The following is a 72,089-nucleotide window of genomic DNA, read 5'->3' as shown; positions in this document are numbered from 1 at the left end:
GTGACACATGCATGCGGGAACCGCCCCACGCATGCCGCCCACGTCATGCGCGCCCCTCCACGTCGCGCATTCAACACAGATCGTGGGAAGCGCGACGCATGAAAAGTTTTACGGTAAAAACTGCCCCGCTTGCCCGCGCACCGTTTTGGGCCTGGCCCAACAACGTGTCGCGCTTATGTGTGGCCCAGGCCCGGGGGCTCCTGTCGATGTACAAAAGAAGGGGCGCACCTTTGTACCCCTTTACATGTGCATGGACAGTCGGAGCCGCACCCACAGCCATACTAAGCAGAGCAGGGGAGGTGAACCAAGGTAAAACCAAAGCCCGAGGCAGCAAGAGCAACGCCAAGACCAAGGACGCAAAGAGGCAGAGGGGCGGAGCAGTTTCCCCCGGCAAGACCCTTGTCGGGGATGGCCCCAGGAGCCCTAGCAAGACCCTTGCTGGGGCAGCTCGCCCCACACCAACAGAGCGAGCCACCCTTGAGCCCACGGTCTCCAACATCATCAACCAGGTTGGGCCAGGGCTCGGAAGGCACCTCTATGGTGGCATGCAGATCTTTGTGAAGACATATTCAAGATCAGATGAGGATTAGAAGACGATGATCCTCGGCAAGATCCTTGCCGAGGAAGGCCACCAGACCCCCGGCAAGACCCTTGCCGGGGACGACAGCACACCACGGCAAGACCCTTGCCGGGCCACCCGGCAAGGCCCTCACCAAGGACGCCAGCAGGGCCACTGCCAGGCCCGCACCAACCAAGTCTCCGCCACCGTTCGCATGCAGCTGCCAGCTCAACCAGCTGAGCGGGCTCCTGCATGGCAACATGCAGCCCCCAGGCCAACTCATCAAGCGCCTACGTGGCGGCATGCAGATCTTCATGAAGGCTCCACCACCACGCCACCTCAGCTGCCTGCCTGCCTACGTGGCGCCGCACGCATCACTGGACAGGGCGCGTGTCGAAGCAAGGAGGAGCGGTGATGGACGGGACGGGCCTCGCCCCCGTCCCCGATAAAGCTAGAGGACACCTCGTCGACGCATTAAATGCGTCTTGTCCTGTAATAGGAGTGATAAGCTCGCAATACTTTACGCCTTTCCACCTCCTGTATGCCAATGTGGCAGCCCCTTTCGACTATAAAAGGAGGCCCATGGCATACTGGAGAGGGATTCGGCTCTTTCGAACCACACACTCACCATAGCTAGTTCGAGAGCTCAAGAACTCTCTGAAATACATCCACCAAAGCAGGACTAGGGTTTTACGCATTCTCGCGGCCCGAACCTGGGTAAACGATCCTTGTGCTGATTACTAATCCCGCTCTTCTCACAACCCTGCGCCCCAGCAACCGTAGTAGGGATTCTTGTGATCCCATAGGTGTCGTTCCACACCGACAATATATAAAGGGAGAGAGATTGAGCGAGTGTGGGTCGTCGTGCGATCGAAAGAGTGAGATTGGTTGGAGAGAGTGATCTAGATAGACAATGTGCATGAGAGAGTATACAATATGAATATGTCGAATTGGGCTCAAACATGGAGATATATCGTTTGTGTCCGAGAAAGAGCAAGGTCAATAGAGACATACAAAGAGAGAGAGGTCGAGAGAGATTGAGTGAGCATGGACCGCCATGTGATCGAAAGAGTGGGGCGGCTTGGATGGACTGACCTAGATAGACAATCTGCGTGAGAGAGTATAGAGTGTGTCGATCGAGGCCCAAACAGGGAGATATATCATTTGTGTGTGAAAGAAAACGGGTTTAATCAAGACTCAAATAAAGAGAGCGAGATTGAGCGAGTGTGGCCCGCCGTGCGGAAGAAAGAGTGAGTCAGTCTCGAGGGAGTGACCTAGATAGACAACGTGTGTGCATGCGGACGAGAGGTTGGGGGGCTAGATAGGCAATGCATGTATCTAGCGAGAGAGGGTGGGAGAGAGAGAGAGAGAGCTCGGCATGGGGTGCAATGGATGGTGTGTGAGGTAAATACATTTGGTAACAGAGTGGAAAAAGGGGGTTGTGCAGTTGAGAGAGTTAGAGATTGAAACATGGAGGGAAAGAATGAACGTGTGTCGGAAACCGATAGCTTCCTAAGGTGGTCAGGAGAGGAAGATTGACCGATACAGGAAGTATGTAGCGTGTGTGCCTAGGGGTGGGGCTAAAAAAACATTTGAATGTAGACAGTACGAGACTTAATATCGATGTTTCAATTCGGTGTACATTGTAAGATTTAAACCAAGGACCATGCATGTGGGTAATTATTTCGAATTCGTGCCATACTAGGTTTGGAAAAGTTGACATTGACTCGGTTGTTGTGCTATTTTGTAGGTCATATGTTTGAATCCATCCAAAGTTTTCTCACTACCACGGTGTTCACCATATACATATGAATTTGTATTACAAAAGTAGCATGGATACCATGAAATGTGAGATCCACGTTAGAATTGGAGATCGCTATGTGACACACACTCTAATTCAAATAACTAATTATGTGACACACACTCTAATCCACGTTAGCGTGGATATCGTGGATACCGTTTTGATTTTATTTTTTCAAATGACTCCTCATTAATTAATTCATAGTATCTCGTTCCGAATGACTAATTATTTGCAAGGAAAACACGGGCATGGTAATACATACAAATTTGTTTGCAAATGAAAGAAGATTCGTTTGCATTCTCAAATGTAGGCGCACCAGGCAGACCAGGGTCGTGTCGTGGTGGTCGCGCGTGTCGTACGGACGCTTAGCACCCAGCCACCACCTCCCCCCCAAAAATAAGAATAATGACAAAATAAGTTCATGCTTCCACGTTTTGGATTGAAACATCTGGCGGCCCCTGCAAAATCTCCCTTCTTCACCGTCCCCTTCCGCGCCCAGATTGCTCAAATCCCTAATTCGCCGCCAACCCAAGCAAAGTTCAAATCTTCCCTCGTCTCTTCTCTTTCCCCATCTTTGTGCCAGACGACGATGATGAAGATGACTGTCGCGCTTCACCACCGCACCGGAGCTACCTCATCTACGCCCTCGTCCACCGCACCGGGTGGTCCACCGACAACGTCGGCCGCCGCAACCGACATGCCTCACAGACACCGACTTCCACCATATCAGGTGCGCTTCACCGACGCCATCTCCAACCTCACCGGGGCTACTTCACCGAGCACATCGTCACACCTCCGCCCCCGAGGCCGTTGGGGCTTCACCAACGGTCTCGTCCACCGCATCATAGCGCTCCCCTGCCACTCAAGATCTGCATCCGTGCGCGGCCAGCCAACGCCAGTGCATCACCCTCAACGGCTCTGAAGTGATCCGCACTCTAGCTAGGCAAGCATGCCCAAACGCCGGCCTGAACTAGGTATCCACACATCACTCCCTTGTGCACTGTTCCGACGATGTTTGGATATCCTTTCGCTGCTCTCTTAGCTTACACGCCTATGTAACTCTGACTTTAACTCTTATTTCTTCTGGAGATATCATCTTAAACAAGCAAAACCATTTTTTAGTGAAGCATGACGGTGCTACGGGATCTGGTACACATCCTGCACACCCGTATAAGCTTGTAAGTATCTGTCCTCCGGTACAACAGCAAGGTCGATTCCTCTTATTTGATCAAAAATTCGTTGTGTCAAAAATGCAAAGGGGGTGCAAGGAGCACAAGGCCTGCACATCCAAGCAAGTGGTAACATGGACTTGTACATGGAACATCCCAAGCGCAAGCAGAGCCGCAGTGAGCATGTACAACGAGCTAGCGTAAGTCCCTCATTTCATTTAATTCGTACTAGCCTACGTGTATTATTTGTGTGCAGTGGCGGATCCACGAATTCAAGTTACCAGGGGTGAACATTTAACTTAAAAAATATGAAGGCACTTGCACTCCAGAAATCAACATAACTTGAGAAATGTGAAGCTACATGCACTTTGAAAACAAGCTAATGATCCAAAGTAGTTCAGATTATAAAACACTAAATGATGTAAGCACCAAAAAACACAAAATGCAACATGGTGTACAAGGACTACTAACATGGTCTGTACCTGCTTGAATTATTTGTTCTCTGGTTGAAAATATCGAAGTGTAATAGCACCTATAACCAGTACGCAAACTGCATATCAATATATGTATCCTACACAAGACATGAGCAAGGTTTTGAAAGGTTGAAAATGACAAGGATTCTCAGAGTCATCCAGCAAACTCAGGAGAAAATTTGAAAAATGATTTCCAGGAAGGAATAACAGCACAAAAATTGATAACCCGATTTTGGGGTTGTTACAACTCTTCCCCCTTAAAAGAATCTCGTCCTCGAGATTCCTAGGTTACGGCAACAATGAAAAGACAGCCACTCCGGGGAAAACCCTCGGGGTTAATTTTAAACCTTTGGTCAGATACAGACGAGTTGGGATACCAATAATTGGTACACCCAGGGGAAGATATGAGCAAAACAGGGTTACCTCCATGGCTAGGGGCACATGAGATCAGACTCCCAAAAAAATGTTGGATGCACCCCAATGAACAGTGGTTTGATAACCCACAAGTATAGGGAACGGCAACAGTTTTCAAGGGTAGAGTATTCAACCCAAATTTATAGATTCGACACAAGGGGTGGCAAAGAATATTTGAAGGTATTATCAGTTGAGTTGTCGATTCAACCACACCTGGAGATTAATTATCTATAGCAAAGTGATAAGTAGCAAAGTAGTTTGATAGTTTTGATAATAGTGACGACAACAACGGTAACAGTAACAGTGATAGCCGTAATTTTGTAGCAAGTCTAACAGTGATGATAGGAGTAGTAACTTAGCAGAAATAATATAAGATAAATTTGTAGGCATTAGATCACTGACTTGTTGGATGATATTCATCATGTGACAGTTATAACCTAGGGCGATACGGCACTAGCTCCAGTTCATCGATATAATGTAGGCATGTATTCTGTAAATAGTCATACATGCTTTATTTAAAGAACTTGCATGGCATCTTTTGTCCTACCCTCCCATGGCAGCGGATTCCATACTGGAAACTAAGGGATATTAAGGCCTCCTTTTAATAGAGAACCGGAACAAAGCATTAACACATAGTGAATACATGAACTCCTCAAACTACGGTCATCACCAAGAGTGGGCCCGGTTGTTGTCACTCTGGGGTTGTTGGATCATAACCGTAGTAGGTGACTATAACTTGCAAGATCGGATCTAAAACATGGATAGAATGATGAATTCATAAATGGTTCAGATCTGAGTTCATGGCACCCAGGCCCAAAGTGAAAAGCATTAAGCATAGCAAAGTCATAGCAACACCAATCTAAGAACATATATAGTGGATACTAGGGATCGGGCCCTAACAAAACTAACTCGATTACATGATGAAACTCATCCAACTTCTCACCGACCAGCGAGCCTACGAAGGAATTACTCACTCCTGGTGAGGAGCATCATGGAATTGGCGATGGAGATTGGTTGGTGGTGACGAAGAACGAAGATCCCCCTCTCCAGAGCCCCAAACGGACTCCAGATCTGCCCTCCCGAGGAAGAACCGGGCTTGACGGCGGCTCCATCTCGTGGATCGCGATAATTCTTTCTCCCTAATTTTTTTTCAAGAATAATGTGAATTTATAGTATCAGGGGGGTTGTCAGCGGGGCCACCATGTGGGTACAACCCACCTGGGCGCGCCAAGAGCGGGGGGCGCGCCCTGGTGGGTTGTGCCCAGCCAGGGGCCCCTCTCTGGTGGGTCTTGACTCCAGAAATTCTTATTATTGATATAAAAAATCCTCGCAAAGTTTTGTTCCATTCCAAGAACTTTTATTTCTGCACAAAAACAACACCATGGTAGTTCTGCTGAAAACTGCGTCAGTCTGGGGTTAGTTTCATTCAAATCATGCAAATTAGAGTCCAAAACAAGAGTAAAAGCATGAGAAAAAGTAGATACGTTGGAGATGTATCAACTACCACAAGCTTAAACCTTTTCTTGTCCTCAAGCAATTCAGTTGATAAACTGAAAGTGAGAAAGAAAAACTTTAACAAACTCTTTTGCTCTTGTTTGCATAAATAAGCTTAAACAGCACCCAGGTTTTCAGCCAGCATTATAACTAACCATGTCAACAATAACTCTTAAAGATTATAATGATTCATTTCAATGACATAATCAGCTAGCGAGCAATAATAAAATATCTCAATTAGCAACACATTGTCAAAACAACCATGATATAATATGACAATAGTGGTATCTCGCTAGCCCTTTCCGAGACCGCAAAACATAAATGCAGAGCACCTCTGAGGGAGTCCTGGATTAGGGGGTGTTCGGGTAGCCGGACTCCTGGACTATGAAGGTACAAGATTGAAGACTTCGTCCCGTGTCCGGATGGGACTTTCCTTGGTGTGGAAGGCAAGCTTGGCGATGCGGATATTCAAGATCTCCTACCATTGTAACCGACTCTGTGTAACCCTAACCCTATCCGGTGCCTATATAAACCAGAGGGTTGTAGTCCGTAGGACAGAATTAACTCCATACACAACAATCATACCATAGGCTAGCTTCTAGGGTTTAGCCTCCTCGATCTCGTGGTAGATCTACTCTTGTACTACCCATATCATCAATATTAATCAAGCAGGAGTAGGGTATTACCTCCATCAAGAGGGCCCGAACCTGGGTAAAACAAAGTGTTCCCTGCCTCCTATTACCATCCGGCCTAGACGCACAGTTCGGGACCCCCTACCCGAGATCTGCCGGTTTTGACACCGACATTGGTGCTTTCATTGAGAGTTCCTTTGTGTCGTCGCCTTTAGGCCCGATGGCTCCTTTGATCATCAACAACGATGCAGTCCAGGTTGAGACTTTTCTGCCCGGACAGATCTTCGTCTTCGGCGGCTTCGCACTGCGGGCCAATTCGCTTGGCCACCTTGAGCAGATCGAAAGCTACGCCCCTGGCCATCAGGTCAGGTTTGGAAGCCTAAACTACACGACTGACATCCGCGAGGACTTGATCTTCGACGGATTTGAGCCACAGCCAAGCGCGCCGCACTGTCTCGATGGGCATGATATAGCTCTGCTGCCGAACAGCGCTTTTGAGGCCGCACACGCATCAGTTTCGACCATTGATTCGGAGCCTACTACGCCGATCGAGGATCAGTGGTTGGACGCTGCCTCAGGGGCTGCGATCTCAGAGGCGATCGGGCCGAACTCCAGCCCCGCACTCCGCATGGCTCGTGGCTCCAAGGATCCGGACTCCACCCGGACTCCGAACCCCCCGTGCCCCTGCCAATCGAATCCGATTGGGCGCCGATAATGGAGTTCACCGCCGCAGACATCTTTCACCATTCGCCTTTTGGTGACATCCTGAATTCTCTTAAGTCTCTCTCTTTATCAGGAGAGCCCTGGTCGGACTACGGTCAGCGAGGGTGGGATACGGACGGTGAGGAAATTCAAAGCCCACCCACCACCCACTTTGTAGCCACTATCAACGATTTAACCGACATGCTTGACTTCGGCTCCGAAGACATCGACGGCATAGACGACGATATAGGAGACGAACAGGAACCAACACCTGTAGGGCGCTGGAAGGCCACCTTGTCATATGACATATATATGGTGGACACCCCAAAAGATGGAGATGGCGATGGAACAGTGGGGGATGACGCCCCCAAGAAACAGCCAAAGCGTCGGCGTCAGCAGCGCCGCCCTAAATCCCGCCAAAGCAAAAACGGTGATTCCGGCATGGGAGATAATACTACCCCGGATAGCACCGAAGAACACCCACCTCAGCAAGATTCGGCACAAGAAGATGGAGAAGACAGCCCTCATGAGAGAGCGGCAGACCGAGAGGTCGAGGATGATAACTATACGCCTCCCTCCGAAGACGAGGCAAGCCTCGATGATGACGAATTCGTCATACCATCAGACCCCGCCGAACAAGAGCGTTTTAAACGCAGGCTTTTAGCCACGGCAAGCAGCCTCAAGAAAAAGTAGCAACAGCTTAGAGCTACCCAAGATTTGCTAGCTGACAGATGAACTGAAGTCCTTGCGGCCGAAGAGTATGAACTCGAACGCCCCTCCAAGAGTTACCCGAAGCGCAGGCCGCTACCCCGATCAGAGGAGGAAGCACCTACATCACCAGCGCATGACATGGCAGACCGGCCACCTCGCAGCCGCGACAGAGAGGCCTCTCGGCCCTCCACCCAAGCCATGCCCCAACGCCGCTCAACTAAGGCATGGGAAAATGCGCCCGACCTACGAGACATACTGGAGGATAAGGCAAGACAAACAAGATCGATCTACGGATCGCGCAGGCGCCCTACGGCATGTGACAATGATCTTCACTCTGGATACAACAAATCCGGCCGGGCCGAACACAACAGACACAGGTCTTCCGAGCTGCGTCGCGATATAGCCCAGTACAGAGGCGCCGCACACCCGCTATGCTTCACGAATGAAGTAATGGATCATAAAATGCCAGAGGGTTTCAAACCCGTAAACATCGAATCATATGATGGCACAACAGATCCGGCGGTATGGATCGAGGATTATCTCCTTCACATCCACATGGCACGCGGCGACGATCTACACGCCATCAAATACCTCCCGCTCAAACTTAAAGGACCGGCCCGGCATTGGCTTAACAGCTTGCCAGCAGACTCAATCGGTTCTTGGGAGGACCTGGAAGCCGCATTCCTTGACAACTTCCAGGGCACTTACGTGCGACCGCTGGATGCCGACGACTTAAGCCACATAATTCAGCAGCCAGAAGAATCGGCCAGACAATTCTGGACACGGTTCCTAACAAAGAAAAACCAGATAGTCGACTGTCCGGACGCAGAGGCCCTAGCAGCCTTCAAGCATAACATCCGCGACGAGTGGCTTGCCCGGCACCTAGGACAGGAAAAGCCGAAATGCATGGCAGCCCTCACGACACTCATGACCCGCTTTTGCCCGGGAGAAGACAGCTGGCTAGCTCGCAGTAACAACTTATCAAAGAACCCTGGTAATTCGGATACCAAGGACAAAAGTGGTAGGACACGTCGGAATAAGCAAAAACACCGCGTTAATAGCGACAGCAATGAAGACACGGCAGTCAATGCCGGATTCAAAGGCTATAAATCCGGTCAGCGGAAAAAACCATTCAAAAAGAATACCCAGGGCCCATCCAGTTTGGACCGAATACTCGATCGCTTGTGCCAGATACATGGCACCCCCGAAAGGCCAGCCAATCACACTAACATGGATTGTTGGGTGTTCAAGCAGGCAGGCAAGTTAAGAGCCGAAAACAGAGACAAGGGGGTGCACAGCGACAACGAGGAGCCCAAGCCGCCGAACAACAATGGACAGAAGGGCTTTCCCCCACAAGTGCGGACTGTGAACATGATATACGCAACCCACATTCCCAAGCAGGAGCGGAAGCGTGCGCTACGGGACGTATACACGATAGAGCCAGTCGCCCCAAAGTTCAACCCATTGTTCTCCTGCCCGATCACTTTTGATCGAAGGGACCATCCCACTAGCATCCGCCATGGCGGCTTCGCCGCATTGGTTCTCGACCCAATCGTCGACGGATTTTATCTCATAAGAGTCCTCATGGACGGCGGCAGTAGCCTGAACCTGCTTTATCAGGACAAAGTGCGGAAAATGGGCATAGATCCCTCAAGGATTAAGCCCACAAGAACGACCTTTAAAGGCGTTATACCAGGTGTAGAAGCCAACTGTACAGGCTCAGTAACACTTGACGTGGTCTTCAGATCCCCGGACAATTTCCGAAGCGAAGAATTAATCTTCGATATAGTCCCATTTCGCAGTGGCTATCACGCCCTGCTCGGACGAACCGCATTCGCAAAGTTCAATGCGGTGCTGCACTACGCATATCTCAAGCTCAAGATGCCAGGCCCTCGAGGAGTAATTACGGTCAACGGAAACACCGAACACTCCCTCCGTACGGAGGAGCATACGGCGGCTCTCGCAGCGGAGGTACAGAGTAGCCTTCTCAGGCAATTCTCCAGTCCGGCCATTAAAAAGCCAGACACTGCCAAGCGCGCCCGGAGTAACCTACAGCAAGACCGCCTGGCACACTCTGAGCAAGCGTAGAAATGCGGCCCCAACCCCAGCTTTCGCGACATAGCGAAACCAGTACCTCGCGTACATAACTACGCCCTTGAAATACCATGGGCACAGGGGAAGGGGCACAATAACGGCATGCCCAAAACATGGCTTAAAACATACCAGGGTCTGTCGGATTCTTTTCTTAATTTTCTCTTACTTTCAGGACTCCATACTTCGGACGACCTGTTCGGCAACTCGACCGCCCCACAAACGATGCAAGATCCAGGGAGGCAGACAAGCCATGCCGCATTATGGAACTCCCAGGTGGTCTGTGTTACGAGCGGTATACCTGTTTTAAATACAATTCCGCGGCCTGCCCCTGGTCAAGACATACTGAATAGTCCAATATCTTTTGCTTACCGCACTATTTGTATCATTCGGCTTTGATAAATAGCCTCTCTATAAACATGCTTAGCTTTTTGTCTATTTTTTGCATTACTCTCTTTTATATATGTTCATTAATGACATGTTGCACCCGTACACTATGGTACGACAAGTACGCCAGGGGCTTCAGTACCCTTTAATATGGTGTGAGAAGTCCGTACACTTTCACAAGTGCGGCACCCCAAACTTATAGCACTATATGCATCGGCTCCGAATCATGATTTGGGTCAATAGTTGGGTTTGCCCGGCTCCTATGTTTTGGTGCCTTACGTTCCGCTATATCGGCTAAGGTAGCACTAGGAGAACCACTGCGATTGTGCCCCAGTTGAGCTGGGTTAAGCACCTCAGTGGAGAAAGCTAAAACTGACTGTCATGATGAGGCGAGAGACCGGTCACTGTTCGAGAGGTTTTTCGAGTCCCTAAAGGCTTATGCCGCTTCGAGCGAGGAGCTGGATAACCCCGGCCAAGGCGTGGATAGCGCCCCGAACTCGGTCTTCCGAACTAGGGGCTTCGCCGAAATTTAAAATTATAAAGTTCTATGGCTAAGTGAGAGTGTTCAAGCATTATAGTCTGATTGCCTGGTTCGTCGTGCTGAGCGCCTCCCTCGAAGGACCCAGCCATGGGAAAAAGAGCGCCCAGGTTTATCACCGAACACCCCAGCACTAGTGGCATGGGGACAGAAGCCGACGACTGGCCATCTCTCAATTTTTGATAAACGGCCGCACAGAAAATAATATTTTAAATTCAATAAGCATTGCTTAGCGCATATGAACAAGTTTTCAGCGCATAGGATAAACACGAGCGAGTTCATTCAAAAATTACATCCTTGGTGCATTCATCCGCCACAAGGCGGGCACCCGCAAGAACATCCTTATAGTAGTTCTCAGGCTTCCGATACTCCTTCCCCGGCGGCGGCCCGTCCCTCACAAGCTTTTCACCATCTAGCTTACCCCAGTGCACCTTTGCACGGGCAAGGGCCCTACGGGCACCTTCAATGCAGACGGAGCGCTTGATGACCTCGAGCCTTGGACAGGCCTCCACCAGCCGCCGCACCAGCCTGAAGTAGCTCCCAGGCAGGGCCTCTCCGGGCCACAGCTGAACTATGAAGCCCTTCATGGCCTGTTCGGCCGCCTTGTGGAGTTCGACCAGCTGTTTCAGCTGGTCGCTCAAGGGCACAGGGTGTCCGGCCTCAGCATACTGAGACCAGAACACATTATTCGTCGAGTTGCCCTCTTCAGCTCGGTAGAATGCGGCGGCATCGGATACGCTGCGGGGAAGATATGCGAATGCCCCTGGAGAACTCCGGATTCGGGTAAGTAACAAGTAGTTTACTTTTATATTTCTGCTTTGCATAAAGAGTGCCTTACCCGCTGCTATCTTCTTCATATCCTCCAACTCTCGGAGGGCCTTTTGGGCTTCGGCCTTGGCAGACTTGGCAGTCTCAAGGGCCGCCGCGAGCTCGGACGCTTGGGTCTTTGACTCAAGCTCCAAACTCTCATGTTTTTTCATGAGAGCCTGAAGCTCTTGCTGCACCTCGCCGACCTGAGCCCCAAGTTTATCTCGCTCGGTGCACTCCGCGGCCGTTTTCCTTTCGGCCTCGGACAGCGCCTGCTTGAGGGTCGCCACCTCAGTCGTGGCCCCTACAATAAGCAGTACAATCCTGTTATTTTTTGCAATCCCGCCTCTCAATAGGCACTTTTTTCTGTAAGGTATTTCTTACCTTCTTTCTCCTCGAGCTGCCGCTTGGCAAGGACGAGCTCTTGCTCAGACCGCTCGAGTCCCTGTTTCAGGGCACCCACCTCCGCAGTCAGTGCGGCGGTGGCTAGCAGCGAAGCCTGCATACGCATATTGACTCTTTGTTGTTAGACTCCTGCGAAAGTTAATAGATCCTCTATTCGGCTTTTCTTTCTAAACGCCAAACAGAGCATCAGGGGCTACTGTCTATGCGGTAATATTTTTACATATTTTACTTACCTCGAAGCCTGTTAGGAGGCTAGCGCAAGCTTCACTCAGCCCGCTCTTGGCGGACCGAACCTTCTAGATCACCGTACTCATAATAGTACGGTGCTCCTCGTCGATGGAGGCGCCTTCAAGCACCTCCAGCAGATTGTCCGGCGCCTCCGGTTGGACGGAGGCTGCCGGCTCAAAAGGCTTGCTCCTCTTGGAAGGAGTTCGCCTGCCGCGGTCCGGAATTGTTGAAGATTTTGGCACGGTGTCCGGCTTAAAGCCGGACTTGGAGCCCTGGGGGGTCTTGTCCCCTTTACTCCTGGAGTCCGGGAGGTCGCCTTGCGGCTCCTCTAGGACCACCTCCTCCTGCCCCGGAGCTAGTTGCGACGCCACTTCGGCGTCATCCGCAGTGCGGGGGGAGACAGCGGGCAGAACTGAGTTCACGTCCGATGAATCCAGGGAGCTGCTCGACGACTCGTTGAGTTCGGCCCGGGGTGGGCTGCATGATTATATTCGACATTAGGGAAAGCTGTTCAACAAAAGGAATATCATGAGTTACTCTGGTATCTGAACACTTACTATTTCGCCGGACGCCTAGCCCTGTCCGGCCACTCCTCTTCGTCCTCGTCGGCGTCGGGGGCATAGTCCGGCGGAGGGGTTTTCCTCTTCTTGGACCCTTCGGCCCCCCACTGGGGCGGCCTTCCTTTTCTTTCCTCCCCCCGCTGGAGGGGGAGAGGTTTCTTCTTCCTCCTCCTCGCTTTCACGAGAGGAGGGCGTCTCAGACTCGTCGGATGACGAGTCCGACAACACCACATTACGGGTACTCTTTCGAGTCCCCGTGGTCTTCTTCTTCTTGGCCTTCTTTTCCAGCACCACATAAGGCGCCGGAGCCAGCAACTTCACTAGTAGAGCTGGGGCTGGGTCTTCGGGCAGCGGAGCTGGACAGTTAATTGGTTCGGCTATCGCCCGCCAAGCCAGTCAAAGGTAAGGGAGTTTAGATCCTGCATAGAGTCAAACTATGAAAAAAAGCTAAACATCCTATAAAAGGTGAAGATAGCTTACCTTGCTAGCGTGACGCTGCGAGCTGTATCCGTGGTCCTCGGAAGCGGATGCGGGAGCCTTGGCACATTTGATTAGCACCTTCCAGACGTCTTCATACGTCGTGTCGAAGAGCCTGTTAAGGGTTCAGTGCTGTGCCGGGTCGAACTCCCACGGAGTAAAGTCCCGTTGTTGACACGGGAGGATTCGGCGAACGAGCATGACCTGGACTACATTTACAAGCCTGATTGGCTTGTTTACCAGGGACTGGATGCATGTCTTCAGTCCGGTCACCTCTTCCTCGTTACCCCACGATAGGCCCGTCTCTTTCCAGGACATGAGCCGCGTGGGGGGTCCGGATCGGAACTCGGGGGCTGCAATCCATTTCGGATCGCGTGGCTCGGGGATGTAAAACCACCCGGCTTGCCACCCCTTTAGGTTCTCTACGAAGGAGCCCTCGAACCACAGGACGTTGGCAATCTTGCCCGCCATGGCGCCTCCGCACTCCGCCTGGCTGCCGCTCACCACCTTGGGCTTGACGTTGAAGGCCTTGAGCCAGAGGCCGAAATGGGGGCGGACGCGGAGGAAGGCCTCACACACGACGATAAACGCCGAGATGTTGAGGATGAAGTTCGGGGCCAGATCATGGAAATCCAGGCCGTAGTAGAACATGATCCCCCGGACGAATGGGTGAAGTGGAAAACCCAGTCCGCGGAGGAAGTGGGGAAGGAATACTACCCTCTCATGGGGCCCTGGGGTGGGGAGGAGTTGCCCCTTCTCAGGAAGCCGGTGCGCGATGTCTTTGGACAAGTATCCGGCCTTCCTAAGCTTTTTGACGTCGCCCTCCGTGACGGAGGAGACCTTCCACTTGCCTCCCGCTCCGGACATCGCTGGATAAGGTTGAGGTGGGAAGTGCGGGCTTGGGCGCTGGAGCTCGAGTGCACAAGATATGGGTAGGCAAAGGAGGAAGGAGGCTTAGGTAAAAAGGGTGGATCCTTGTCCCCTTATATGGGCGGATGCGGTTGTGCGTCCCCGCCTGCCTAGTAAAACTTGCTTGCCTCCCAAGCGCCGTGATAAGTGGCGCGGTTGGGTTACCCACGTCCGTATTGATGAGAATCCCGTAAAAGGGGGGTACACGATCTCTGCTTTGACAAGACGCGCCAAGGAAACCGCCTCGCAAAACATGCTGAGGTGGAAAAGTGAAAGTGATTCGAGCGAAGGACTTGGCTATAGTGTGATGACGCACTGTGGAATACGTCGGCATATTTGATTTGTGTTAATATTATTCTCTCTATGGAAATATGTGGAAACTTATTTTGCTGAGCCGGACACTACTCTTGGTGATTACAATCTTCTATGAAGGACTTGGAGGAGGAACCCGCCTTGCAATGCCGAAGACAATTTGCGTGTCGGACTCGTCATCATTGAAGCCTGGTTCAGGGGCTACTAAGGGAGTCCTGGATTAGGGCGTGTTCGGGTAGCCGGACTATACCTTCAGCCGGACTCCTGGACTATGAAGATACAAGATTGAAGACTTCGTCCCATGTCCGGATGGGACTTTCCTTGGCGTGGAAGGCAAGCTTGGCGATGCGGATATTCAAGATCTCCTACCATTGTAACCGACTCTGTGTAACCCTAACCCTATCCGGTGCCTATATAAACCGGAGGGTTGTAGTCCGTAGGACAGAATCAACTCCATACACAACAATCATACGATAGGCTAGCTTCTAGGGTTTAGCCTCCTCGATCTCGTGGTAGATCTACTCTTGTACTACCCATATCATCAATATTAATCAAGCAGGAGTAGGGTATTACCTCCATCGAGAGGGCCCAAACCTGGGTAAAACAAAGTGTTCCCTGCCTCCTGTTACCATCCGGCCTAGACGCACAGTTCGGGACCCCCTACCCGAGATCCGCCGGTTTTGACACCGACAACCTCCAAAGTTTAAGCAGCGACTAAACATTGTAATTCATGGTAGGAAAGATCCAGTCATGATGCACCCAACATTAGCTATACACAATACATAAATCATGACAGATGTGCTCTACTCAGTTTCTGGCGCTTGTTTCAGAAGGTGATGACACAACATAAAAGTAAATAGAAAGTCCCTTCGCAGAGGGACGCAGTGATTTGCAGAGGTGCCAGAGCTTAATTTTCAAAACAAAGATAAATGATATTTTGAGACATGCACCCTTCTTATTCACTTCACGACCATCAATTATCAACATCTTCCATGCTAAGCACGCTAGTGGCGGTTCCCAAGCAAAAAGTAAAGGTTTTGACTCCATTGGGAGTTTTTTTTGATTATTTAAGAGATGAACTCTTTTTCATGTTTGCAATTTGGGACTGGGCATCCCTATTACCGCCCATTTCCTCGTGCGATGGCGAGTGAATAAACACTCGACCTGAGGATAACATGCTTAGCATAGAAAATATCGACCACCTCCTGTCGTTCTATGAACGATCCAGACACACAAAAAGGATGATTTTTTAGAAGTTTTTAGAGGTGGCACGTGCAAATTTACTTAGGACGACAGGGTAATGCCGTATATAGGTAGGTATGGTGGACTCATCTAGAATAACTTTGGGTTCAAGGTTTTTGATGTACAAGCAGAGTTCCCACTTAGTACAGGCGAAGGCTAGCAATTAAGATTGAGAAGCGTCCGGCTAGAGAGCAACAACGATCATAACCAGGCATTATGCATAAGTAACATTGGACACTAGCATGAGTAGGATATGAACACCATGAACATAAATATTATAGAGGCTATGTTGGATTTGATTCAACTACATGCATGAACATGTACTAAGTCAAGCCACTCGAACATTCAGAGGAGGATACCATATCGTCATACTACATCACAATCATTTTAACGCTATGTTGATATCCAAGATAAATCATTATCCACTCCCAGCTACTTATGCATGGCATGAGAAACTATAATCTTTAATTGTCATTGCAAACATGTTTAATCATAATGGGCTGAAGCCTGGATACTAGGTAAAACATATTTATACAAACAGAACAAGTCGAGTTCATACCAGTTTCTCTTTGCCACGGCCAGCTCATCGAATATCATCATTATTGCCTTTCACTTGCACGACCAAATGATATGAAAATAATAATAGTGCAAGAGTGACATGGACTAAGCTGGAATCTGCAAACATTTTATTCAACGGGAGAAGACAAGGTAAAATGTGCTCTTTATTAGTTCAACAGTTATTCAAATGAGAGCCACTCAATATTTTCGTCGTGGTATTCTCCTCGGTAAGACTCGGATAAAAGAAAAAGAAATTCAGAGAAACACACTGAAATATTTTTTGGAGTTTTTGGTTTTCTTCAATAAGCAGATAAAAGGGAAAAGCAAAAATGAGAAAAACTATTTACACGGGAAAGCTCCAAACAAGCAAAAGAAGAACAAGGAAATCTTTTTGGATTTTGTTTTTAGTACTACTACTAAGCATGCATAGAAAATAAATTACTACAACTATTTTTTTTGTTTTCTAAAGTTTTTCAACACACACAAGAAGAAAGTAAGAAAATAAATCTAAGCATGGATGATACAATGAAAAAGTGTGAGCACCGACAAATATAATAATATGTGAACATGAATATAATGTCGGTGAGAAACATGTACTCCCCCAAGCTTAGGCTTTTGGCCTAAGTTGGTAATTGATCAGTAGCCTGGAGGGTAGTAAGGATCCTGAGGAGCGGGCATCCACTCATTCCACTGCTGAGGTGCCTGTGTAGCCTTTGTAGTAGCGTGAGCGTTCCAGTAGGCGAGGATGTCTGCAGGCATAATCCGATATCCGCCCCTAGCAACAGAATCAAACAAAGCAGGTGCAGGCAAGGGGATAACATCACGAGTGTCAACGCTATAGACCAGATTATAAGGAATAGCAATATCAGGCCGATCATGTGCAAGAATGTGATAGTGATCCATGGCTGATCGGTCTAGGTAAACCTTAGCTAGAGGGTAATCATGAGGGCGTATCTCAACCTCAAAGTGATCCGCCAAACGAGTAGCAAAAATCCCACCATGTATTTTACCCTGAGATTTATTGAGATGGAGGCGACAAGCCACAATAGCTCCCAAGCTATAAGTGTTGTTGCCCTCTAATGCACGACGTAAGACACCAAGGTCTGGTGAACTAAGCGCACCCACCTTCTCCCTAGCAAGCAGGCATTTGGTAATGAAATATGCAAAGTAATGAACAGCGGGAAAATGTAAACCACCGGCAGTGATGGCTGACACTCTCCTCTCATCACCCACTATCAAATGCGACAAAAATCCTCAAACTTAACCGGCCTAGGCTCAGCCAAGCTCCCATCAGACGGGATCATGCATATGTTGCAAAACTCAGTAAGTGGTATCTGATGGTTTTCAGCATATAAATCGAAACTCACTTCAGCGGTATTATTCCTAGGCAGGAAAGTAAAACTTTGAACACACATGTTTGTGAGGATTTGGTGTTGGTCACACTCATCTGCGATGAAGTCGTTGAGACCGGCATTGGTAATAAATTGCATGAACTTCTCATGAATTCTAGCCTCTTGCAGGAATGGGGTGTGCGGCCATTCGCATGGCCGTACCTCCGCCAACCTCTGGGGGTGGAGATCACTGTCAGAAGACTCCCCAATAACACCCTTGGAGTTCTTCTTAGAGCCAAATTTCCTGAAGATATTCATGTCCGCGTACAATTTTCCCTATGAACAAAAATCTGAATTTTTAGTTCACAAAATTTTCTCAACAAAACTAATAGCAACTACTCATAGGGATACATAGAGGCCATAGCAAGCATTCAAACTACTTAGAACACTAAGAATTGAACATGCAAGCACATCTACAGCAGCACCAACAATAACTAATTATTCAAAGTATAAACCACTAAAACAAAAACTAATTGGACAAATGGTGGAGTCACATACCAAGCAACAATCCCCCGAAACAGTTTCGAAAACGGAGCTTCGAGCAAAGAGATCGAAATCCGCGGGTTTGAGTTCAAGAACACGGGAGAGAGAGCAAGAGTGATTTTTTCTGGAAGTAGGTGACAATGCGGGATGGAGAGATAAGTGAGGGGGCCATGTGGGGACCACAACCCACTAGGGCGCGCCTGGGGTGCTGGCGCGCCTAGGTGGGTTGTGCCCACCTGGTGCACCCCCTTTGGTATTATTTGCACCAAAAATTCTTAAATATTCAAGAAAATATATAAAATTTTCAGGGCATTCTGAGAACTTTTATTTTTGGGTCATTTTTTTATTGCACGGGAAATTCAAAAAACAGCAAAACATGACATTTTATTTTATTTAACTAATAAAAACAGAGGATAGAAAGTAGGGATAGAAAGTAGTGCTTACTAAATTCATAAACTTCATACCGCTCAAAAATGATTCATTAATAAGGTTGATCAGGTCTTATTAACAACCACTTTCGATTAGCATGAAACCGAAGAACTTTCGTAAATCACTAAGTTACCTCAACGGGGATATGCATTTCATATTTCTTTTTGACAGTAGGTAGAGGTATTTGAAAACTTCCAATGGTGATTGTCGGAGATTTTTCAATAGCATTAATACCATTCACTTGGAACTGTTTCTTCGGAAAGTGCACCGTATGCTCATTACCATTGATATGAAAAGTGAACTTGCTTTTATTACAATCAATAACAACTCCTGCAGTATTCAAGAAGGGTCTACCAAGGATAATCGACATGTTGTCGTCCTCGGGCATCTCAAGTATAACACAGTCATTTAAAATAGTAACATTAGCCACAACAACGGGCACATCCTCACAGATACCAATAGGTATGGCAGTTGACTTGTTAGCCATTTGCAAAGATATTTCAGTAGGTGTGAGTTTATTCAAGTCAAGTCTTTTATATAAAGAGAAAGGCATAACACTAACATCAGCTCCTAAATCACACAAAGCAGTTTTCACATAATTCTTTTTGATGGAGCAAGGTATAGTTGGTATTCCCGGATCTCCGAGTTTTTTAGGTACTCCATCTTTGAAAGTGTAATTAGCAAGCATAGTGGAGATTTTAGCTTCCGGTATTTTTCTTTTATTTGTGATGATGTCTTTCATATACTTTGCATAAGGAGGCATTTTAAGGATATCAGTCAACGCAAAAAGACTAGCCTCGACATTTTAGCAAAGTGTTCAAATTCTTCATCATCTTTCTTTTTAGTTGACTTGGGTGGAAAAGGCATAGGTTTTTTGAACCCAAGGTTCTCTTTCTTTACCGTGTTTCCTAGCCACAAAGTCTCTTTTGTCATATCTTTTATTTTTAGGTTGTGGGTTATCAAGATCAACAGGTGGTTCTATCTTAACCTCATTATCTGGTTCTTTTTTATTATTTGGTTGAGTGTCTTAATGAACCTCATCATTATGTTTTTCATTATCACTAGGTGAGTTTTCATTACCAGATTGAGTTTCAGCATCAGAGATAGAAGTTTCATTCTCATTATCAGGAGGTTTCTCTATTTCAGGTTCACTAGAAGTGTGCAAAGTCCTATCATTTTCATTTTTTCTTTTTCTTTTTATAAGGACTAGGTGCACTAGTGTTATTTCTTTGTGAATCTTGTTCTATTCTTTTCGGGTGTCCCTCAGGATAAAGTGGTTCCTGAGTCATTTTACCTCCTCTAGTTGCAACTCTAACGGCAAAGTCATGCAGATTATGATTCATTTCATCAAGTAATTCTCTTTGTGATTTAGCAACTTGTTCTAGTTGAGTTTGAACCATAGAAGCATGTTTTCCAACACCTCTAACATCATTTGAAATTCGAAATAACAAGTCACTCAAGCGAGCAATCATATCAGAATTATATTTCAATTGTTTCATAACATTTGCATTGAAGTGATCTTGTTTTCTAATATAGTTTTGAAACTCATAAAGGCATTAACTAGGATGCATATTGTGAGGATTATCATTTTCATTGAACTTCATAAGAGAATTTACATCTACCACCTTAGGAAGTGGTGGTGTATTAAGCCCATGTATTTCTTCAATAGGGGGTAAATTTTTAACATCCTCAGCTTTAATACCTTTTCCTTCATAGATTTCTTTGCCTCTTGCATATCTTTGGAACTGAGGTATAATATACCCCTCTTCTTCGGAGTGGGTTTAGCCAGTGGTTCAGGAATAGTCCAATCATCATAATTTTTTAATATATTATTCAATAATTCTACAACTTGTGCAATAGTTCGTTCCCTGAAAACACAACCAGCACAACTATCTAGGAAGTCCCTAGATGCATCGGTTAGTCCATTATAGAAGATATCAAGTATTTCATTTTTCTTAAGAGGATGATCAGGCAAAGCATTAAGTAACTGGCAAAGCCTCCCCCAAGCTTGTGGGAGACTCTCTTCTTTAGTTTGCACAAAGTTGAATATTTCCTGTAAGACAGCTTGTTTCTTATGAGCAGGAAAATATTTCTCAGAGAAATAGTAAATCATATCCTGGGGACTACGCACACAACGAGGAGCAAGAGTATTGTACCATGCTTTAGCATCACCCTTTAATGAGAAAGGAAATAATTTGAGAATAAAGTAGTAGAGAGTTTTCTCATCATGAGTAAAAAGGGTGGCTATATCATTCAACTCAGTAAGATGTGCCACAACAGTTTTAGTTTCATAACCATGGAAAGGATCAGATTCAACCAAAAATAATTAACTCTGGGTCGACAGAGAATTCATAATCCTTACATAATAATAGCAAACTTAGGATCACATTTCATTCTAACATTCAGAGATTTTTCTTTATACTTGCATAATAGTTTCTCTAGATCATCTCTATGATTGCAAGCAAGAATCTATCTAGTTGTTTCTTCACTCATAACATAACCTTCCGGTACCATAGGCAATTCATATCTAGCAAGGCTAGTTCTGTTGGGGAACGTTGCAGAAAACAAAAAAAATTCCTATGTTTCACCAAGATCAATCTATGGAGTCAACTAGCAACGAGAGGAGAGTGCATCTACATACCCTTGTAGATCGCGAGCGTAAGCGTTCAAGAGAACGGGGATGATGGAGTCGTACTCGCCGTGATCCAAATCATCGATGACCAAGTGTCGAACGGACGGCACCTCCGCATTCAACACACATATGGAGCGGATGACGTCTCCTCCTTCTTGATCCAGCAAGGGGGAAGGAGAGGTTGATGAAGATCCAGTAGCACGACGACGTGGTGGTGGATGCAGCAATGATCGCAGCAGGGCTTCGCCGAGCTTCTACGAGAGGGAGAGGTGTAGCAGGGGAAAGGGAGGCACCAAGGCTTCAGGTGCGGCTGCCCTCCCTCCCCACCTTTATATAGGCCCCCTAGGGGGGCGCCGGCCCTGGAGATGGGATCTCCCAAGGGGGGCGACGACCAAGGGGGTGGAGTGCCCCCCAAGGCAAGTGGAGGCGCCCCCACCCTAGGGTTTCCAACCCTAGGCGCAGGGGGGCCCAAGGAGGGGGCGCACCAGCCCACTATGGGCTGGTTCCCCTCCCCACTTCAGCCCATGGGGCCCTCCGGGATGGGTGGCCCCACCCGGTGGAACCCCGGGACCCATCCAGTGGTCCCGGTACAATACCGGTGACCCTGAATCTTTCGCGATGGCCGAAAATACACTTCCTATATATAATTCTTCACCTCCGGACCATTCCGGAACTCCTCGTGACGTCCAGGATCTCATCCGGGACTCTGAACAACTTTCGGGTTACTGCATACTCATATCTCTACAACCCTAGCGCCACCAAACCTTAAGTGTGTAGACCCTATGGGTTCGGGAGACACGTAGACATGACCGAGACGGCTCTCCGGCCAATAACCAACAGTGGGATCTGGATACCCATGTTGGATCCCACATGCTCCTCGATGATCTCATCTGATGAACCACGATGTAGAGGATTCAAGCAACCCCGTATACAATTCCCTTTGTCAATCGGTACGTTACTTGCCCGAGACTCGATCGTCGGTATCCCAATACCTTGTTCAGTCTCGTTACCAGCAAGTCACTTTACTCGTACCATAATGCATGATCTCGTGATTAATCACTTGATCAAATTGAGCTCATTGTGATGATGCATTACCGAGTGGGCCCAGAGATACCTCTCCGTCATACGGAGTGACAAATCCCAGTCTCGATTCGTGCCAACCCAACAGACACTTTCGGAGACACCTGTAATGTACCTTTATAGTCACCCAGTTACGTTGTGACGTTTGGTACACCCAAAGCACTCCTACGGTATCCGGGAGTTGCACAATCTCATGGTCTAAGGAAATGATACTTGACATTCAGAAAAGCTACAGCAAACGAACTACACGATCTTTGAGCTAAGCTTAAGATTGGGTCTTGTCCATCACATCATTATCCTAATGATGTGATCCCGTTATCAATGACATCCCCATGTCCATAGCCAGGAAACCTTGACTATCTGTTGATCAACGAGCTAGTCAACTAGAGGCTCACTAGGGACACATTGTGGTCTATGTATTCACACATGTATTACGATTTCCAGATAATACAATTATAGCATGAATAATAGACAATTATCATGAACAAGGAAATATAATAATCATTTTATTATTGCTTCTAGGGCATATTTCCAACAGTCTCCCACTTGCACTAGAGTCAATCATCTAGTTACATTGTGATGAATCGAACACCCATGGAATTCTGGTGTTGATCATGTTTTTCTCTAGGGAGAGGTTTAGTCAACGGATCTGCGACATTCAGATCCGTATGTACTTTACAAATATCTATGTCTGCATCTTGAACATTTTCACGAATGGAGTTGAAGCGACGCTTGATGTGCCTGGTCTTCTTGTGAAACCTGGGCTCCTTGGCAAGTGCAATAGCTCCAGTGTTGTCACAGAAGAGTTTGATCGGCCCCTACGCATTGGGTATGACTCCTAGGTCGGTGATGAACTCCTTCACCCAAATTGCTTCATGCGCTGCCTCCAAGGCTGCCATGTACTCTGCTTCACATGTAGATCCCGCCACGACGCTCTGCTTGCAGCTGCACCAGCTTACTGCTCCACCATTCAACATATACACGTATCCGGTTTGTGACTTAGAGTCATCCAGATCTGTGTCGAAGCTAGCGTCGACGTAACCCTTTACGACGAGCTCTTCGTCACCTCCATAAACGAGAAACATGTCCTTAGTCCTTTTCAGGTACTTCAGGATATTCTTGACCACTGTCCAGTGTTCCTTGCCAGGATTGCTTTGGTACCTTCCTACCAAACTTACGGCAAGGTTTACATCAGGTCTGGTACACAGCATGGCATACATAATAGACCCTATGGCTGATGCATAGGGGATGACACTCATCTCTTCTATATCTTCTGCCGTGGTCGGTCATTGAGCCGAGCTCAATTTCACACGTTGTAATACAGGCAAGAACCCCTTCTTAGACTGATCCATATTGAACTTCTTCAATATCTTATCAAGGTATGTGCTTTGTGAAAGACCTATGAGGCGTCTTGATCTATCTCTATAGATCTTGATGCCTAATATATAAGCAGCTTCTCCAAGGTCCTTCATTGAAAAACTCTTATTCAAGTAGGCCTTAATGATGTCCAAAAGTTCTATATCATTTCCCATCAAAAGTATGTCATCTACATATAATATGAGAAAAGCTACAGAGCTCCCACTCACTTTCTTGTAAACACAGGCTTCTCCATAAGTCTGCATAAACCCAAACGCTTTGATCATCTCATCAAAGCGAATGTTCCAACTCCGAGATGCTTGCACCAGCCCATAAATCGAGCGTTGGAGCTTGCACACCTTGTCAGCATTCTTAGGATCGACAAAACCTTCCGGCTGCATCATATACAATTCTTCCTTAAGGAATGCCGTTTTGACGTCCATTTGCCATATTTCATAATCATAGAATGCGGCAATTGCTAACATGATTCGTACGGACTTCAGCTTCGCTACGGGTGAGAAAGTCTCATCGTAGTCAACCCCTTGAACTTGTCGATAACCCTTAGCGACAAGCCGAGCTTTATAGATGGTCACATTACCATCCGCGTCTGTCTTCTTCTTAAAGATCCATTTATTTTCTATGGCTCGCCGATCAACGGGCAAGTCAGTCAAAGTCCATACTTCGTTTTCATACATGGATCCTATCTCGGATTTCATGGCTTCCAGCCATTTGTCGGAATCTGGGCCCGCCATCGCTTCTTCATAGTTCGAAGGTTCACCGTTGTCTAACAACATGATTTCCAAGACAGGGTTGCCGTACCACTCTGGTGCGGAACGTGTCCTTGTGGACCTACGAAGTTCAGTAGGAGCTTGATCCGAAGTATCTTGATCATCATCATTAACTTCCTCTCTAATCGGTGCAGGCACCACAGGAACATTTTCCTGAGCTGCGCTACTCTCTGCTTCAAGAGGCAGTACTTCATCAAGCTCTACTTTCCTCCCACTTACTTCTTTCGAGAGAAACTCCTTCTCTAGAAAGGATCCATTCTTGGCAACGAAGATCTTGCCTTCGGATCTGAGGTAGAAGGTATACCCAATGTTTCCTTAGGGTATCCTATGAAGACGCATTTTTCCGACTTGGGTTCGAGCTTTTCAGGTTGAAGTTTCTTGACATAAGCATCGCATCCCCAAACTTTTAGAAACGACAGCTTAGGTTTCTTCCCAAACCATAATTCATACGGTGTCGTCTCAACGGATTTCGATGGAGCCCTATTTAAAGTGAATGCGGCAGTCTCTAAAGCATAGCCTCAAAATGACAGCGGTAAATCGGTAAGAGACATCATAGATCGCACCATATCTAATAGAGTGCGATTACGACGTTCAGACACACGATTACGCTGAGGTGTTCCAGGCGGCGTGAGTTGTGAAACTATTCCACATTTTCTTAAGTGTGTGCCAAATTCGTGACTCAAGTATTCTCCCCCACGATCTGATCGCAAGAACTTGATTTTCCTGTCACGTTGATTCTCAACCTCACTCTGAAATTCCTTGAACTTTTCAAAGGTCTCAGACTTGTGTTTCATTAAGTAGACATACCCATATCTACTCAAGTCATCAGTGAGGGTGAGAACATAACGATAGCCACCGCGAGCCTCAACACTCATTGGACCGCACACATCAGTATGTATGATTTCCAATAAGTTGGTTGCTCGCTCCATTGTTCCTGAGAATGGAGTCTTGGTCATTTTACCCATGAGGCATGGTTCGCACGTGTCAAATGATTCGTAATCAAGAGACTCTAAAAGTCCATCTGCATGGAGCTTCTTCATGCGTTTGACACCTATGTGACCAAGGCGGCAGTGCCACAAGTATGTGGGACTATCATTATCAACCTTACATCTTTTGGTATTCACACTATGAATATGTGTAGCATTACGCTCGAGATTCATTAAGAATAAACCATTCACCATCGGAGCATGACCATAAAACATATCTCTCATATAAATAGAACAACCATTATTCTCGGATTTAAATGAGTAGCCATCTCGAATTAAATGAGATCCTGATACAATGTTCATGCTCAAAGCTGGCACTAAATAACAATTATTGAGGTTTAAAACTAATCCCGTAGGTAAATGTAGAGGTAGCGTGCCGACGGCGATCACATCGACCTTGGGACCATTCCCGACGCGCATCGTCACCTCGTCCTTCGCCAGTCTCCGCTTATTCCGCAGCTCCTGCTTTGAGTTACAAATGTGAGCAACCGCACCGGTATCAAATACCCAGGAGCTACTACGAGTACTGGTAAGGTACACATCAATTACATGTATATCACATATACCTTTCGTGATGCCGGCCTTCTTGTCCGCTAAGTATTTGGGGCAGTTCCGCTTCCAGTGACCACTTCCCTTGCAATAAAAACATTTAGTCTCGGGCTTGGGTCCATTCTTTGGCTTCTTCCCGGCAGCTTGCTTACCGGGCGCGGCAACTCCCTTGCCGTCCTTCTTGAAGTTCTTCTTACCCTTGCCCTTCTTGAACTTAGTGGTTTTATTCACCATCAACACTTGATGTTCCTTTTTGACTTCTACCTCTGCTGATTTCAGCATTGCAAATACTTCAGGAATGGTCTTTTCCATCCCCCGCATATTGAAGTTCATCACAAAGCTCTTGTAGCTTGGTGGAAGCGACTCAAGGATTCTGTCAATGACTGCGTCATCCGGGAGATTAACTCCCAGCTGAGTCAAGCGGTTGTGCAACCCAGACATTGTGAGTATGTGCTCACTGACAAAACTATTTTCCTCCATCTTACAGTTGAAGAACTTGTCAGAGACTTCATATCTCTCGACCCGGGCATGAGCTTGGAAAACCATTTTCAGCTCTTCGAACATCTCATATGCTTCGTGTCGCTCAAAACACTTATGGAGCCCCGGTTCTAAGCTGTAAAGCATGCCGCACTGAACGAGGGAGTAATCATCAGCACGTGTGTGCCAAGCATTCATAACGTCTTGGTTCTGTGGGACGGGTGGGTCACCTAGCGGTGCTTGTAGGACATAATCTTTCTTGGCATCTATGAGGATGATCCTCATGTTCCGGACCCAGTCCGTATAGTTGCTGCCATCGTCTTTCAGCTTGGTTTTCTCTAGGAACGCGTTGAAGTTGAGGACAACATTGGCCATTTGATCTACAAGACATATTGTAAAGATTTTAGACTAAGTTCATGATAATTAAGTTCATCTAATCAAATTATTCAATGAACTCCCACTTAGATAGACATCCCTCCAGTCATCTAAGTATAACATGATCCGAGTTGACTAGGCCGTGTCCGATCATCACGTGAGACGGACTAGTCAACATCGGTGAACATCTTCATGTTGATCGTATCTTCTATACGACTCATGCTCGACCTTTCGGTCTTCCGTGTTCCGAGGCCATGTCTTTACATGCTAGGCTCGTCAAGTCAACCTAAGTGTATTGCGTGTGTAAATCTGTCTTACACCCGTTGTATGTGAATGTTGGAATCTATCACACCCGATCATCACGTGGTGCTTCGAAACAACGAACTGTCGCAACGGTGCACAATTAGGGGGAACACTTTCTTGAAATTATTATGAGGGATCATCTTATTTACTACTGTCGTTCTAAGTAAACAAGATGCAAAAACATGATAAACATCACGTGCAATCAAATAATAGTGACATGATATGGCCAATATCATATAGCTCCTTTGATCTCCATCTTGGGGCTCCATGATCATCTTGTCACCGGCATGACACCATGATCTCCATCATCATGATCTCCATCATCGTGTCTCCATGAAGTTGCTCGCCAACTATTACTTCTACTACTATGGCTAACACATTTAGCAATAAAGTAAAGTAATTTACATGGCGTTTCTCAATGACACGCAGGTCATACAAAAAATAAAGACAACTCCTATGGCTCCTGCCGGTTGTCATACTCATCGACATGCAAGTCGTGATTCCTATTACAAGAACATGATCAATCTCATACATCACATATATCATTCATCATTCATCACAACCTTTGGCCATATCACATCACAAGACACTTGCTGCAAAAACAAGTTAGACGTCCTCTAATTGTTGTTGCAAGTTTTTTACGTGGCTGCTATAGGTTTCTAGCAAGAACGTTTCTTACCTACGCCAAAACCACAACGTGAATTGCCAATTTCTATTTACCCTTCATAAGGACCCTGTTCATCGAATCCGATCCGACTAAAGTGGGAGAGACAGACACCCGCCAGCCACCTTATGCAACTAGTGCATGTCAGTCGGTGGAACCGGACTCACGTAAGCGTACGTGTAAGGTTGGTCCGGGCCGCTTCATCCCATGATGCCGACGAATCAAGATAAGACTAGTAACGACAAGCAAATTGACAATATCGACGCCCACAACTACTTTGTATTCTACTCATGCATAGTAACTACGCATAAACCTGGCTCTGATACCACTATTGGGGAACGTTGCAGAAAACAAAAAAAATTCCTATGTTTCACCAAGATCAATCTATGGATTCAACTAGCAACAAGAGGAGAGTGCATATACATACCCTTGTAGATCACGAGCGGAAGCGTTCAAGAGAATGGGGATGATGGAGTCGTACTCGCCGTGATCCAAATCACCGATGACCAAGTGTCGAACGGACGGCACCTCCGCATTCAACACACGTACGGAGTGGATGACTTCTCCTCCTTCTTGATCCAGCAAGGGGGAAGGAGAGGTTGATGAAGATCCAGCAGCACGACGGTGTGGTGGTGGATGCAGCAATGATCGCAGCAGGGCTTCGCCGAGCTTCTGCGAGAGGGAGAGGTGTAGCAGAGGAGAGGGAGGCGCCAAGGCTTTAGGTGCGGCTGCCCTCCCTCGCCCCTTTATATAGGCCCCCTAGGGGGCGCCGGCCCTGGAGATGGGATCTCCCAAGGGGGGCGGTGGCCAAGGGGGTGGAGTGCCCCCCAAGGCAAGTGGAGGCGCCCCCACCCTAGGGTTTCCAACCCTAGGCGCAGGGGGGGCCAAGGAGGGGGCGCACCAGCCCACTATGGGCTGGTTCCCCTCCCCACTTCAGCCCATGGGGCCCTCCAGGATGGGTGGCCCCACCCGGTGGACCCCCGGGACCCATCCGGTGGTCCCGGTACAATACCGGTGACCCCGAATCTTTCCCGATGGCCAAAAATACACTTTCTATATATAATTCTTCACCTCCGGACCATTTCGGAACTCCTTGTGACGTCCAGGATCTCATCCGAGACTCCGAAAAACTTTCGGATTACTGCATACTCATATCTCTACAACCCTAGCATCACCGAACCATAAGTGTGTAGACCCTGGGGGTTCGGGAGACACGTAGACATGACCGAGACGGCTCTCCGGCCAATAACCAATAGCGGGATCTGGATACCCATGTTGGCTCCCACATGCTCCTCGATGATCTCATCGGATGAACCACGATGTCGAGGATTCAAGCAACCCCGTATACAATTCCCTTTGTCAATCGGTACGTTACTTGCCCGAGACTCGATCGTCGGTATCCCAATACCTTGTTCAGTCTCGTTACTAGCAAGTCACTTTACTCGTACCGTAATGCATGATCCCGTGATCAACCACTTGATCACATTGAGCTCATTGTGATGATGCATTACCGAGTGGGCCTAGAGATACCTCTCCGTCATACAGAGTGACAAATCCCAGTCTCGATTCGTGCCAACCCAACAGACACTTTCGGAGACACCTGTAATGTACCTTTATAGTCACCCAGTTACGTTGTGACGTTTGGTACACCCAAAGAACTCCTACGGTATCCGGAAGTTGCACAATCTCATGGTCTAAGGAAATGATACTTGACATTCAGAAAAGCTACAGCAAACGAACTACACGATCTTTGAGCTAAGCTTAAGATTGGGTCTTGTCCATCACATCATTCTCCTAATGATGTGATCCCGTTATCAATGACATCCCCATGTCCATAGCCAGGAAACCTTGACTATCTGTTGATCAATGAGCTAGTCAACTAGAGGCTCACTAGGGACACATTGTGGTCTATGTATTCACACATGTATTACGATTTCCGGATAATACAATTATAGCATGAATAATAGACAATTATCATGAACAAGGAAATATAATAATCATTTTATTATTGCCTCTAGGGCATATTTCCAACAAGTTCTAGCAGGTGTTTCAGGAGTTTCAGTTTCAAGCTCATCATCAGATTCAACAACATCATGTTGTATTACTCAAGCAATTTGTTCATTAAGAAAATCACCAAGTGGCACATATCATTATCAAGCAAGGTACTAGCATCATCATAAGCATCATTCATAGTAGAAGTAGCATCATCAATAACTTGCGACATATTAGAATTGATAGCATGTGGTGGTATTACAAGTTTACTCATAACCTCCCCTTGTCTTTGAGGGATAAATCTTTGTCTTAGGATCCTTTGGATTCTTCATAGTGATAATATGATAATAATCCCAAGTGACTCAACAAATATAGCTATGCTCCCCGGCAACGGCGCCAGAAAAAGTTCTTGATAACCCACAAGTATAGGGGATCACAACAGTTTTCGAGGTTAGAGTATTCAACCCAAATTTATAGATTCAACACAAGGGGAGGCAAAGAATATTTGAAGGTATTAGTAGCCGAGTTGTCAATTCAACCACAACTGGAGATTAATTATCAGCAGCAAAGTGATCAGTAGCAAAGTATTTTGATAGTTTTGATAATAGTGACGACAACAACGACAACAGTAACAGTGGTAGCAGTAATTTTGTAGCAAGTGTAACAGTGATGATAGCAGTAACTTAGCAGAAACTATATAAGATAAATTCAAAGGCATTGGTTCACTGACTTTTTGGATGATATTCATCATGTGACAGTTATAACCTAGGGCGATACGGCACTAGCTCCAGTTTATCGATATAATGTAGGCATGTATTCCGTAAATGGTCATACGTGCTTTATTAAAAGAACTTGAATGACATATTTTGTCCTACCCTCCCGTGGCAGCGGGGTCCATATTGAAGGAAATATGCCCTAGAGGCAATAATAAAGTTATTATTTATTTCCTTATATCATGATAAATGTTTATTATTCATGCTAGAATTGTATTAACCGGAAACATAATACATGTGTGAATACATAGACAAACAGAGTGTCACTAGTATGCCTCTACTTGACTAGCTCGTTAATCGAAGATGGTTATGTTTCCTAACCATGAACAAAAGAGTTGTTATTTGATTAACGGGATCACATCATTAGAAGAATGATGTGATTGACATGACCCATTCCATTAGCTTAGCACCCGATCGTTTAGTATGTTGCTATTGCTTTCTTCATGACTTATACATGTTCCTATGACTATGAGATTATGCAACTCCCGTTTGCCGGAGGAACACTTTGTGTGCTACCAAACGTCACAACGTAACTGGGTGATTATAAAGGAGCTCTACAGGTGTCTCCAAAGGTACATGTTGGGTTGGCGTATTTCGAGATTAGGATTTGTCACTCCGATTGTCGGAGAGGTATCTCTGGGCCCTCTCGGTAATGCACATCACATAAGCCTTGCAAGCATTGCAACTAATGAGTTAGTTGCGAGATGATGTATTACGAAACGAGTAAAGATACTTGCCGATAACGAGATTGAACTAGGTATTGAGATACCGACGATCGAATCTCGGGCAAGTAACATACCGATGACAAAGGGAACAACGTATGTTGTTATGCGGTCTGACCGATAAAGATCTTCGTAGAATATGTAGGAGCCAATATGAGCATCCAGGTTCCTCTATTGGTTATTGACCGGAGACGTGTCTCGGTCATGTCTACATTGTTCTCAAACCCGTAGGGTCCGCACGCTTAAGGTTTCGATGACGGTTATATTATGAGTTTATGCATTTTGATGTACCGAAGTTTGTTTGGAGTCCCGGATGTGATCACGGACATGACGAGGAGTCTCGAAATGGTCGAGACATAAATATTGATATATTGGAAGCCTATATTTGGATATCGGAAGTGTTCCGGGTGAAATCGGGATTTTACCGGAGTACCGGGAGGTTACCCGAACCCCCCGGGAGGTATATGGGCCTTAGTGGGCTTTAGTGGAAGAGAGGAGAGGTGGCCAGGGCTGGGCCACGCGCCCCTCCCCCCTAGTCCGAATAGGACAAGGAGAGGGGGCGGCGCCCCCCTTCCTTCTCTCTCTCCTCTTTCCCCCTCCCGAATCCTATTCCAACTAGGAAAGGGGGGGAATCCTACTCCCGGTGGGGGTAGGACTCCTCCTGGCGCGCCCTCCTCCTGGCCGGCCGCACCTCCCCTTGCTCCTTTATATACGAGGGCAGGGGCACCCCTAGACACACAATTTGATCCACGTGATCATATTCTTAGCCGTGTGCGGTGCCCCCTTCCACCATAATCCTCGATAATATTGTAGCGGTGCTTAGGCGAAGCCCTGCGACGGTAGTACATCAAGATCGTCACCACGCCGTCGTGCTGACGGAACTCTTCCCCGACACTTTGCTGGATCGGAGTCCGGGGATCGTCATCGAGCTGAACGTGTGCTAGAACTCGGAGGTGCCGTAGTTTCGGTGCTTGATCGGTCGGGCCGTGAAGACGTACGACTACATCAACCGCGTTGTGCTAACGCTTCCGCTGTCGGTCTACAAGGGTACGTAGATCACACTCTCCCTCTCGTTGCTATGCATCACCATGATCTTGCGTGTGCGTAGGAATTTTTTGAAATTACTACGTTCCCCAACAGTGGCATCCGAGCCTAGGTTTTATGTGTTGATGTTATATGCACGAGTAGAACACAAGTGAGTTGTGGGCGATATAAGTCATACTGCTTACCAGCATGTCATACTTTGGTTCGGCGGTATTGTTGGACGAAGCGGCCCGGACCGACATTACGCGTACGCTTACGCGAGACCGGTTCTCCCGACGTGCTTTGCACAAAGGTGGCTAGCGGGTGACAGTTTCTCCAACTTTAGTTGAACCGAGTGTGGCTACGCCCGGTCCTTGCGAAGGTTAAAACAGCACCAACTTGACAAACTATCGTTGTGGTTTTGATGCGTAGGTAAGATTGGTTCTTGCTTAAGCCCGTAGCAGCCACGTAAAACTTGCAACAACAAAGTAGAGGACGTCTAACTTGTTTTTGCAGGGCATGTTGTGATGTGATATGGTCAAGACATGATGCTAAATTTTATTGTATGAGATGATCATGTTTTGTAACCAAGTTATCGGCAACTGGCAGGAGCCATATGGTTGTCGCTTTATTGTATGCAATGCAATTGCGCTGTAATGCTTTACTTTATCACTAAGCGGTAGCGATAGTCGTGGAAGCATAAGATTGGCGAGACGACAACGATGCTACGATGGTGATCAAGGTGTCGCGCCGGTGACGATGGTGATCACGACGGTGCTTCGAAGATGGAGATCACAAGCACAAGATGATGATGGCCATATCATATCACTTATATTGATTGCATGTGATGTTTATCTTTTATGCATCTTATCTTGCTTTGATTGACGGTAGCATTTAAGATGATCTCTCACTAATTATCAAGAAGTGTTCTCCCTGAGTATGCACCGTTGCGAAAGTTCTTCGTGCTGAGACACCACGTGATGATCGGGTGTGATAGGCTCTACGTTCAAATACAACGGGTGCAAAACAGTTGCACACGCGGAATACTCAGGTTATACTTGACGAGCCAAGCATATACAGATATGGCCTCGGAACACGGAGACCGAAAGGTCGAGCGTGAATCATATAGTAGATATGATCAACATAGTGATGTTCACCAATGAAACTACTCCATCTCACGTGATGATCGGACATGGTTTAGTTGATTTGGATCACGTGATCACTTAGAGGATTAGAGGGATGTCTATCTAAGTGGGAGTTCTTAAGTAATATGATTAATTGAACTTTAATTTATCATGAACTTAGTCCTGGTAGTATTAGCATATCTATGTTGTAGATCAATAGCTCGCGTTGTTGCTTCCCTGTTTATTTTGATATGTTCCTAGAGAAAATTGTGTTGAAAGATGTTAGTAGCAATGATGCGGATTGGATCCGTGATCTGAGGTTTATCCTCATTGCTGCACAGAAGAATTATGTCCTTGATGCACCGCTAGGTGACAGACCTATTGCAGGAGCAGATGCAGACGTTATGAACGTTTGGCTAGCTCAATATGATGACTACTTGATAGTTTAGTGCACCATGCTTAACGGCTTAGAATCGGGACTTCAAAGACGTTTTGAACGTCATGGACCATATGAGATGTTCCAGGAGTTGAAGTTAATATTTCAAGCAAATACCCGAGTTGAGAGATATGAAGTCTCCAACAAGTTCTATAGCTAAAAGATGGAGGAGAATCGCTCAACTAGTGAGCATGTGCTCAGATTGTCTGGGTACTACAATCGCTTGAATCAAGTGGGAGTTAATCTTCCAGATAAGATAGTGATTGACAGAATTCTCTAGTCACCATCACCAAGTTAGTAGAACTTCGTGATGAACTATAATATGCAAGGGATAACGGAAACGATTCCCAAGCTCTTCGTGATGCTGAAATCGACGAAGGTAGAAATCAAGAAAAACATCAAGTGTTGATGGTAGACAAGACCACTAGTTTCAAGAAAAGGGCAAAGGGAAGAAGGGGAACTTCAAGAAGAACAGCAAGCAAGTTGCTGCTCAAGTGAAGAAGCCCAAGTCTGGTCCTAAGCCTGAGACTAAGTGCTTCTACTGCAAAGGGACTGGTCACTGGAAGCGGAACTACCCCAAGTGATTGGCGGATAAGAAGGATGGCAAAGTGAACATAAGTATATTTGATATACATGTTATTGATGTGTACTTTACTAGTGTTTATAGCAACCCCTCAGTATTTGATACTAGTTCAGTTGCTAAGATTAGTAACTCGAAACGGGAGTTGCAGAATAAACAGAGACTAGTTAAGGGTGAAGTGACGATGTGTGTTGGAAGTGGTTCCAAGATTGATATGATCATCATCGCACACTCCCTATACTTTCGGGATTAGTGTTGAACCTAAATAAGTGTTATTTGGTGTTTGCGTTGAGCATGAATATGATTTGATCATGTTTATTGTAATACGGTTATTCATTTAAGTAAGAGAATAAATTGTTGTTCTGTTTACATGAATAAAACCTTATATGGTTACACACCCAATGAAAATAGTTCGTTGGATCTCGATCGTAGTGATACACATAATCATAATATTGAAACCAAAAGATGCAAAGTTAATAATGATAGTGCAACTTATTTGTGGCACTGCCGTTTAGGTCATATTGGTGTAAAGCGCATGAAGAAACTCCATGCTGATGGGCTTTTGGAATCACTTGATTATGAATCAGTTGATGCTTGCGAACCATGCCTCATGGGCAAGATGACTAAGACTCCGTTCTTCGGAACAATGGAGCGAGCAACAGATTTGTTGGAAATCATACATACTGATGTATGTGGTCCGATGAATATTGAGGCTCGCGACAGGTATCATTATTTTCTGTTCTTCACAGATAATTTGAGCAGATATGAGTATATCTACTTGATGAAACATAAGTCTGAAACATTTGAAAAGTTCAAAGAATTTCAGAGTGAAGTGGAGAATCATCATAACAAGAAAATAAAGTTTCTATGATCTGATCGTGGAGAAGAGTATTTGAGTTACAAGTTTGGTCTTCAGTTAAAACAATGTGAAACACTACTCACGCCACCTGGAACACCACAGTGTAATGGTGTGTTCGAACGTCGTAATCGTACTTTATTTGATATGGTGCGATCTATGATGTCTCTTACAGATTTGCCGCTATTGTTTTGGGGTTATGCATTAGAGACAGCTACATTCACGTTAAATAGGGCACCATCTAAATCCGTTTGAGATGACACCGTATGAACTATGGTTTAGCAAGAAACCTAAGCTGTCATTTCTTAAAGTTTGAGGTTGCAATGCTTATGTGAAAAAGTTTCAACTTGATAAGCTCAAATCTAAATCGGAGAAGTGTGTCTTCATAGGATATCCAAAGGAAACTATTGGATACACCTTCTATCACAAATCCGAAGGCAAGACTTTTGTTGCTAAATTCAGAAACTTTCTAGAGAAGGAGTTTCTCTCGAAAGAAGTGAGTAGGAGGAAAGTAGAAAACTTGATAAGGTAATTGTACCTTCTCCCTTATTGGAAAGTAGTTCATCACAGAAATCTGTTCTTGTGACTACTACACCAATTAGTGAGGAAGCTAATGATGATGATCATGTAACTTCAGATCAAGTTACTACCGAATCTCGTAGGTAAACCAGAGTGAGATCCACACCAGAGTGGTACGGTAATCCTGTTCTGGAAGTCATGTTACTAGACCATGACGAACTTGCCAACTATGAGGAAGCGATGATGAGCCCAGATTCCGCGAAATGGTTTGAGGCCATGAAATCTGAGATATGATCCATGTATGAGAACAAAGTATGGACTTTGATGGATTTGCCCGATGATCGGCAAGCCATAGAAAATAAATGGATCTTCAAGAGGAAGACGGACGCTGATAGTAGTGTTACTATCTACAAAGCTAGACTTGTCGAAAAAGGTTTTTGACAAAGTTCAAGGTGTTGACTACGATGAAATTTTCTCACTCGTAGCGATGCTTAAGTCTGTCCAAGTCATGTTAGCAATTGTCGCATTTTATGAAATCCGGCAAATGGATAAACAAAACTGCATTCCTTAATGGATTTATTAAAGAAGAGTTGTATATGATACAACCAGAAGGTTTTGTCAATCCTAAAGGTGCTAACAAAATGTGCAAGCTCCAGCGATCCATCTATGGACTGGTGCAAGCATCTCGGAGTTGGAATATGCGCTTTGATGAGATGATCAAAGCATATAGTTTTATACAGACTTGCGGTGAAGCCTGTATTTACAAGAAAGTGAGTGGGAGCACTACAACATTTCTGATAAGTATATGTGAATGACATATTGTTGATTGGAAATAATGTAGAATTATTCTGCAAAGCATAAAGGAGTGTTTTGAAAGAAGTTTTTCAAAGAAAGACCTCGATGAAGCTGCTTACATATTAAGCATCAAGATCTATAGAGATAGATCAAGACGCTTGATAAGTTTTTTTTCAATGAGTACATACCTTGACAATATTTTGAAGTAGTTCAAAAATTGGAACGGTCAAAGAAAGAGTTCTTGGTTGTGTTACAAGGTGTGAAATTGAGTAAGACTCAAAGCCCGACCACGGCAGAAGATAGAAAGAGAATGAAAGTCATTCCCTATGCCTCAGCCATAGGTTCTATAAACTATGCCATGTTGTGTACCAGATCTATTGTATACCCGACACTGTGTTAAGCAAGGGAGTACAATAGTGATCTAAGAGTAGATCACAGGACAGCGGTCAAAATTATCCTTAGTGGAATAAGGAAATATTTCTCAATTATGGAGGTGACAAAAAGGTTCGTCATAAAAAGTTACGTCGATGCAAGTTTTGACACAGATCTGGATGAATCTAAGTCTCGATCTAGATACATATTGAAAGTGGGAGCAATTAGCTAGAGTAGCTCCGTGCAGAGCATTGTAGACATAGAATTTGCAAAATACTTACGAATCTGTATCTGACAGGCTCGTTGACTAAAATTATCTCACAAGCAAAACAAGATCACACCTTAGTACTCTTTGGGTGTTAATCACATAAACGATGTGAACTAGATTACTGACTCTAGTAAACCCTTTGGGTATAGGTCACATGACAATATGCACTATGGGTGTTAATCACATGGTGATGTGAACTATTAGTGTTGAATCACATGGCGATGTGAACTAGATTATTGACTCTAGTGCAAGTGGGAGACTGAAGGAAATATGCCCTAGAGGCAATAATAAAGTTATTATTTATTTCCTTATATCATGATAAATGTTTATTATTCATGCTAGAATTGTATTAACCGGAAACATAATACATGTGTGAATACATAGACAAACAGAGTGTCACTAGTATGCCTCTATTTGACTAGCTCGTTAATCGAAGATGGTTATGTTTCCTAACCATGAACAAAAGAGTTGTTATTTGATTAACGGGATCACATCATTAGAAGAATGATGTGATTGACATGACCCATTCCATTAGCTTAGCACCCGATCGTTTAGTATGTTGCTATTGCTTTCTTCATGACTTATACATGTTCCTATGACTATGAGATTATGCAACTCCCGTTTGCCGGAGGAACACTTTGTGTGCTACCAAACGTCACAACGTAACTGGGTGATTATAAAGGAGCTCTACAGGTGTCTCCAAAGGTACATGTTGGGTTGGCGTATTTCGAGATTAGGATTTGTCACTCCGATTGTCGGAGAGGTATCTCTGGGCCCTCTCGGTAATGCACATCACATAAGCCTTGCAAGCATTGCAACTAATGAGTTAGTTGCGAGATGATGTATTACGAAACGAGTAAAGAGACTTGCCAGTAACGAGATTGAACTAGGTATTGAGATACCGACGATCGAATCTCGGGCAAGTAACATACCGATGACAAAGGGAACAACGTATGTTGTTATGCGGTCTGACCGATAAAGATCTTCGTAGAATATGTAGGAGCCAATATGAGCATCCAGGTTCCGCTATTGGTTATTGACCGGAGACGTGTCTCGGTCATGTCTACATTGTTCTCGAACCCGTAGGGTCCGCACGCTTAAGGTTTCGATGACGGTTATATTATGAGTTTATGAATTTTGATGTACCGAAGTTTGTTCGGAGTCCCGGATGTGATCACGGACATGACGAGGAGTCTCAAATGGTCGAGACATAAAGATTGATATATTGGAAGCCTATATTTGGATATCGGAAGTGTTCCGGGTGAAATCGGGATTTTACCGGAGTACCGGGAGGTTACCGGAACCCCCCGGGAGGTATATGGGCCTTAGTGGGCTTTAGTGGAAGAGAGGAGAGGTGGCCAGGGCTGGGCCACACGCCCCTCCCCCCTAGTCCGAATAGGACAAGGAGAGGGGGGCGGCGCCCCCTTCCTTCTCTCCCTCCTCTTTCCCCCTCCCGAATCCTATTCCAACTAGGAAAGGGGGGGAATCCTACTCCCGGTGGGAGTAGGACTCCTCCTGGCGCACCCTCCTCCTGGCCGGACGCACCTCCCCTTGCTCCTTTATATACGGGGGCAGGGGGCACCCCTAAACACACAAGTTGATCCACGTGATCATATTCTTAGCCGTGTGCGGTGCCCCCTTCCACCATAATCCTCGATAATATTGTAGCGGTGCTTAGGCGAAGCCCTGCGACGGTAGTACATCACGATCGTCACCACGCCATCGTGCTGACGGAACTCTTCCCCGAAACTTTGCTGGATCGGAGTCCGGGGATCGTCATCGAGCTGAATGTGTGCTAGAACTCGGAGGTGCCGTAGTTTCGGTGCTTGATCGGTCGGGCCGTGAAGACGTATGACTACATCAACTGCGTTGTGCTAACGCTTCCGCTGTCGGTCTACAAGGGTACGTAGATCACACTCTCCTCTCGTTGCTATGCATCACCATGATCTTGCGTGTGCGTAGGAATTTTTTTGAAATTACTATGTTCCCCAACACATATTGGAAACTAAGGGATATTAAGGCCTCATTTTAATAGAGAACCGGAACAAAGCATTAACACATAGTGAATACATGAACTCCTCAAACTACGGTCATCACCGAGAGTGGCCCTGGTTGTTGTCACTCCGGGGTTATCGGATCATAACCGTAGTAGGTGACTATAACTTGCAAGATCGGATCTAAAACATGAATATAATGATGAATTCATAAATGGTTCGGATCTGAGTTCATGGCACCCGGGCCCAAAGTGACAAGCATTAAGCATAGCAAAGTCATAGCAACATCAATCTAAGAACATAGTGGATACTAGGGATCGGGCCCTAACAAAACTAACTCGATTACATGATGAATCTCATCCAACTCCTCACCGACCAGCGAGCCTACGAAGGAATTACTCACTCCCGGTGGGGAGCGTCATGGAATTGGTGATGGAGATTGGTTGGTGGTGACGAAGAACGAAGATCCCCCTCTCCGGAGCCCCAAACGGACTCCAGATCTGCCCTCCCGAGGAAGAACGGGGCTTGACGGCAGCTCCGTATCGTGGATCGCGATAATTCTTTCTCCATGATTTTTTCTGGAATAATGTGAATTTATAGTATCAGGGGGTCGTCAGCGGGGCCACCAGGTGGGTACAACCCACCTGGGCGCGCCAGGAGAGGGGGGCGCGCCCTAGTGGGTTGTGCCCAGCCAGGGGCCCCTCTCTGGTGGGTCTTGGCTCCAGAAATTCTTATTATTGATATAAAAAATCCTCGCAAAGTTTCGTTCCATTCCGAGAACTTTTATTTCTGCACAAAAACAACACCATGGTAGTTCTGCTGAAAACAGCGTCATTCCGGGGTTAGTTTCATACAAATCATGCAAATTAGAGTCCAAAGCAAGAGGAAAAGCATGACAAAAAGTAGATACGTTGCAGACGTATCATGGTTTCACCTGCTCACACGTGGGTCCAGGGCCCATTGGCAGCCTCCTTCTTCTACCTCCAGCTTGCTACTTCTTCATCGCTGCTCCGCGTGCGTCTTGGTGCAGCCCGCATCTAGCTCCTAGGGAGATGAGGACCCTAGTACCATAGTACGCGGCGTGCATGGTGCCAGTGCAGAGAGAACTCACATCGCGGGCCAGCACCTTTTCGGCACTGCTCACAGATTCGCCTCCTAGATGCCGAGGATCGAGCGGCGAGCAGTTCTCTTGGACCTCGCTCACCGTACACCGGGGTTGGGCTATAAAAGACGACAACGCGGCTCTCCTCCAATGCACAAACAGAATGCCGATCTACTACCTCTTTGGTTTGGGCGAGATCGGCCGAGCTCCTTCGGCGAGGAGGTCTTCTTGGTGGCTGATAACCCACAAGTATAGGGGATCGCAACAGTTATCGAGGGTAGAGTATTCAACCCAAATTTATTGATTCGACACAAGGGGAGCCAAAGAATATTCTCAAGTATTAGCAGTTGAGTTGTCAATTCAACCACACCTGGAAAACTTAATATCTGTAGCAAAGTATTTAGTAGCAAAGTAGTATGGAAGTAACGGTAACAGTGGCAAAAGTAATAGTAGCAGTGTTTGTAGTAATTGTAACAGTAGCAGCGGAAAAGTAACTAAGCAAAGATCAATATGTGAAAAGCTCGTAAGCAACGGATCAGTGATGGATAATTATGTCAGATGCGATTCCTCATGCAACAGTTATAACATAGGGTGACACAGAACTAGCTCTAGTTCATTAATGTAATGTAGGCATGTATTCCGAATATAGTCATGCGTGCTTATGGAAAAGAACTTGCATGACATCTTTTGTCCTACCCTCCTGTGGCAGCGGGGTCCTATTGGAAACTAAGGGATATTAAGGCCTCCTTTTAATAGAGTACCGGACAAAAGCATTAACACTTAGTGAATACATGAACTCCTCAAACTACGGTCCTCATCGGGAGTGGTCCCGATTATTGTCACTTCGGGGTTGCCGGATCATAACACATAGTAGGTAACTATTGAGTTGCAAGATAGGATCAAGAACTCACATATATTCATGAAAACATAGTAGGTTTAGATCTGAGTTCATGGCACCCGGGCCCTAGTGACAAGCATTAAGCATAGCAAAGTCATAGCAACATCAATCTTAGAACATAATGGATACTAGGGATCAAACCCTAACAAAACTAACTCGATTACATGATAAATCTCATCCAACCCATCACCGTCCAGCAAGCCTACGACGGGATTACTCACGCGCGGCGGTGAGCATCATGAAACTGGTGATGGAGGATGGTTGATGATGACGACGACGACGGATTCCCCTCTTCGGAGCCCCGAACGGACTCCAGATCAGCCCTCCCAAGAGAGATTAGGGCTTGGCGGCGGCTGCTACCTCTTGAGCACTGCGTTGGTTTTCCCTTGAAGAGGATAGGGTGATGCAGTAAAGTAGCGTAAGTATTTCCCTCAGTTTTTGAGAACCAAGGTATCAATCCAGTCGGAGGCCACGCACAAGTCCCTCGCACCTACACAAACAAATAAAATCCTCAAAACCAACGCGATAAAGGGGTTGTTAATCCCTCAACGGTCACTTACGAGAGTGAAATCTGATAGATATGATAAGATAATATTTTTGGTATTTTTATAATAAAGATGTAAAGTAAAATAAAAGGCAATAAAAATAGCTAAGTGTTGGAAGATTAATATGATGGAAAATAGACCCGGGGGCCATAGGTTTCACTAGTGGCTTCTCTCGAGAGCATAAGTATTATGGTGGGTGAACGAATTACTGTTGAGGAAATGATAGAATTGAGCATAGTTATGAGAATATCTAGGTATGATCATGTATATAGGCACCACGTCCATGACAAGTAGACCGACTCCTGCCTGCATCTACTACTATTACTCCACACATCGACCGCTATCCAGCATGCATCTAGAGTATTAAGTTCATAAGAACAGAGTAATGCTTTAAGCAAGATGACATGATGTAGAGGGATAAACTCATGCAATATGATATAAACCCCATCTTGTTATCCTCGATGGCGACAATACAATATGTGCCCTGCTGCCCCTGCTGTCACTGGGAAAGGACACCGCAAGATTGAACCCAAAGCTAAGCACTTATCCCATTGCAAGAAAGATCAATCTAGTAGGCCAAACCAAACTGATAATTCAAAGAGACTTGCAAAGATAACCAATCATACATAAAAGAATTCAGAGAAGATTCAAATATTGTTCATAGATAAACTTGATCATAAACCCACAATTCATCGATCTCAACAAACACACCGCAAAAGAAGATTACATCGAAGAGATCTCCACACATCATCAGAGATCCAAAGAAAGAGAAGAAGCCATCTAGCTAATAACTATGGACCCGAAGGTCTGAGGTAAACTACTAACACATCATCAGAGAGGCTATGGTGTTGATGTAGAAGCCCTCTGTGATCAATGCCCCCTCCGACAGGACGCCGGAAAAGGCCCCAAGATGGGATCTCACGGGTACAGAGAGTTGCGGCGGTGGAATTAGGTTTTCATGGATACCTCTGTTGGTTTGGGGGTACGTAGGTATATGTAGGAGGAAGAAGTACATCGGTGGAGCAACGTGGGCCCCACGAGGGTGGAGGGTGCGCCCCCTGCCTCATGCCCCCTGGTTGATATCTTGACGTAGACTCCAAGTCCCCTGGATCATGTTTGTTCCGAAAATCACGTTCCCGAAGGTTTCATTCCGTTTGGACTCCGTTTGATATTCTTTTTCTACGCAACTCTAAAATAGGCAAAAAACAACAATTTGGGTTGGGCCTCTGGTTAATAGGTTAGTCCCAAAAATAATATAAAAGTGTATAACAAAGCCCAATAATCATCCAAAACAGAATATAATATAGCATTAAGCAATTAAAAATTATAAATACGTTGGAGACGTATCAAGCATCCCCAAGCTTAATTCCTGCTCGTCCTCGAGTAGGTAAATGATAAAAACAGAATTTTTGATTCGGAATGCTACTTGGCATAATTTTTTAATGTAACCCTCTTAATTGTGGTATGAATATTCAGATCCGAAAGATTCAAAATATAAGTTTAATATTGACAAAAAAGTAATAATACTTCAAGCATACTAACTAAGCAATTATGTCTTCTCAAAATAACATGGACAAAGAAAGTTCATCCCTACAAAATCATATGGTTTACTCATGCTCCATTTTCGTCACACAAGAATGCTCTCATCATGCACAACCCCGATGACAAGCCAAGCAATTGTTTCATACTTTAGTAATCTCAAACCTTTTCAACTTTCACGCAATATATGAGCGAGCCATGGATATAACACTATGGGTGGAATAGAATATATGATGGGGGTTATGTGGAGAAGACAAAAAAAGGAGAAAGTCTCACATCAACGTGGCTAATCAATGGGCTATGGAGATGCCCATCAATTTATGTTAATGTGAGGAGTAGGGATTACCATACAACGGATGCACTAGAGGTATAAATGCATGAAAGCTCAACAAAAGAAACTAAGTGGGTGTGCATCCAACTTGCTTGCTCACGAAGACCTAGGGCATTTGAGGAAGCCCATTGTTGGAATATACAAGCCAAGTTCTATAATGAAAAATTCTCACTAGTATATGAAAGTGACAAAACAAGAGGCTTTCTATCATGAAGACCATGGTGCTACTTTGAAGCACAAGTGTGGAAACATGATAGTAGCATTGTCCCTTTTATTTTTTTGGGCCTTCCTTTTTTTATTTGGCCTTTTTTGGGAAATGCTCTATGAATGATGATCATCACACTTCTATTTATTTACAACTCAATGATTACAACTCGATACTAGAATAAAGTATATGACTCTATTTGAATGCCTCCGGCGGTACACCGGGATAAGTAATGAATCAAGAGTGACATGTATGAAAAATTATGAATGGTGGCTTTGCCACAAATACAATGTCAACTACATGATCATGCAAAGCAATATGACAATGATGAACGTGTCATGAAAAACTGAACGGTGGAAAGTTGCACGGCAATATATCTCGAAATGGCTATGGAAATGCCATAATAGATAGGTATGGTGGCTGTTTTGAGGAAGATATAAGGAGGTTTATGTGTGACAGAGCGTATCATATTATGGGGTTTGGATGCACCGGCGAAGTTTGCACCAACTCTCAATGTGAGAAAGGGCAATGCATAGTACCGAAGAGGCTAGCAATGATGGAAGGGTAAGAGTGCGTATAATCCATGGACTCAACATTAGTCATAAAGAACTCACATACTTATTGCAAAAATCTACAAGTCATCAAAAACCAAGCATTACGCGCATGCTCCTAGGGGATAGATTGGTAGGAAAATACCATCGCTCGTCCCCGACCGCCACTCATAAGGAAGACAATCAAAGAACACCTCATGTTTCAAATTTGTTACATAACGTTTACCATACGTGCATGCTACGGGACTTGCAAACTTCAACACAAGTATTTCTCAATTCCACAACTACTCAACTAGCACAACTTTAATATCACTACCTCCATATCTCAAAACAATCATCAAGCACCAAACTTCTCTTAGTATTCAACGCACTCATAAGAAAGTTTTTTTTACTAATCTTGAATACCTAACATATTAGGATTAATTTCCCAATTTAAGCAAATTACCATGTTGTTTAAGACTCTCAAAATAATATAAGTGAAGCATGAGATAATAATAGTTTCTATAAAACAAAACCACCACCGTGCTCTAAAAGATATAAGTTAAGCACTAGAGCAAAAACTATATAGCTCAAAAGATATAAGCGAAGCGCAAAGAGTATTCTAATAAATTCTGAATCATGTGTATTTCTCTTAAAAGGTGTGTACAGAAAGGATGATTGTGGTAAACTAAAAAGCAAAGACTCAAATCATACAAGAGTCTCCAAGCAAAACACATATCATGTGGTGAATAAAAATATAGCTGCAAGTAAAGTTACCGATGGAAGTAGACGAAAGAGGGGATGCCTTCTGGGGCATCCCCAAGCTTTGGCTTTTTGGTGTCCTTAGTTTATCTTGGGGTGCCATGGGCATCCCCAAGCTTAGGCTCTTTCCACTCCTTGTTCCATAATCCATCAAATCTTTTACCCAAAACTTGAAAAGTTCACAACACAAAACTTAGCAGAAAATCTCGTGAGCTCCGTTAGCGAAAGAAAACAAAATACCACTTCAAGGTACTATAATGAACTCATTCTTTATTTATATTGGTGTTAAATCTACTATATTCCAACTTCTTTATGGTTTATAAACTATTTTATTAGTCATAGATTCATCAAAATAAGCAAACAACACACGAAAAATAGAATCTATCAAAAACAGAACAGTCTGTAGTAATCTGTAACTAACGCAAACTTATGTAACTCAACATTCTACCAAAATAGGACGACTTTGGAAATTTGTTTATTGATCAGAAGCAATTGGAATCAATATTTTATCACGTTCTGGTAATTTTTAACAATTGTTTTTGTGAACAGAAAGTTTCTGGAATTTTAAGCAAGATCAAATAACTCTCATCCAAGAATATCCTATAGGTTTAACTTGGCACAAACACTAATTAAAACATAAAAACAAATCTAACCAGAGGCTAGATCAAATATTTATTGCTAAACAGCAAGGATAAATATTGTGTTGTCTCCCAACAAGCGCTTTTTAAAGCTTTTTTAGCTAGGCATTGAGATTTTGATGATGCTCACATAAAACATAATAATTGAAACACAAAGAGAGCATCATAAAACATGTGAAAATCACATCTAAGTGTAACATACTTCCTATGCATAGGCATCTTATAGGCAAACAAATTATCAAGGCAAGAAAAAATTAGCGTATGCAAGGAAGCGGAAAGATACAATAGCAATCTCAACATAACGAGAGGTAATTTAGTAACATGAAAATTTCTATAACCATATTTTCCTCTGTCATAATAGTTACATGTAGGATCATAGGCAAACTCAACAAAATAGCTATCACATAACATATTCTCAACTTGATCCACATGCATGCGAAGTTGACACTTTCAAAATAGTGGGATTATCATTAACTAAAGTCATGACCTCTCCAAACCCACTTTTATCAAAAATACCATAAGATCAAACATTCTACAAATATGTGGGATCTAAAGTTGACACTCTTCCAAAACCACTTCCAATATTACTGCAAATACTATTATCAATCTCATATTCACCATGGGGCTTAATTAAATTTTGAAGATCATAAGAAGCGTCACCCCAATCATGATCATCGCAACAAGTAGTAAACATAGCAAAACTAGCATCCCCAAACTTAGGGTTTTGCATAATACTAGCACAATTGACATCAAGAGAATTTATAGTAAAATCATTGCTATCATGCTTTTTATTCAATGATCTATCGTGAATCTCTTCATGAATTTCTTCATCACAATTTTCAGATTCACGAATTTCAAGCAAAACTTCATAAAGATAATCTAGTGCACAAAACTCACTAGCAATTGGTTCATCATAATTGGATCTCTTAAAAAGATTGGCAAGCGGATGAGGATCCATAGATCTTAGGTTCTCTGTTTAGGAATAAATACTCAACTATTCCAACCAAACAAGCAAACGAGCCAAGTAAGACATCAAGGCAAACGAAAAGACAAATGAAAAAAGGGCGAATAAAACGGCAAGAATGAAGTGGGGGAGAGGAAAACGAGAGGCAAATGACAAATATAACATATAAAGTCTCCTAAAGTGGTAGTCACAACCTATGCCTCAAGAGCACGACACCACGCGAGGCAAAAAAGACCACCGCACCGTGCCCGCGCGTGGGGTTGCAGCGCACCACACGAGGGAAAAAACCACCGCACCGCGCTCGACGTGCACGCCCCGCACCCGTCCGCTTTCTCCTCCTGCGAATCTCCCCACGTGCACGAACCCTAGCCGCCGCTCTCCTCTCCCGCGACCCCCAACCACCACCGCTCCTCTCTCCTCTGCCTCGACCCCCAACCACCCAACCCAAACTCCGGCGGCCTCCTCTCCCTCCAGCGCCGCCGCTCCACCATCACCTTCCTTCCTCTCCAAAGGAAGGGAAGGGAAGGGGAGGGGAGGCCCCAGATCGAGCGGAGCGACACCCAGATCCGCAGCAGCACCGGCACCAGCGCGCCGTCGTCCACCTGGACTCTTCCTCTGGCGGATGCGCGGGGCATCGCCGGCCAGAGAGGACGGGGAGGAGATATGCCAGCGAGGGAGGCGGCTCGCCTTGGACCGGCCATGGCACCGGCGTTGCTAACTCCCACGGGCCTCTCATTTCCCATCTTTTCTGGTTGCTCCTCCCACCGTTCCTTCCTCTAATCCCCTTCTTCTCTAATTTAATTCTCGTTTTTAGTTTCCTGCTGTCTATGGCTACTGTAGATTTTGTTCCTCCCCACTTCTATATCTTCATATAAAATCTTATGAAACAATGTTCTGTTTCTTTTTTGGAGTAGGAAGTGATGAAACAAGCAAGGAGGAAGGGCGTAGTGTTGGATATTTGACCAGGTTAGGATTGTCTCCTGTTAAGTATATGGTCGTGTATTCTATTTTTACCTCGCTATCACTAAGATTGATTTGATTATCATCTCTGATGAGTCTATATCATTTAGTTTTGCCATTTGTATTTTTGTGGTTGGTAGATAAAAGCTTGCACAGTTGCACTTGGCGTTTATATTACTATATATTCAGCTAATCATACAAGAACCATCTTTGTAACAGATCCAGGTTTTTATGTGTCTCCCTGTACTTAAGGCCTGTGTTGTAAGGTTAAGTGGTCAATTGGAGTTTTAATTTCCTAGCTGTAGCTCTAAATAAGGTTTGCTTTGTTATGCAGTATATCCATATTATAATTAGAGGAGAGGAGTTGTACCGCCTTGCACATAATGCATTTTAATTCCTTATTTCTCACATCCCGGAAGTCACATTACATCTATGAACCAGAAGAACTAGAGGTATGAAACTCCCAAGAGGAAATATTCATTCCTCTTAGCTATGTATTTATTTGTACATGCTTTTGCAATACTCATGATGCCCTCAGAATTATTTAGAAGGATATATCCTTTGGTGTCTGTTCATACTTATTATATGAGCTATGTTTTACCATCGAGTAGATCTCTTATTACCATGATATTGTCTAATTTTTACATGGATACATAAGGGTAACTTAACGTTGTATGCAGAGCTGGGTCAACATAGGAAGACGCGAGAGCTAAAGCAAATAGACTGCGAGGTTATCAGGATACCGGAGAAATGGTCAATGCTTTAGTCCTTGTAAATGGCACTGGTTTTTCTGGTGCGAGTAAAGCCTGACAGTGGTGTACTCCAGCAATGTGAAGCTGGGACTTCCCTATCAGGCGTGACCTTGTAGCCAAATCCATGAGGAGTCGGAGGTAGTTGCAGCAACTAACCATAAAGCGACGGCGGAGATCCAGTTCATCTGTACATCCAAGGCTGCCTTCTGACCGAACCGTGTCGCGGCAAAAAAATCCGCTTTGATTCAATGCTCTGATCATCTATGCTTTCCTGCTGTAGATTTTTGGAGCTTGCTCTGTTAATCCGTGTTATTTTGTGTATCACATTTTAGGTCTGACCAGCACAAGGTGGCAACAGCAGTAGTGGCGAAGGCATGAAGAGGCCCACATCTGAAAATCCATTCTGCTGACTGATCAAGGGAGATGGTCTTAGCATCCACTGTGACAATGTTGTCCAGAACATGGACGACTCTGGAAACTGAAAAGTGTAAGTACCAATCAAATTTGACTATTTAGGTTATGTTCTATCGAATGGCATGAGTTCTTTTATTCATTTAAAAAAGAGAGTGCAACAAGTTTCTCTTATTCGTATTCAAAAGAATTGCGATGAAATGAAGAAACTCTGAGCAGTCATCTCGAATGTAGAGCTTGTAGTTATGTCATAGGTATATGTCTCTCAATTTATGTAAAGATGGGATCATAGGTCTTACAGTATGTATTTATCTTGGGTGGTGAGCTAAAGGAATTCAGTCTGACAATGATGCTAGCATGCCACTATGTGTTCCTTTCTCTAAATGGACCTACCTATGTCATTCAGAACAGATTTTGCTTCCAGGCACACAAAGGCCACCGATTGGATCAGTGCGAAGAAACCCGTTCGGACCGCTGCCGCAAGCCTCGCCTCAGCAACGGATCAACCTCTACACCTACATCCACTTCGACAGGTCGTCAGTCAAAGCAGATCCATTTTACCCTCCTTCATGCGGATGAATCTGATCAAGTTTATTTCAAATTCGCCTCTGCCTGCCTGCTTCTAGCAGGGTTGCATTTCTCCAATTTTCAGAGCTTCGAATCACTACCTACGAATTGCGTATGTGATTCATCATCGTTCAATTACCCTGTACCCTATGTGAATTATATTCTGAAGTACAGGTTGACAACAACCTACTAGCTGTACATACTTTTCTAGCTGGTACACAATAAAAAGAAAGGGCTTGAGTAAATGCAGATTGTTCATTTCATATCTATCAGAAGTTCCTGCATTTATTTTCCAGTAGCCATAATCAATGTCAGTCACACACTTTGAAGGTTTTACACTTTTATTTGGTATCCTACTGTGCTGCATGATAACATCCACATTTACACGTAGTTTAGGCCCAGTAAAGCATTCCCCCCCTTGATTCTTCAGCTTGCAAGAAAGGTTATGGATTCTGGGTTGACATTCTATTTATAAAAAGGTGCCTACATGAAAAAAAATCATTGAAAAGCCAAGTGAGACACAATAACTGTCCACCCAAATCATTGTGCTGGCTCAACGCCCTCTGCGAGACAGAGGCTGGCGGGCTCTTGCTCTGCACCCGCCAATCTGGCGAGGGTGCTATCCTGTGAATTTGCCCGAATTCTGAAACTATTGCATGTGCACTATATGTATGATGGAAGGTTTCACTTAAGAAGTGTCCAAACTGAGGTACTAGATAACTGGCATACTTAATAGAAGAGACATTCGCCCTAACCTGCAACTGCACCAGTTATATAGATGCACATATAACTGATTTGTTGCTACCTGAGACCATTATTTTAATTGTGAATCTTATTTTTCTTTACCTCTAGGCCATGAACCATCTTACCCTTAAATCAGAATTCATGTTTTATTTGCTCCTATTTTGTTCCTTACCAGTGATAGTGCAGCTTCCTAAATGCATAAAGCTCCCGGGAAGGTAAAACTGTGGTGTTTCATTAAATTGAAATCTGTCATTTATATTTGACTGCTTCAATCTTCTCTAAAACCGCAGGTATATCTGTACAGCGAACTGGATTATGCATTAATTGGTTGATTCAGAGCTCTTGTATCTTCAGTGGCATTCACCTTTGGGCAATTCAAGCGACCACAGGTATTTTCCAGTGATATTGAAGCTATTTTGAAATAGTGCACACTAGCATGATTTGTGTTATTTTCCGCGATAGATGAATTAGCATATCCCCAAAGAAGAGCAAATCCACTTAGTTAGAGCTTTGTTGTTACTCTACGAGGAAATTTATTGTTTAAAACTTTTATCTCTTCCATTATTCAGTGTTGTAGGATATTTTCCAACTGCACTTGAAAATTAGGAAGCTGGAAAAAAATAAGAGCTCAATTTTTAGACTAAAATTACAAACATTGCAATAAAAAGGTTGTAATTCATACAAGTTACCAACATTGATAAGTGATATTGCATTAATATTTCTCTTTCTTTTGCTAGAATATCTCTTTTATACAAATTTAGGAAGATCTTAGGACGATTTTTTCTGATGGATTTTTCCTCCTTTATTTATGTTTCAGATCATGGTCTTCTTATCGACGTCTGATTGTTGAAAAGAGTTCTTATGTGGGTTCTGTTTTAATGTCTTTGTAAGCTATTCTCTTGTGATATTTCAGTTGTTCTGGATGCGATATTTTTGTTTCTAGCTACTGAAAGCATGAGTCTAATGTAAATTGAACCCATTTTAAAGTTGTATTTGCATTGCAATTAATTGGAGCAAACTGGTTAGCCAAGTATCTATAGACTATTAATATAGTTATTCTTTGTCCTTCCCGAGATCTTTTTCTTGGTACTTTAGCTGAAAAGATGCCCTTGGAGATTTTTTTAAATGTATTTCCCCACCTTCTCCAGTAAAACTATTAAATAACAATTAATTTGTAAGTTTCATATTCGGTGAGTCTTGTTGTACATGCTCGCAAGTCTAACATTTATCTCCTATGTTAGGTACATGGTATGAGCTTATGCACATATTTTTTTAGCTTTGTTGCCATATTTTTGTACCAAATGTGTAGGCTTTACCACAGTAGCCATTTATCATTTATGGTGGTTGACCGTGGCCCATCTGAAAATCTACATGTCTCGCTGGCTCCCCTCCGGATTACTAGGGCATTAGCTCCACACGTGAAAATAGACTGTCACGGTAGAAGGCTGCGCACAACTGATGGCCGCAACTCGCTGCCGTAGTTGTGCTGCTTGCATTATGCTTGGGCTGCTCTGGAATTATTTAGATTTCAGTTCGTGGACTTTATTACTCATGTGTTCTTTTAGTAGGCCTATACAAACACAATTGTACTATGGCTGATCTGTTTCCTCTTTTGTTGCGGTTGTCGTGCCTAGGAAAATATGAAATATTTAGAGTTTGGTTCTTTTGAAGCTTGGAACACAATTGTACAACAGCTTCCAGAAAGTATTTTGCAACTTTAGAAATCCAAAATTATGGTTCTGATGGTAATGACCAGGATGATGCGATAGCCTCTTTTGATCCGTATCTATTTTCTCGAAGCTTGAAAGATATACTTGCAACACTTGACTGGAATGATCTAACTTGCGTTTCTCTTTTCTTTTCATTTCCAGAATACTTTGCTGCTAGCATAATTGTGATCCATTTTTTACTCTACTTTTCCTTGATATATATACATGGTTGTCAATTTCCAACTTCTTAGTTACAGAAAAAACAAACAAAATTCACTTTAGATGTGTCTGCTGTAGGCATTAAAAGATTTTTCAGAGCCATCATTCTGAACATTGTTTAAAATGACACCCTATTGCCGTTGGTGTCAAGAACTTGTGATTTATGGCTTATGTCAATTCCATCTTTATAGATGCTTGTGAAGTACACGGTGGAGGCGCGCATGGTTGATGATTATGTTCTGGGTTGGCCATTGAGAGGGACAACAACAACAACAACAACAACAACAAAGCCTTTAGTCCCAAGCAAGTTGGGGTAGGCTAGAGGTGAAACCCATAAGATCTCGCAACCAACTCATGGCTCTGGCACATGGATAGCAAGCTTCCACGCACCCCTGTCCATAGCTAGCTCTTTGTCGATACTCCAATCTTTCAGGTCTCTCTTAACGGACTCCTCCCATGTCAAAATCGGTCGACCCCGCCCTCTCTTGACATTCTCCGCACACTTTATCCGTCCGCTATGCACTGGAGCTTCTGGAGGCCTGCGCTGAATATGCCCAAACCATCTCAAACGGTGTTGGACAAGCTTCTCCTCAATTGGTGCTACCCCAACTCTATCTCGTATATCATCATTCCGGACTCGATCCTTCCTCGTGTGGCCACACATCCATCTCAACATACGCATCTCCGCCACACCTAACTGTTGAACATGTCGCCTTTTAGTCGGCCAACACTCCACGCCATACAACATTGCGGGTCGAACCGTCGTCCTGTAGAACTTGCCTTTTAGCTTTTGTGGCACTTTCTTGTCACAGAGAATGCCAGAAGCTCGGCGCCACTTCATCCATCCGGCTTTGATTCGATGGTTCACATCTTCATCAATACCCCCATCCTCCTGCAACATTGACCCCAAATACCGAAAGGTGTCCTTCCGAGGTACCACCTGGCCATCAAGGCTAACCTCCTCCTCCTCACAGCTAGTAGTACTGAAACCGCACATCATGTACTCGGTTTTAGTTCTACTAAGCCTAAACCCTTTCAATTCCAAGGTTTGTCTCCATAACTCTAACTTCCTATTTACCCCCGTCCGACTATCATCAACTAGCACCACATCATCCGCAAAGAGCATACACCATGGGATATCTCCTTGTATACCCCTTGTGACCTCATCCATCACCAATGCAAAAAGATAAGGGCTCAAAGCTGACCCCTAATGCAGTCCTATCTTAATCGGGAAGTCATCGGTGTCGACATCACTTGTTCGAACACTTGTCACAACATTATTGTACATGTCCTTGATGAGGGTAATGTACTTTGCTGGGACTTTGTGTTTCTCCAAGGCCCACCACATGACATTCCGCGGTATCTTATCATAGGCCTTCTCCAAGTCAATGAACACCATATGCAAGTCCTTCTTATGCTCCCTATATCTCTCCATAAGTTGTCGTACCAAGAAAATGGCTTCCATGGTCGACCTCCCAGGCATGAAACCAAACTGATTTTTGGTCACGCTTGTCATTCTTCTTAAGCGGTGCTCAATGACTCTCTCCCATAGCTTCATTGTATGGCTCATTAGCTTAATTCCACGGTAATTAGTACAATTCTGAACATCTCCCTTGTTCTTGAAGATTGGTACTAATATACTACGTCTCCATTCTTCTGGCATCTTGTTTGCCCGAAAAATGAGGTTGAAAAGCTTGGTTAGCCATACTATCGCTATGTCCCCGAGACCTTTCCACACCTCAATGGGGATACAACCAGGGCCCATCGCCTTACCTCCTTTCATCCTTTTTAAAGCCTCCTTCACCTCAGACTTCTGGATGCGCCGCACAAAACGCATGCTGGTCTCATCAAAGGAGTCATTCAGTTCAATGGTAGAACTCTCATTCTCCCCATTGAACAGCTTGTCGAAGTACTCCCGCCATCTATGCTTAATCTCTTCGTCCTTCACCAAGAGTTGGCCTGCTCCGTCCTTGATGCATTTGACTTGGCCAATATCCCTCGTCTTCCTCTCCCGGATCTTAGCCATCTTATAGATGTCCCTTTCACCTTCCTTCGTGCCTAACCGTTGGTAGAGGTCCTCATATGCCCGACCCCTTGCTTCACCAACAGCTCGCTTTGCGGCCTTCTTCGCCATCTTGTACTTCTCTATGTTGTCTGCACTCCTATCCAGGTATAGGCGTCTGAAGCAATCTTTCTTCTCTTTAAGCGCCTTCTGGACATCATCATTCCACCACCAGGTATCCTTATCTTCGCTTCTCCTTCCCCTGGATACTCCAAACTCCTCCGAGGCCACCTTACGAATGCAAGTCACCATCTTCATCCACACATTGTCCGCATCCCCTCCTTCCTCCCAAGGGCCCTCCTTAAATACCCTCTCCTTGAACACCTGAGCTACCTCCCCCTTGAGCTTCCACCACTTCGTTCTAGCAACCTTGGCACGCTTATCCCGCTGGACACGAATCCGAAAGCGGAAGTCAGCAACCACCAGCTTATGCTGGGGTACAACACTCTCCCCAGGTATCACCTTATAGTCTAGGCACGCACGCCTATCTTCTCTTCTCGAGAGGATGAAATCAATCTGGCTAAAGTGTTGGCCACTACTAAAAGTCACCGGATGTGATTCTCTCTTTCTAAAGAGGGTGTTAGCTACAATCATGTTGTAGGCTAGAGCAAAGCTTAAGACATCTTCTTCTTCTTGATTCCTGATGCCATAGCCAAAGCCCCCATGCGCCCCTTCAAAACCTGTGTTAGATGTACCCACGTGGCCATTGAGGTCTCCTCCAATGAAGAGCTTCTCACCAATCGGTACACTCCTAACCATGTCTTCCAAGCCTTCCCAGAACTCCCTCTTGGTGTTCTCATTGTGGCCTACTTGCGGGGCATATGCGCTGATAACATTGAGAACCAAGTCCTCAGCTACCAGCTTGACCAGGATAATCCGGTCCCCACGTCTCCTGACGTCTACCACTCCATACTTGAGGCTCTTGTTGATCAAGATGCCTACGCCATTTCTGTTTGCAGCCGTCCCCGTGTACCACAGGTTGAAGCCGGTATCCTCCACCTCCTTCGCCTTCTGTCCTCTCCATTTGGTTTCTTGGACACAAAGGATATCAACACCTCTCCTCACTGCTGCATCAACTAGCTCCCGAAGCTTCCCTGTCAAAGACCCTACGTTCCAGCTACCTAAGCGAATCCTCCTAGGCTCGGCTAGCTTCCTTACCCTTCGCACTCGTCGAGTCAAATGCGAAGACCCTTGCTCATTTTCCACTACATCCGGGCGCTGATGTAGCGCGCCACTAAGGATGCGACGACCCGATCCTCGCTCACTTGCCACCGTATCCGGATCAAGATACGGCGCGCCACTTGGGGGGTGACGGCCCGGCCCTTGCCCATTTTCCACCACACCCGGGTTCCGATGTGGCGCGTCACTGAGAGGGTTACGCCCCAACGAAAATCTTTTGGGTTTCATCTCCATAAGAGTGGCTGAGTTTTTACGTTGGCTCGCCAAGCCTATCACAACCCTCCTCCTTTACCCGGGCTTGGGACCGGCTATGTTGGCCATTGAGAGGGAGGCCGAAGCAAACTCCGTCAGGTTTCAGGTGCACGCCCTTTGTCCCTGTTTTCGTCTCTGTAGCTAAACTTGAGAATTGTACACTTTGGTATATAAAGTTAGTTGTTGAGTTTACATGCAGTTATGAAAGTTAGAGCACATACATGCTTGATTTTACTTCCTTTAATACAGGGCATTCTATAATTACTAAGAACTGATTTGTTGAAGTGTGCCTCCCTATTTTGTCAAGATAACTACTTCAGGTTAGGCGGGAGAAATAAAAAGGGTGACCATAGATATATGGTCTAGCATCACGAGGTTCAGGTAACTGCTGTTGATCAACCGTTGCTTCGGTCGAGGTGGATTATGCTCGATTATGTTCTTCTTTGTATTTTTGTTCATGGCCTACATTGGTGTTATCATCTATTCTGTTTCAAAAATTTCAATGGCTTAGTTTCATGTCCCAGTACCACTTGAAGTACAACTAACTACCTTCTGACAGGACAATAATGTATGTATTTACCTATGGTTATTGTTTCCTATAAGAAACATGATCATCTCACCTTGGTTTCCCATGTATCTGACTTGAGACAGTTTTATGTGAGATTTGTTTTGCATTTTCTGTGTGTGTGGATGCTTAAGCTTAAGCTTTTGTTATTTGGTTCAGTTAGAGATTAAAGAAGACTGAAATTATGGGCTCGCAGCGAGGATTGCTGTGTCCAACCTGCACAATAATGCCAAGAAGTCCTCCGAGACGTAAGCCACGACGCATGTTTCTGCCATGATTTCCTTCGGTTGGATTTTGTGGATTTAGGTGTTGAAAAATTATGGGCTGTGGATGCAGGATTAAGGACATGTACCTGCACTACACTGAGAGATCTGGGCTGCTTCTTTGTGGCTTCCAAACTTGAAATGTTTGTTTGGAAGTTAGTTTAGTTTTTTGTTGTGAATTCACAGCTTCTCACATTGTACCATTCTCTTAGACCTTTAGATTTTCAAAGAAACTAAATGAAGATATGGTGGTATGGTCTCAATAGTACAACTTACAGCTCTCCATGTTTTATATTTTCTCTGAAATTCGCTCTTGAAGAATCATGTATCTATGTTAGATCTGATGAGGAAAGGCGGCTTCCAAGCAGAGGATGTGGGAGTATTTGCCACATTTGGTTTTTAACTTGGGTGTCTAAATATTCTCACAATACTTGTCTCCTTCTCGGCCTTTGCGCCATTGGTGCAACGAGTCATCTAGTAATGTAATGCGAGGGATAAGAGTTTGTGATGGGTACTTGGTATGTCTTGACTCTTGCATAGACTTCCCCGGCAACGGCGCCAGACATCCCTCTTGCCACCTTTTGAGCACTGCATTGGTTTTCCTTTGAAGAGGAAAGGGCGATGCAGTAAAGTAGTGTAAGTATTTCCCTCAATTTTTGAGAACCAAGGTATCAATCTAGTAGGAGGCCACACACAAGTCCCTCGCACCTACACAAACAAATAAAATCCTCGCAACCAACGCGATAAAGGAGTTGGCAATCCCTCAACGGCCACTTACGAGAGTGAGATCTGATAGATATGATAAGATAATGTTTTTGGTATTTTTATAATAAAGATGCAAAGTAAAATAAAAGGCAATAAAAATGGCTAACTGTTGGAAGATTAATATAATGGAAAATAGACCCGGGGCCATAGGTTTCACTAGTGGCTTCTCTCAAGAGCATAAGTATTACGGTGGGTGAATGAATTACTATTGAGAAATTGATAGAATTGAGCATAGTTATGAAAATATCTAGGTATGATCATGTATATAGGCATCACGTCCGTGACAAGTAGACCGACTCTTGCCTGCATCTACTACTATTACTCCACACATCGATCGCTATCCAGCATGCATCTAGAGTATTAAGATCATAAGAACAAAGTAACGCTTTAAGCAAGATGACATGATGTAGAGGGATAAACTCATGCAATATGATATAAACCCCATCTTGTTATCCTCGATGGCAACAATACAATACGTGCCTTGCTGCCCCTATTGTCACCAGGAAAGGACACCGCAAGATTGAACCCAAAGCTAAGCACTTCTCCCATTGCAAGAAAGATCAATCTAGTAGGCCAAACCAAACTGATAATTCGAAGAGACTTGTAAAGATAACCAATCATACATAAAAGAATTCAGAGAAGATTCAAATATTGTTCATAGATAAATTTGATCACAAACCCACAATTCATCGGTCTCAACAAACACACCACAAAAGAAGATTACGTCGAATAGATCTCCATGAGAATCGTGGAGAACTTTGTATTGAGATCCAAAGAGAGAGAAGCCATCTAGCTAATAACTATGGACCCGAAGGTCTGAGGTAAACTACTCACACATCATCGGAGAGGCTATGGTGTTGACGTAGAATCCCTTCGTGATCAATGCCCCCTCCGGCAGGACGCCGGAAAAGGCCCCAAGATGGGATCTCACGGGTACAGAGAGTTGCGGCGGTGGAATTAGGTTTCCGTGGATGCCTCTGTTGGTTTGGGGGTACGTAGGTATATGTAGGAGGAAGAAGTACGTCGGTGGAGCAACGTGGCCCCCACGAGGTTGGAGGGTGCACCCATGGGGGTAGGCGCGCCCCCCTGCCTTGTGCCCCCTGGTTGATGTCTTGACGTAGACTCCAAGTCCTCTGGATCACGTTTGTTCCGAAAATCACGTTTCCGAAGGTTTTATTCCATTTGGACTCCGTTTGATATTCTTTTTCTGCAAAACTCTGAAATAGGCAAAAAACAACAGTTTGGGCTGGGCCTCCGGTTAATAGGTTAGTCCCAAAAATAATATAAAAGTGTATAACAAAGCTCAATAATCATCCAAAACAGAATATAATATAGCATGAAGCAATAAAAAATTATAGATACGTTGGAGACCTATGAGCGGCTCCGTATTGTAAAACATGATGAATCCTTCTCTCTGATTTTTTTTCTTCCTAAACGTGAATATACAGAGTTGGAGTTGACATCAGTGGAGCCTCAGGGGGGCCACGAGGCAGGGGGCGCGCCCTCCACCCTTGTGTACAGGGTGTGGGCCCCCTGATGTTGATTATTTCGCCAATATTTTTTATAAATTTCAAAAATATTCTCCGTGAAGTTTCAGGTCATTCCGAGAACTTTTATTTCTGCACAAAAATAACACCATGGCAATTCTGCTGAAAACAGCGTCAGTCCGGGTTAGTTCCATTCAAATCATGCAAGTTAGAGTCCAAAACAAGGGCAAAAGTGTTTGGAAAAGTAGATACGATGGAGACGTATCAACTCCCCCAAGCTTAAACCTTTGCTTGTCCTCAAGCAATTTAGTTGACAAACTAAAAGTGATAAAGAAAAACTTTTACAAACTCGGTTTGCTCTTGTTGTTATAAATATGTAAAGCCAGCATTCAAGCTTTCAGCAAACATTATGAAAACTAACCATATTCACAATAACATTTAGGTCTCATGTTTACTCATATCAATGGCATAATCAACTAGCGAGCAATAATAATAAATCTCGGATGACAACAGTTTTTCAAAACAATCATAATATGATATAATAAGATAGTATCTCGCTAGCCCTTTCTGAGACCGCAAAACATAAATGCAGAGCACCTGTGAAGATCAAGGACTGACTAGACATTGTAATTCATGGTAAAAGAGATCCAGTCACAGTCATACTCAATGTAAATTAATAGCAATGCATGCGAATGACAGCCGTGCTCTCCAACTAGTGCTTTTCATAAGAGGATGATGACTCAACTTTTCTCATCTCAATCAGTCCATCATATATCGTCATTATTGCCATTCACTCGCACGATTGAACGGTGTGGATAATAATAATAGTGCACGTGCATTGGACTAAGCTATAATATGCAATCATTTAATACACAGGAGAAGACAAGGTAATATGGGCTCTTTGTTAAATCAACAATAACGCATATAAGAGCCACTTCAACATTTTCATCATGGTCTTCTCCTCTCGAACCCCAAAGAAAAGAAAGGAAATAAAACTATTTACACGGGAAATCTCCCAACAAGCAAAAGAAGAACGAGAAATATTTTTGGGTTTTATTTTAATTATTACTACTGCAGGCATGGAAAGTAAGTTAGCCAAAAGCTACAACTAATTTTTTTTTGTTTTTCTTAAGGTTTTTCAAACACACAAGAAGAAGGCTTGGAAAAGAAAATAAACTAGCATGGATAGTACAATGAAAAAGTATGAGCACCGATAACTAGAATGAGTGTGTGAACATGAATGTAATGTTAGTCAGAAATACGTACTCCCCCAAGTTTAGGCTTTTGGCCTAAGTTGGTCTATGGCCACGGCTGGCCTGGCGGTTATCCGAAGTTGTAACTGGGGTCATACTGAGATGCAGCAGCTACTGCCTAACGAGCTGCAGCTTGGAGGCGAGCTGCCTCCGTCCTCCTTTCATACTCGTTCGCCTTCTCCCTGGTTATAACATATCTCCTTTTTGCCTGAAAGTCAAAGAAAGTAGGAGCAGGGAGAGCAATATGGACAGCGCGCTATCTGTCAAAGATTAGTCGGTACTGAAGGGGTTGTTCATTCCTCTCAATAAACTGATGACGAACCATAGCATTATAATCTAGATAAGCAGGAGGCAACTCCATATCATTTTCATGTATGGGTACATTAAGATAATCAGCTACACGAGTTGCATAAATTCCACCAAACAAATCTCCACTTATACCGTTAAGATGCAACCTACGTGCAACAATGGCCCCCAAGTTATAATGTTTATCACCTAATACCGCACTCTTGAGGACACTAAGATCTGGAACGCACATGTGACAAGCCTCATCCTTACCGTTAACGCATCTACCTATAAAGAGAGCAAAATAATGTATGGAAGGAAAATGACTGCTCCCTATGGTAGCTTGCGTGATTTCTCTAGATTCCCTCACAGTGATATTAGCAAGAAAGTATTTATATTTAGATTTGCGAGGTTCACTAACATTTCCCCACTGCGGGAGTTTACAAGCAGTATTAAAATCTTCTAGGTCCATGGTATAAGATTTGTCATAAAGATCAAATAGAACAGTGTGTGAGAATTGCGCGATGATGTAAATTTAAACCTTCTCACAAAGGAATCAGTTAGGTAATAGTATTGGGGGCACTTATCTGACATGAAGCCCTCAAGTTCAGCATTACGCACATACGCATCAAATTCATCCTTAATGCCTGCTTGGACCATAAACTCCTCTGACGGCCATTCACAAGGCCGCACTTGAGCTTCCCTCGGTGGTTCATCGTCTGGCTCATGTATCGCGAGCCTTGGTCCTTGCTTCCTTGAGGAACCACCTTGGTACATTTTCTTGAACATTTTTCTTTCTCTGAAAAATTTCTGAATTTTTTAGTGACTCGAAATAAAAGTGAACAAAACTTAAACAAGATTGATAGCAACTACTCCCACAAGTGTCTAGAGACTATATCATGCATTAGAACTACTTGGGACCATATAAATTTGACATGCAAACTCAAGAACAGGGTCACCTAAGCAGCAAAAATTTGCAATGAATAAAGCACTAGAACAAAAACTAATTGGACCATTGAAGGAGTCACATACCGAAGAACAATCCCCCGAAACAGTTTTGTGAATGGAGCTTTGAGCAAGGAGATCAAAAATGGCAGCAAGATGAGCTAGAACACGGGTTTGAGCTATGGGAGGATTTTTTCTGGAGGAAGACGAAGTGAGTGGGTGCAGGAATAAGTGGAGGGGGTCCAGGTGGGGTCCACGAGGCAGGTGGCGCGCCCCAGGGGGTGGGCGCGCCCTGGACCCTCATGGCTAGGTGGTGGCCCCCTCTGGTGTGTTCTTAGTGCTAGATATTCTTAAATATTCTACAAAAAATCATATTTCATTTTCAGGACATTTGGAGAACTTTTATTTTTGGGATATTTTTTATTGCAAGGATAATTCAAAAAACAGACAAAAATACTATTTTTTGCTTTATTTAATCTAAATAACAGAAAGTAAAAGGAGGGTATAGAGAGTTATCCTTTCTAACTTCATCCCTCTCATGCTCATCAAAAGGAATCCACTAACAAGGTTGATCAAGTCTTGTTAACAAACTCTTTCCGAATCGCATGAAACCAGAGAATTTCGGAATAACACTAGGTTACCTCAACGGGGATATGCACGTCCCCAATAATAAGAATATCATATTTCTTCTTGACAGTAGGAAGAGGAAATTCAAAACCTCCAATAGTAACCGTTGATATTTTTCCAATAGAATTGATACTGTGGACTTGAGGTTGTTTCCTCGGAAAGTGTACCGTATGCTCATTACCATTAACATGAAAAGTGACATTGCCTTTGTTGCAATCAATAACAGCCCCTGCAGTATTCAAAAAGGGTCTACCAAGGATAATAGACATACTATCGTCCTCGGGAATATCAAGAATAACAAAGTCCGTGAAAATAGTAACGTTTGCAACCACAACAGGCACATCCTCACAAACACCAACAGGTATAGCAGTTGATTTATTGGCCATTTGCAAAGATATTTCAGTAGGTGTCAACTTATTCAAATCAAGTCTACGATATAAAGAGAGAGGCATAACACTAACACCATCTCCAAGATCACATAAAGCAGTTTTAACATAGTTTCTTTTAATGGAGCATGGTATAGTTGGTACTCCTAGATCTCCTAGTTTCTTTGGTATTCCACCCTTAAAAGTATAATTAGCAAGCATGGTGGAAATTTCAGCTTCCGGTGTCTTTCTTTTATTTGTAACAATATCTTTCATATACTTAGCATAAGGATTCATTTTAAGCATATCAGTCAAATGCATACGCAAAAAGATAGGTCTAATCATTTCAGCAAAGCGCTCAAAATCCTCATCATCCTTTTTCTTAGATGGTTTGGGAGGAAAAGACATGGGTTTCTGAACCCATGGTTCTCTTTCTTTACTGTGCTTCCTAGCAACAAAATCTCTCTTATCATAACATTGATTCTTTGATTGTGGGTTATCAAGATCAACAATAGGCTCAATCTCTACATCATTGTTATTGCTAGGCTGAGCATCAACATGAACATCATTATTAACATTATCACTAGGTTCATGTTCATCACCAGATTGTGTTTCAGCATCAGAAATAGAAATATCATTAGGATTCTCAGGTGTGTCAACAACAGGTTCACTAGAATCATGCAAGGTCCTATCATTTTTCTTTTTCTTCCTCTTAGAAGGACTAGGTGCATCAACATTAATTCTCTGAGAATCTTGCTCAACTCTCTTAGGGTGGCCCTCAGGATACAAAGGTTCCCGTGTCATTTTACCCCCTCTAGTCATAACTATAATAGCATTATCAATTTTCTTATTATTCAATTCATTGAGCAAATCATTTTGAGGTTTAAGCACTTGTTCTACTTGAGTGGTAACCATAGAAGCATGTTTACTAATAAGTTTAAGTTCACCTTTAACTCTAGACATATAATCACTCAAGTGTTCAATCATATAAGCATTGCGTTTCAATTGTCTACCAACATAAGCATTGAAGTTTTCTTGTTTAACAATAAAATTATCAAACTCATCTAAGCATTGGCTAGCAGACTTATAATGAGGAATTTCACCTTCATCAAATCTATAGAGAGAATTTACCTTTACTACCTGTGTCGGGTTATCAAGACCATGTATTTCTTCAATAGGTGGTAAATTCTTAACATCTTCAGCTTTAATACCTTTTTCTTTCATAGATTTCTTTGCCTCTTGCATATCTTCAGGACTAAGAAATAGAATACCCCTTCTCTTCTGAGTTGCTTTAGGAGTTGGTTCAGGAAGTGTCCAATTATTATCATTACTCAATATATTATTCAATAGCAATTCAGCTTGCTCAACAGTTCTTTCCTTGAAAACACAACCAGCACAACTATCCAGGTGGTATCTGGAAGCATCGGTTAGTCCATTATAAAAGATATCAAGTATTTCATTTTTCTTGAGAGGATGATCAGGCAAAGCATTAAGTAATCGGAGAATCCTTCCCCAAGCTTGTGGGAGACTCTCTTCTTCAATTTGCACAAAATTATATATTCCCTTAAGGCAACTTGTTTCTTCTGAGTGGGAAAATATTTAGCAGAGAAGTAATAAATCATATCCTGGGGACTACGCACACAACCAGGAGTAAGAGAATTGAACCATATTTTAGCATCACCCTTTAATGAGAACGGAAATAACTTAAGGATATAGTAGTAACGAATTTTTTCCTCATGAGTAAATAGGGTGGCTATATCATTTAATTTAGTAAGATGTGCCACAACAGTTTCAGATTCATAGGCATAAAAAGGATCAGATTCAACCAAAGTAATTAACTCAGGATCGACAGAGAAATTATAATCCTTATCAGCAATACAGATAGGTGAAGTAGCAAAAGTAGGGTCATATTTAATTCTAGCATTCAAAGTATTTTCTTTCAGCTTAGCTAACAGTTTCTTAAGATCATATCTATCTTTGCAAGCAAAAAGGTCTATAGCAGTTTCTTCATCCATAACATAACCCTCAGGTACATCAGGCAATTCATATCTAGGGCGAGAATCTTCATCATCACTTTCATTAATATTATATGTTTCAATAATTTCACTCTCTCTAACCCTACCAAGTTGTTCATCAAGAAATTCACCTAATGGCACAGTATTATCAAGCATAGAAATAGTTTCATCATAAGTATCATGCAAAGCAGAAGTGGCATCATCAATAATATGCGACATATCAGAATCAATAGCATGAGTAAGTGTCGCAACTTTACTCATAACAGAAGGTGAATCAAGTGAAGAGCTAGATGGCAGATTCTTACCTCCCCTCGTAGTTGAGGGATAAATCTTGGTTTTTTCGTCTTTCAAGTTCCTCATAGTGATCGGCAGATATAAATCCCAAGTGACTCAAAGAATAGAGCTATGCTCCCCGGCAACGGCGCTAGAAAATAGTCTTGATAACCCACAAGTATAGGGGATCGTGACAGTTATCGAGGGTAGAGTATTCAACCCAAATTTATTGATTCGACACAATGGGAGCCAAAGAATATTCTCAAGTATTAGCAGTTGAGTTGTCAATTCAACCACACCTGGAAAACTTAATATCTTTAGCAAATTATTTAGTAGCAAAGTAGTATGGAAGTAACGGTAATAGTGGCGAAAGTAACAATAGCAGTTTTTGTAGTAATTGTAACAGTGGCAGCGGAAAAGTAACTAAGCAAAGATCAATATGTGAAAAGCTCATAGGCAATGGATCATTGATGGATAATTATGTCAGATGCGATTCCTCATGCAACAGTTATAACATAGGGTGACACAGAACTAGCTCTAGTTCATCAATGTAATGTAGACATGTATTCCGAATATAGTCATACGTGCTTATCGAAAAGAACTTGCCTGCCATCTTTTGTCCCACCCTCCCGTGGCAGCGGGTCCTATTGGAAACTAAGGGATATTAATGCCTCCTTTTAATAGAGTACTGGACCAAAGCATTAACACTTAGTGAATACATGAACTCCTCAAACTACGGTCATCACTGGGAGTGGTCCCGATTATTATCACTCCGGGGTTGCCGGATCATAACACATAGTAGGTGACTATTGACTTGCAAGATAGGATCAAGAACTCACATATATTCATGAAAACATAATAGGTTCAGATCTGAATTCATGGCACCCGGGCCCTAGTGACAAGCATTAAGCATAGCAAAGTCATATCAACATCAATCTCAGAACATAGTGGATACTAGGGATCAAACCCTAACAAAACAAACTTGATTACATGATAAATCTCATCCAATCCATCACCGTCCAGCAAGCCTATGATGGGATTACTCACGCAAGGCGGTGAGCATCATGCAATTGGTGATGGAGGATGGTTGATGATGACGACGGTGATGGATTCCCCTCTCCGGAGCCCCGAACGGACTCCAGATCAGCCCTCCCAAGAGAGATTAGGGCTTGGTGGCGGCTCCGTATCGTAAAATGTGATGAATCCTTCTCTCTGATTTTTTCTCCCCGAACGTGAATATATAGAGTTGGAGTTGATGTCGGTGGAGCCTCAGGGGGCCCACGAGGCAGGGGCGCGCAGGGGGTGGGCACGCCCTCCACCGTCGTGGACAGGGTGTGGCCCCCCTGATGCTGATTCTTTCGCCAATATTTTTTATAAATTCCAAAAATATTCTACGTGAAGTTTCAGGTCGTTCCGAGAAATTTTATTTCTGCACAAAAATAACACCATGGCAATTCTACTGAAAACAACATTAGTCCGGGTTAGTTCCATTCAAATCATGCAAGCTAGAGTCCGAAACAAGGGCAAAAGTGTTTGGAAAAGTAGATACGATGGAGACATATCAGTGGCGCTGCGGTTGTACCTTGCGGCGCAGCTGGGCACACTGATCGGCTCATCGATCATCCTGCTGATCCTCATCAGGAATGATCGAGCTCGGGACAACGTGCGGCTAGGTGCGGTGGCTCGAGATGTGGGAGAGGATGGTGGTGCACGGGGTGGTCCTACGCCACGCTTGATCCTCTGTCGCTTTGCGCCGGCGGAGTGATCGGGTGCTGCCATGGAATGGGGTGGCGACATGCCTGCGCCATGCAAGGCAGAGACGATGGTGGTGGTGGGGTCCAGATGCAGGTGAGGTGGTTGTACTAGCTCAGGAAGCACGCTGGGGTATGACGACATTTCACGGTTTGCTCCATGAAAAAGTAGGTGTCGAGGTAGAATCGGAGTTGAAATCTGTATTGGGTAGATGTACTGGATCGAGTGAAATTAAGTTGGCAGTGTTCCTCCAGAAATGAAATCGAGAAAAAGAATTATAGACGAGGAACTGCCAGACTGAAATGCCTCTACGAGGCTCTGGATCTGGAAACCTGGCACACAGGGTATGCACAGATAGAGAGGGATATGTGACTTTGTATTCCCCCGAGTACTGCCCTAAATGTACTTGTGGGTGAACCGGGTATGTGTGCAGTCTACAGTACAATCTAAACTAACAAACAGACAGATGCAACGAATATGCAAAGGAAAAACACATCAGACAAATCATACTGAAGTGTTTTAATGCTAGTGGGTATATGTACTCCTGGCCTACATATACCTACACCAGCGTGCATTTTATTGTAGACTCGAGACGAGTTAATGTTATTTAGTGTATGTGATCTACTGATTAAAATCTTGTTAGCAACACATTGCCAACCCTGTCAAACATTTCTGCTTGACAGAGAGACAATCAAAAACAAAACCAAAAGCAAGAAAGCATACATAAAACACATCATACGGGTTACAAATAGTGCAAGCATACAACAAAGCACAAAAGCGCTATAAAAGAAACAACTCAATCTGGGATACATAGTTCTACCCTCATATTGAGGATGAATAGACAGACTGACCTACTCGCAGAATCACCTGACTGCGTGACTACGGTCACCCAGAGGGCTGGTCTTGCTGGGGTTCTCCTGGAAGACGGAGACTGAGCCAATCTCCACCTTCATCGTCGGACACTTCTATGGGTTGGGGCTCAACTGCTGGGGGTGCGACTGAAGGAAATATGCCCTAGAGGCTATAATAAAGTTGTTATTTATATTTTTGATATAAATATAAATGTTTATTATTCATGCTAGAATTGTATTAACCGGAAACTTAGTACATGTCTGAATACATAGACAAACGAAGTGTCACTAGTATGCCTCTACTTGACTAGCTCGTTGAATCAAAGATGGTTAAGTTTCCTAGCCATGGACATGAGTTGTCATTTGATTAACGGGATCACATCATTAGAGAATGATGTGATTGACTTGACCCATTCCGTTAGCTTAGCATTTGATCGTTTAGTATATTGCTATTGCTTTCTTCATAACTTATACATGTTCCTGTGACTATGAGATTATGCAACTCCCGAATACCGGAGGAACACTTTGTGTGCTACCAAATGTCACAACGTAACTGGGTGATTATAAAGGTGCTCTACAAGTGTCTCCGATGGTACTTCTTGAGTTGGCATAGATCAAGATTAGGATTTGTCACTCCGATTATCGGAGAGGTATCTCTGAGCCCTCTCGGTAATGCACATCACTATAAGCCTTGCAAGCAATGTAACTAATGAGTTAGTTGCGGGATGATGCATTACGGAACAAGTAAAGAGACTTGCCGGTAACGAGATTAAACTAGGTATTGAGATACCAATGATCGAATCTCGGGCAAGTAACATACCGATGACAAAGGGAACAACGTATGTTGTTATGCGGTTTGACCGATAAAGATCTTCGTAGAATATGTAGGAGCCAATATGAGCATCCAGGTTCCGCTATTGGTTATTGACCGGAGACGTGTCTCGGTCATGTCTACATAGTTCTCAAACCCGTAGTGTCTGCACGCTTAATGTTAGGTGACGATTGGTATTATGAGTTTATGTGTTTTGATGTACCAAAGGTAGTTCGGAGTCCCGGAGTATGATCACGGTGAAGGAAATATGCCCTAGAGGCAATAATAAAGTTATTATTTATTTCCTTATATCATGATAAAAGTTTATTATTCATGCTAGAATTGTATTATCCGGAAACATAATACTTGTGTGAATACATAGACAAACTAAACGTCACTAGTGTGCCTCTACTTGACTAGCTCGTTAATCGAAGATGGTTATGTTTCCTAACCATAGACATGTGTTGTCATTTGATTAATAGGATCACATCATTAGGAGAATGATGTGATTGACATGACCCATTCCATTAGCCTAGCACCCGATCGTTTAGTATGTTGCTATTGCTTTCTTCATGACTTATACATGTTCCTATGACTATGAGATTATGCAACTCCCGTTTGCCGTAGGAACACTTTGTGTGCTACCAAACGTCACAACGTAACTGGGTGATTATAAAGGAGCTCTACAGGTGTCTCCAAAGGTACATGTTGGGTTGGCGTATTTCGAGATTAGGATTTGTCACTCCGATTGTCGGAGAGGTATCTCTGGGCCCTCTCGGTAATGCACATCACATAAGCCTTGCAAGCATTGCAACTAATGAGTTAGTTGCGAGATGATGTATTACGAAACGAGTAAAGAGACTTGCCGGTAACGAGATTGAACTAGGTATTGAGATACCGACGATCGAATCTCGGGCAAGTAACATACCGATGACAAAGGGAACAAAGTATGTTGTTATGCGGTCTGACCGATAAAGATCTTCGTAGAATATGTGGGAGCCAATATGAGCATCCAGGTTCCGCTATTGGTTATTGACCGGAGACATGTCTCGGTCATGTCTACATTGTTCTCGAACCCGTAGGGTCCGCACGCTTAACGTTACGATGACAGTTTCATTATGAGTTTATATATTTTGATGTACCGAAGTTTGTTCGGAGTCCCGGATGTGATCACGGACATGACGAGGAGTCTCGAAATGGTCGAGACATAAAGATTGATATATTGGACGGCTATATTCGGACACCGGAAGTGTTCCGGGTGATTTCGGAGAAAACCGGAGTGCTGGAGGGTTACCGGTACCCCCCCTGGGAGAAGTAATGGGCCTTATGGGCCCTAGTGGAGAGAGAGAGCGGCGGCCAGGGTGGGCCGCGCGCCCCCTCCCCCTCTGGTCCGAATTGGACTAGGAGAGGGGGGGCGGCGCCCCCTTTCCTTCTCCCTCTCCCCCTTCCTTTCCCCCTCCTAGTAGGAGTAGGAAAGAGGGGAGTCCTACTCCTACTAGGAGGAGGACTCCTCCTCCTTGGCGCGCCCAAGGGCCGGCCGGCCTCCCCCCTTGCTCCTTTATATACGGGGGCAGGGGGGCACCTCTAGACACACAAGTTGATCCTCGTGATCGTTTTCTTAGCCGTGTGCGGTGCCCCCCTCCACCATACTCCTCGATAATATTGTAGCGGTGCTTAGGCGAAGCCCTGCGACGGTAGAACATCAAGATCTTCACCATGCCGTCGTGCTGACGGAACTCTTCCCCGGCACTTTGCTGGATCGGAGTCCGGGGATCGTCATCGAGCTGAACGTGTGCTAAAACTCGGAGGTGCCGTAGTTTCGGTGCTTGATCGGTCGGGCCGTGAAGACGTACGACTACATCAACCGCGTTGTCATAACGCTTCCGCTGTCGGTCTACGAGGGTACGTAGACAACACTCTCCCCTCTCGTTGCTATGCATCACCATGATCTTGCGTGTGCGTAGGAATTTTTTTGAAATTACTACGTTCCCCAACAGTGGCATCCGAGCCTAGGTTTTATGCGTTGATGTTGTGCACGAGTAGAACACAAGTGAGTTGTGGGCGATATAAGTCATACTGCTTACCAGCATGTCATACTTTGGTTCGGCGGTATTGTTGGATGAAGCGGCCCGGACCGACATTACGCGTACGCTTACGCGAGACTGGTTCTACCGACGTGCTTTGCACACAGGTGGCTGGCGGGTGTCAGTTTCTCCAACTTTAGTTGAACCGAGTGTGGCTACGCCCGGTCCTTGCGAAGGTTAAAACAGCACCAACTTGACAAACTATCGTTGTGGTTTTTGATGCGTAGGTAAGATTGGTTCTTGCTTAAGCCCGTAGCAGCCACGTAAAACTTGCAACAACAAAGTAGAGGACGTCTAACTTGTTTTTGCAGGGCATGTTGTTATGTGATATGGTCAAGACATGATGCTAAATTTTATTGTATGAGATGATCATGTTTTGTAACCGAGTTATCGCAACTGGCAGGAGCCATATGGTTGTCGCTTTATTGTATGCAATGCAATCGCCCTGTAATGCTTTACTTTATCACTAAGCGGTAGCGATAGTCGTAGAAGCATAAGATTGGCGAGACGACAACGATGCTACGATGGAGATCAAGGTGTCGGGCCGGTGACGATGGTGATCATGACAGTGCTTCGAAGATGGAGATCGCAAGCACAAGATGATGATGGCCATATCATATCACTTATATTGATTGCATGTGATGTTTATCTTTTATGCATCTTATCTTGCTTTGATTGACGGTAGCATTTTAAGATGATCTCTCACTAATTATCAAGAAGTGTTCTCCCTGAGTATGCACCGTTGCGAAAGTTCTTCGTGCTGAGACACCACGTGATGATCGGGTGTGATAGGCTCTACGTTCAAATACAACGGGTGCAAAACAGTTGCACACGCGGAATACTCAGGTTATACTTGACGAGCCAAGCATATACAGATATGGCCTCGGAACACGGAGACCGAAAGGTCGAGCGTGAATCATATAGTAGATATGATCAACATAGTGATGTTCACCAATGAAGCTACTCCATCTCACGTGATGATCGGACATGGTTTAGTTGATTTGGATCACGTGATCACTTAGAGGATTAGAGGGATGTCTATCTAAGTGGGAGTTCTTTAGTAATATGATTAATTGAACTTAAATTTATCATGAACTTAGTACCTGATAGTATCTTGCTTGTTTATGTTTGATTGTAGATAGATGGCCCGTGCTGTTGTTCCGTTGAATTTTAATGCGTTCCTTGAGAAAGCAAAGTTGAAAGATGATGGTAGCAATTACACGGACTGGGTCCGTAACTTGAGGATTATCCTCATTGCTGCACAGAAGAATTACGTCCTGGAAGCACCGCTGGGTGCCAGGCCTGCTGCTGGAGCAACACCAGATGTTATGAACGTCTGGCAGAGCAAAGCTGATGACTACTCGATAGTTCAGTGTGCCATGCTTTACGGCTTAGAATCGGGACTTCAACGACGTTTTGAACGTCATGGAGCATATGAGATGTTCCAGGAGTTGAAGTTAATATTTCAAGCAAATGCCCGGATTGAGAGATATGAAGTCTCCAATAAGTTCTATAGCTGCAAGATGGAGGAGAACAGTTCTGTCAGTGAGCATATACTCAAAATGTCTGGGTATAATAATCACTTGATTCAATTGGGAGTTAATCTTCCAGATGATTGCGTCATTGACAGAATTCTCCAATCACTTCCACCTAGCTACAAGAGCTTCGTGATGAACTATAATATGCAAGGGATGAATAAGACAATTCCCGAGCTCTTCGCAATGCTGAAAGCTGCGGAGGTAGAAATCAAGAAGGAGCATCAAGTGTTGATGGTCAACAAGACCACTAGTTTCAAGAAAAAGGGCAAAGGGAAGAAGAAGGGGAACTTCAAAAAGAACAGCAAGCAAGTTGCTGCTCAGGAGAAGAAACCCAAATCTGGACCTAAGCCTGAAACTGAGTGCTTCTACTGCAAGCAGACTGGTCACTGGAAGCGGAACTGCCCC

At 44.3% G+C, this 72,089-nt stretch overlaps 2 long non-coding RNA genes across 15 annotated transcripts; both read left to right on the top strand.

The window, feature by feature from the left end:
* Positions 1-47,179: 47,179 nt before the first annotated feature.
* Positions 47,180-52,574, top strand: LOC123061836 (uncharacterized). Of its 13 annotated transcripts, none has more exons than XR_006429358.1 (9): positions 47,195-47,701; positions 47,865-47,916; positions 48,245-48,362; positions 48,591-49,149; positions 49,498-49,606; positions 49,703-49,752; positions 50,493-50,599; positions 50,675-50,773; positions 51,202-51,454. It is a non-coding gene; the product is annotated as an uncharacterized lncRNA (long non-coding RNA). The 13 variants fall into 13 exon arrangements; XR_006429352.1 differs by having other exon boundaries at positions 47,197-47,701; positions 50,560-50,599; XR_006429357.1 differs by having other exon boundaries at positions 47,183-47,701; positions 48,591-48,663; positions 48,737-49,149; positions 49,498-50,599.
* Positions 52,575-55,767: 3,193 nt separating this feature from the next.
* On the top strand, positions 55,768-57,058 carry LOC123061837 (uncharacterized). Of its 2 annotated transcripts, none has more exons than XR_006429360.1 (3): positions 55,768-56,221; positions 56,530-56,618; positions 56,707-57,058. It is a non-coding gene; the product is annotated as an uncharacterized lncRNA (long non-coding RNA). The 2 variants fall into 2 exon arrangements; XR_006429359.1 differs by having other exon boundaries at positions 55,772-56,186.
* The last annotated feature ends 15,031 nt before the right edge of the window (positions 57,059-72,089 follow it).

This window comes from Triticum aestivum, chromosome 3A (genome assembly GCF_018294505.1).
Source record: "Triticum aestivum cultivar Chinese Spring chromosome 3A, IWGSC CS RefSeq v2.1, whole genome shotgun sequence".
Taxonomy (NCBI): domain Eukaryota; kingdom Viridiplantae; phylum Streptophyta; class Magnoliopsida; order Poales; family Poaceae; genus Triticum; species Triticum aestivum.
This window is presented reverse-complemented; position numbering and strand designations above follow the sequence as displayed.